The 56,046-nt window shown below is 35.7% G+C and overlaps 5 protein-coding genes and 2 pseudogenes across 5 annotated transcripts; all 7 read left to right on the top strand.

Moving 5' to 3' along the window:
• The first annotated feature begins 550 nt into the window (after positions 1–550).
• LOC148046095 (olfactory receptor 12D1-like) lies at positions 551–1,483 on the top strand. Its single transcript, XM_087711900.1, has one exon. It carries the CDS (start codon positions 551–553, stop codon positions 1,481–1,483), a length of 933 nt encoding a protein of 310 aa, XP_087568026.1.
• Positions 1,484–10,939: 9,456 nt separating this feature from the next.
• Positions 10,940–11,881, top strand: LOC106537656 (olfactory receptor 12D1-like). The gene has a single exon (XM_014051848.2). The coding sequence runs from the start codon at positions 10,940–10,942 to the stop codon at positions 11,879–11,881; it is 942 nt and encodes a 313-aa protein (XP_013907323.2).
• A 7,832-nt stretch (positions 11,882–19,713) lies between these two features.
• On the top strand, positions 19,714–20,646 carry LOC106537655 (olfactory receptor 12D1-like). Its single transcript, XM_014051847.2, has one exon. It carries the CDS (start codon positions 19,714–19,716, stop codon positions 20,644–20,646), a length of 933 nt encoding a protein of 310 aa, XP_013907322.2.
• Positions 20,647–24,404: 3,758 nt separating this feature from the next.
• On the top strand, positions 24,405–25,294 carry LOC106537654 (olfactory receptor 12D1-like; annotated as a pseudogene).
• Positions 25,295–35,644: 10,350 nt separating this feature from the next.
• On the top strand, positions 35,645–36,534 carry LOC106537653 (olfactory receptor 12D1-like; annotated as a pseudogene).
• A 5,586-nt stretch (positions 36,535–42,120) lies between these two features.
• Positions 42,121–43,059, top strand: LOC106537652 (olfactory receptor 12D1-like). Its single transcript, XM_014051844.2, has one exon. It carries the CDS (start codon positions 42,121–42,123, stop codon positions 43,057–43,059), a length of 939 nt encoding a protein of 312 aa, XP_013907319.2.
• A 4,488-nt stretch (positions 43,060–47,547) lies between these two features.
• On the top strand, positions 47,548–48,499 carry LOC106537651 (olfactory receptor 12D2-like). The gene is given in 2 exon segments (XM_014051842.2): positions 47,548–47,844; positions 47,846–48,499. Coding segments are annotated over 2 exon segments (951 nt in total).
• Positions 48,500–56,046: the final 7,547 nt, after the last annotated feature.

Below are 56,046 nucleotides of genomic sequence, written 5' to 3'. Positions count from 1 at the left end.
ATAACCTTAGAAAATCTGAAATGCATTTAAAAAACAAATAAAAAACAACGAGGCAAAAATGGCTTTCTCTAAATATTGCCCTCTTAAAATATATGCTTTCATTTCTAGTTGGTGTCTTGCCAGAAATTTACAGCTTTGATAAACCCTGGTTTATAAAATTGAAATAAATAAAAATGTTACTATTAAATATTATTAATTTGTTTATTCTTGTTCCATTTTCACTCATTGTTTTTCTTGATTCTGAAACGCTAAAAAAACAAAATAAGAGTATAATATCTAACAGTATTTTTGCTAATTAATGTCTGAATAACCAAATTCATTAGGAACACCAAATATTTTACATGTGCATTCCTTGACATAGGTAATAATAATGAAACATCAATTTTAAAGATTGAATGTAAATTATTGATTCATGAGTGAAGACAAAAAACAAAACAAACAAACAAAAACATCCGGAGCATGGCTGTCCATTTTCCTACCTAGCACCAAATCTTTGTTTCCTTATAGAGCAATTAACTGATTGCTCACTTTTTTGTGTATGTTTTCAGAGATGAAAAACTGGACAGAAGTGTCTGAATTCATTCTTCTGGGTCTAACAAAGGATCACAGGCTACAACAGGTTCTCTTCACACTCTTCTTGCTGTTCTATATAGTCTGTTTATTAGGAAATGGGGCCATCCTGGCAGTCACTCTGGCTGAGCCTCAGCTTCACAGCCCCATGTATTTTTTTCTGGGAAACCTTTCTGGATTGGATATATGCTACTCTACAGTGACTGTGCCCAAAATGCTTAGTGGCTTCCTTAAAAAGCATCAGTCAATCTCTTTTATTGGCTGCCTCACTCAGCTGCATTTCTTCCACTTCCTGGGCAGCAGTGAGGCTGTGCTGCTTGGTGTCATGGCCTATGATCGATACGTAGCTATTTGTCACCCTTTGCGTTATACTCTCATCATGAATAAATGGGCTTGTGTTACTCTAGCTGGGGCCACTTTGGCTGCTGGTTTCTTTCATGCCTTAATGCACACAGTGGTGATCTCTCAGCTATGGTTCTGTGGCCCTAATCTTATTGCACACTTTTTCTGTGATATCAAGCCCATCCTCAAATTAGCTTGCAGTAGCACAACTCTCAATTTCTACCTTCTGAAATTTGTTACTGGTCCTGTTGCTCTTAGTCCCTTCTTTTTCACACTTCTCTCCTATTTTTACATCATCTCCTTCCTCTTCTTCAAAGTCCAGTCATGGCGAAACCGTTGGAAAGCCTTCTCCACCTGTGCATCCCATCTGAGTGTGGTGACCATCTTCTATATTCCCGTACTTTCCAACTATATGCTTGCCTCAGCTAGTGATTCTTCTGAGAATGATATGATCATTACTGTGTTGTACAGCATAATCACACCAGTTTTAAATCCCCTGATTTACACACTGAGGAATCAAGAAGTCAAAACTGCTTTAAGGAAGATTGTAAAAAAGAAATTTCTCCTTTGAAATGGCTTAGTTCCCTGTATTTCTGAAAATGAAATGAACTTTGGTCCATTATTGTTAAAATATTTTTATTTTTGGAACCACTAAATGCTTTGTATAGTGTCCTTCTATTTATTATAGACAGTCATGTTATAGACAGCCAGTGTCCAACTCAAGAGCTTTCTAATTTATGCCAAGCGTGTATATCTCTTCATTTTTATTCATACATTCCATAAGACCTGTTTGCTGCCACCCTCCCCCATTTTAGATCTACATGTTTATGACTTAGGAAACTTTCTGAAAAGGAAGATTTTCACTTATTAGAGAAAGCACTTCCTTCTCAGTTCTCATGAGATTATATATACAACCCCCGGTATACCCAAATAAGGGAGGAAGATCACTACTTCCATTCTCTGTCCTTGGGCTCGTCACAAGAGACCATCCAGGCAGAAACCCAATATTTTTACTGTTGCCTTTTTGTTACATTTTGTTGTATTTGTACTTTATTTATTTATCAGCACAAATACAACACACACAGACACAGACACACACACAGACACACACACAGACACACACACAGACACACACACACAGACACACACAGACACACACAGACACACACACACACAAACACACACAGACACACAAACACACACACGGTCTTGTTGTATTTGGGTATTTTCCCATGTAAGATTGAGATTGCCTTGGCAACGTTTCAGTTCAGCCATCTTCAGGCTGGTGTTTTCGGCTTCGTGCTTGTATGAATAAAGCATGGTTGGAGCTGCCGACTCTCTATAAATCTTGCTGTGTGTGTGTGTCTCTCTCTCTGTGTGTCTGTGTGTGTGTGGGGGGGGGAGTGCTGGCTTTGTTGCTATAAATGGTTGATTGGCTGTGTAGTTGCATACTGATTGGTAGATGGAGCTTTATATGATGATATATAAAGTCACAACCCCTGGTGTGCCCAAATATGGGAGGAAGTTCACTGCTTCCATTCTCTGTCCATCAGCTTGTCATAAGAGACCATCCAGAGAGAAACCCAATATTTTTACTGTTGCCTTTGTTACATTTGTGTTGTATTTGTGCTGATAAATAAATACAGGGAGACTAGTATAGATCTATTTCAAGCTATTTAGCTCTCATGGCTAGCTGATGAGAGCTAAATAGCTTGAAATAGATCTATACTAGTCTCCCTTTATTTATTTATCAGCACAAATATAACAAATATAATATATATATATATATATATATATATATATATATATATATATATATATATATATATATATATGTGTGTGTGTGTGTGTGTGTGTGTGTGTGTGTGTGTGTGTGTGTGTGTGTGTGTGTGTGTGTGTGTGTGTTTATTTATTTGTGTTTTTTATGTGTGTGTGTATGTGTGTGTGTGTGTTATATTTGTGCTGATAAATAAATAAAGGGAGACTAGTATAGATCTTTTTCAAGCTATTTAGCTCTCATCAGCTAGCCATACCCTTACTGGGATTCGAACCTGTGCTATATTACATCTTATGCAGACGTCTTAGCCATTAAGGCATGTAATATAGCACAGGTTCGAATCCCAGTAAGGGTATGGCTAGCTGATGAGAGCTAAATAGCTTGAAATAGATCTATACTAGTCTCCCTTTATTTATTTATGAGCACAAATATAACACAAATATAACAAAGGCAACAGTAAAAATATTGGGTTTCTTTTCGTGATGGACTCTTGTGACGTGCCGATTGACAGATAATGGAAGCAGTTAGCTTCCTCCCATAATTGGGGCGTGTGTGTGTGTGTGTGTGTGTGTGTGTGTGTGTGTGTGTGTGTATGTGTGTGTGTGTGTGTGTGTGTGTGTGTATATATATATATATATATATATATATATATATATATATATATATATGTGTGTGTGTGTGTGTGTGTGTGTGTGTGTGTGTGTGTGTGTGTGTGTGTATGTATGTTAGTTACATGCAAAGCGAGATAGTTCAAGCCATGATTTGTCATAATTGTGATGATTATGGTGTACAGCTCATGAAAACCATCTCAGAAAATTAGACTATTACATGCAATCAATAAAACAAGGATTGCACATAGAACAATATTGGACCTCTGATAAGTATAAGCATGCATATGTACTCAGTACTTGGTTTGGGCCCCTTTTGCAGCAATTACTGCCTCAATGTGGCATAGCATGGAAGCTATCAGCCTGTGGCACTGCTGAGATGTTGTGGAAGACCAGGATACATCAATAGCGGCCTTTAGCTCTTCTGCATTGTTCGGTCTCATGTCTCTAATTTTTCTCTTGGCAATGCCCCATAGATTCTATATGGAGTTCAGGTCAGGAGAGTTTGCTGGCTGATCAAGCACAGTAATCCCACAGTCATTGAACCAGGTTTTAGCGCTTTTGGCAGTGTGGGCAGCTGGAAAATGAAGTCAGAATCCCCAAAAGGCTCATCTGCGGAAGGAAGCATGAAGTGCTCCAAAATCTCCTGGTAGACGGCTGCATTGACCCTGGACTTAATGAAACACAATGGTCCAAAGTCTTGTTGCTCAGTGGTCCAAAGTCCTCTTTTCTGATGAGAGCAACATTTGCCAAAAGCACCAAACCTGGTTCAATGACCGTGGGATTAGTGTGCTTGATAGGCCTCTCCATTCTTCCTCCATACTCTGGGTCCTTGGTTTCCAAATGAGATGCAAAAGTTGCTCTCATCAGAAAGGACTTTGGACCACTGAGCAAGAAGACTTTGGACCACTGTATAATAGCTTAAAGATTTCCATCTTTAGAAAAAAATAAAGAAATGGTGATGTGTATCTTCAGAGCATTTTAATAGTTTTATATGATGAAATATGGTGAAAAACAATACATTTCTTCCCAATCCCCATTTTAGTGAGGAGTTCTACAGATTCATGTAACAGATAGTATCTTCCATTGGATAACATTATTGTGGAATTTAATAAACTTTGAATATACTTGCTTTTATATATGGGACAGATAGAGAAAAGTCACATATACACAACAATGTAGACAAGAAAGAAGAAAAACATTACGTATAATGTTGGTATAATGATATAAAATATGAATTTACAGTTGCCAGTTCTTTAGATGGTGCTGTGTTTCATACAAATCAAAAATTTACCAAGGCCTCAGAAGTATCGCTCTAATATATGTTTGGATATAAGTAATTTAGCCCATAATGGAAAACATAATATTGCCAATTTTGCCAAGGCACAGCTTTTCTAAATGGTACATAACGTTTTGATAGGTAGTTTTTTTTCTATAATGTTACAACTTTGATTTTCAGTTCATGGTACTGTGTGATATTTTTTTTTATATCACATTTCATTATTTCTTTGTATTGCCATATCATTTATTTTGGAACCTCAAACAAAAACTCATAAGGTTTTCAAAGAACTTAATAAAACAATGCACAATAGAATAATTAGCTTCTGTAATGCCACATAGTAAAAATGAATTACCTAATATTACATTTCAAGGATCCAGGCATATCTTCATCTTCTGGAGCAACACAGAAACGAAAGTATGTAAGTGATCATCACAGGAAAAAAAGCTGCATAAGAACAGTCTAGTCTAAAGTCCCTCTAACTTCTCAATTTCAGGCTATGACCAAGATCTCAATCAAATTCTCCAGGAATGTAATAGCCCTATTCAGCTAGGATTACAGCACCTCACCATTAATTTATGGTATGTTTACCTGGCATTCAGTAGCAGAATATAGAACTTAGCACCACTAAGGATCCAGTAACCTTGCATGGAGCTGACTGGAATGCCAAATTCCTCTCACAAGGCAAGCCCACCATTGCTGAGAAAAGCTAGATTTGCTTAAAAACCATTGTTGGCTAGTAATTCTTCTGAGAAAGAAATGATCATTACTGTATTATACAGTATACTCACGCTAGTTTTAAATCCCCTAATTTACACAGTTAGGACTCAAGAAATCAAAACTGCTATAGGAAAGTTTCTAAAACAAAACCCTTCTCTTTTGAAGTGGCTTAATTCCCTGAGGTTTTGGGAGGGAATGGAACTGGGGATCAATATTGCAAGAGGTTCTCAACAGTATTGCAAAAGATTCTGAACAGAAAGATTTTCAGGCTTTGGAGAAACAAACAAAAAAAAACTGCCAATATTTTCCATACATGATAGGTGATTTTCAAATTTGGAATCTATATTTATCCCTAAATTTGTATTTTTCACTTGAACATATTCTATTGTGATGCAGTTTATTCCAGAGTTTCAGGAAGGAGGGGCTCTTTCTGGGAGGGAATAGACAGCAAAGCTTGAAAAGATTGATTACCAGAAAGATGGTTAAAATGGTTGTTCCCTAACATGTCAAACAGTAAATCCCACAGTTGGGCAGATAGCAGCTTTACTCTGGCAAGATTTCTGTTTGTAGGTGAAAAACACTAAATAATTTCTCAGAAGAAATCACATATATCATTCTGATAAGTCACATTTATAATTTGTAATATGATAGATCACATTTATCATTCTGGATCTTTTTATTTATTTATTCAGGACCTGATATTATTGATTAAATTTTATTCAAAAAGTAATTCTATTCAACCATTAATCCATTTATTTGAGCACAATATTAAAAACTATAACAGCAGAATAAGCATTTTAATGGATCCATTAAAAAATTAAGAAACTAAACATGTTTAAATATAGATTCATTTGGCAGAATCTAGAAATACAATGGTGCCATTGCATATTGTGCAGGATTTTGAAGTCATATTGAACATTTTCATAATGTTCAGTTCTCAGTGGTATTCAGGGGTTCTCTGTGGATTTTGGAATGACATAAATGTTGAACAAACTTCCTCCTAATGAAAAAGTCCAATCATGACAGAACCATTGGAAAGCTTTCTCTACATATGCATCTCACCTGACTTAAGAGAATCTTCTACACTCCTATAGTGTCCAGCTACATGCTTGCTTCTGTCTATGATATTTCCAGAGAGAGAACTTATCATCTCTTTGTTATGCCATGTACCTATAGAGATGAGTAGTACACCCTATATTGGACATGATTGGACAGGGTAACTGTTACTTGTACCTTGCATCTATGTATGGGACAGAAAGAAAGTCACATCTACACAAATATTCAAGAAAGTATTCAAGAAAGCCGAAAAAAACATAATATACAGAGAAATGTGTATTTATATCTACCAGTTCTTCAGTTGATATTGGATTTCACAGACATCAAATACTTCCCAAGTAACAGGATATATTGATGGTAAATATATGTGGGGATCCAAACCATGTGGTCTTTTGTGGTCCTGAACTGAGAGAGGGTTTTTTTGCCAATGTAGTTTTGCAAAATATTTGCAGTTCAGGATTTTAAAGAAATTGTGCACAATGTATTAATATGGATTGTTTATGCCACACTCTTTCAGCTTTCATCTTCAGATTGTGATATTTTATGACTTTCTCCATTTTTTTGTCTCTTGGCATTTCTTCAACAAATATTTGGGAATTTCATGCAAAGCAAATTAATGAACATTAATAATGGGTTCTCAGAAGCTTAATAAAACAATGCACAATTGAATACATACCATATACTATCAAAGATGCTGTAAAAGTTAAATTTCATGGATCTAGGGATATCTTCATCTCTTGGAACTCCTCAGAGAACAAAAGTATATAAGGGATCAGCACAGAAAGGAGTGCCAGTGTTTCAAGTAATGGACCCATTCAAAATAGAATTCTGAGGCAGATTGCTCAAAGAACAGTTTATTGGATACATCATATTGACACAACTGGTAAAAATTGACTCTAAAAGTTCCCATGGCTTTCACCTAATTAAAAAGTGAAAATTTCCCTCTCTGCCAAGTCATCAGTTACATTATCCAATAGAGGTGCTGGTTGGTCGCTTGGTTACTTCATTCCTCCACCACCACCTCCAGCCATCTGTTGAAATTACCTTGGTTTCCACAGGAAAACTTTTGTTTTGACTGAAAAGCCCCAGTTAATTATTCCTTCCTCCCTCTTCTGCCTTGTGACAACCCTGTCCCCTCTTCTGCCTTGTGACAACCCTGAAGTTACAAACATGGCAGCCAGGTTTGCTTCAGGGTTGAGAAGAGGAGCTGAGTAAAAACACTCCAGTCTAAGGACTGTGTCACTTCTCAATTCCAGGCATGACCTCAACCAAGATGCCATCAGACTTTCCAGAAATACTTATGTTTCCTGCAGAATCATGTATAATTATAAATTTTCTGGCCAAGACAATATAATCAGCTTTGTGTTCCTCCTAGGATTATAGCCCCTCGGTGTTAATTTATGGCATTTTGATCTGGGATTCAGCAATTACAAACAGACATTGGCACCACATAGGATCCAATAATCTTGCCTAGAAACTTGATTATGTTGATTGAATGGCAGAATTCCTATAAAACAGGATGCCCTCCATTGCTCAGTGTGATCTGCCCATGGAATCTTGCCATACTGACTCAGCCCAATATGGTGTTGATGTTTGGAACTGTCAATTCATCTCTCCCATGATCCCTTCACTCATTCCCAATTTCAGGAAGGGCATCTATTTTCCTCCTTCATCTACTTCTTACTCACTTATCCACCAATCACAATAAATCCCACTGTCATCAAAAATGCCACAAAACCAAATCAAAACATAATGCAGCCTCATCACAGAATAACAAGTGAGGAAGTTAGTCCATTAATCACTAATAACACAGTGATGGGACAATTAGGAAGCAGTGGCAATTCCTACAAATATCACATCAACTCCACCTCACATTCCCAAGGGTACAATATAAAAGGCTAAAAGGCTAAGGTGCCAGTCCCCAAGTGGGAGTCAATAGATCAGTGTCCAGCACCAGTCAAAAGTTCAGCCCCACAATATTCTTTGAAGGTACCACAGATCTTCTACTGACAAAAGGACCTAAACAGCATTGGTCTTGTGCTGTTGCATCATTTACAACATTGTCAAGGGATGTGATCCAAGGTGGCCTCCATCTCTGGTACTGATCCAAGATCCAGATTGCCAACATTGATTGGGCTCCAACAGTTTTAGATGCTCTTTGAATGATAATATACCTGACACTATCAACCCCTGTTTGCTGCACCACGAACAGCCACAATATTCTCCACTTCCATCCACATAAAGGCAAAAAGAAATGGAATGGAAATATGGAAGATGGAAAAACAATACACTACTTAAAACTGCTTCAGACTACTCAGGAATTTTCAGGTAGAGGATATGAGGGTGCAAAAACCCTTTTTGGGGGTGGGATATAAGTAGCATTTGAGCTTCATGTCATGTATATTTGGCCGATTGCTCTCCCTCAGCCCATCCTATCCCATAGGCCTGTTGTGGGGAAAATAGGAGTTAAAGGAATATAAGATATACTTGCCACCTTGCATTATTTATAAACGTAATAAAGGTGGGATATAAAAATGGGAAAAAATACCCACACATTTTCCTAAAATACAGATCATCATAACATAATGTTTGAAATATATTAAATGTTAGGATTTTTTAAAAAAAATGCTTTAAAAGTCCGACAACACTGTGCTACTTCAAAAACTAACATTTTTTCTCATAGAAGTTTTTATGGGCTACAGACTGTGAGCAATTACCATCTTTGAAATCAAAGTTTGTATACATCATCCTCTTTCATCTTTTCACAGCCCATATTATTTCCCAAAACTGAGAGTAGAGACTGGAATGCTAGCAGAAGGCCTTCTCACTACAACAATATCGATCTTGGAGGATACAGCAATTTGCTTCCATTCTGATCCAGAACAATTTCCCTTTATTTCCCATATTGGAACAGTTTAATCATCATTATCTCACCTGAGGTTTAATTAGTTATATTTTTCAAAACCATTATAGAATACATATATTATGTCCTGAATAATTTCCCCACAGGACATAGTTCCTAAATGGGTGCTGTTAAAGAGACTCTTGGAGAATGACTGTGCCATATTCTGCTAGAATATAAGTGAAGGGAAACAGTTTGATTTTGCTGAACTGCAGATCTGGTAATGGCTGCATACAGGGGACCATAATCTATCCAGGTAGGAGCTGAAAGAAGCATGAATTATTCATGTTCACTGAATCAAAATGCTTAATCCATGACTTGCATGGCCTTCACAATATGCAGATAGTCTGGAACTAATAAGAAAGGAAAGATCTGCAGAATCATTTATGTTATCTCTGAGAGAAAGATGGGACAAGGATATTATAAACTAATAAATATATACATATTATTCCCTTTAAATTTCACATGACAATTCATACATGAAAATTGTTGGAAGAATATATCTTCATTCATAAAATGTCATAAACTGCCACCAAATGTCATAAACTGCCAGAAAATAACTGCCCTTTTTAATCCTGAATTATCAGACCTGATATATACGTTGTGAAGAATCATTGCAAAAAGAGCTAAGCTATTACATCTGTCTAGGTCAGGGCTGTCAAACTCAAGGACCATGGGCTGGATGTGTCATATACTGTCCATGCCTATGCCCAGTTTAGCAAAGTGGAACAAAGTCATGATACAAAGTGAAGAGGAACAAAGTCATGTGAAGTCACCGTGATGATGCAAGTTTGACACCCCTGGTCAAGGGGAACGAACCGTCTGTATTTTAAAGGTTTAATGTTTCATTTTAAACAGCCATACCATTCCTTAGACAATATGGGAACAGTAAGATTTCCAATAGGCCTTTGCAAACGTGCCTCAGACTCCCATGAACAGTTAAATATTCTGATCCTTGAAACTGACTATAAAAATAATTGCTATGACTGCATTGCATCATGAAATGTTCACTTTAAAGGTCCTTTTAACCTCCTTTGTATTCCAGAGATAGTCAACAGATTTATGCCTACCCTCAACTGAACATTAATAGGAAATTTGAAAAAATAATCCATTAATAGTAAAAGAAATGGTTTCTCTAAATATTATACCTTTTAGAAACAGTTACTTTCATTTTGTATTTTTATTATGCAGTTTTCTTCATTTTACATCACAGTTTCAGCTTTGTAACAGGAATATACTGGTTATATTCAGTTTTTTACATTATACATACTATTATGTCTCCTAATATACAGTATCATGTTCGTAACTATTATTTCTATATTTCTAACATAAATCTCTATATAACTATCATTCTAGATATTTTATTGTACATTTTACATTTTTATAACATCTTGCCATAGTTTTACTTTCATTTTTGTGTGCTTTTGGCATATAACAAGACTGGTCCACGGCCACATAAATTGTCTTCAGACAGTGCTGGCTTCCTGGCTTCTTTGACCAAGACACAGAAATAACCATTATGGCCTAGAGTCAGACGTGACTGATATGAAAAACTTTATCTTTTAATGGTAATGAAACATCAATTGTTTGTAGAGATTGAATGTAAATAATTAATTCATGTGTGAATGGAAAAAATCTTCCAGAGCATGGCTTTTCATTTTCATATCTCTTTCTTATTTGCAGCAATGAAGAACTGGACAGAAGTATCCGAATTCATTTTTCTAGGTCTAACAAATGATCACAGGCTACAACAAGTTCTCTTCATACTTTTCCTGCTGTTCTATATAGCCTGTTTGTTAGGAAATGGGGCCATTCTAGCAGTCATCCTGGCTGAGTCTCGGCTTCACAGCCCCATGTATTTTTTTCTGGGAAATCTTTCTGGTTTGGATATATGTTACTCTACTGTGACTGTGCCCAAAATGTTAAGTGGCTTCCTTAAAAAGAGTCAGTCAATCTCCTTTATTGGTTGCCTCACTCAGTTGCACTTCTTCCACTTCCTGGGCAGTAGTGAGGCTGTGCTGCTTGGTGTCATGGCCTACGATCGATATGTAGCTATTTGTCACCCTTTGCGTTATAATCTCATCATGAGTAAATGGGCTTGTGTTACTCTAGCTGGGGCCACTTTGGCTGCTGGCTTCTTTCACGCCTTAGTGCATGCAGTGGCAACCTCTCGGCTATGGTTTTGTGGCCCTAATCTCATTGCACACTTCTTTTGTGAAATCAAGCCTCTCTTGAAGTTAGCTTGCAGTAGCACAACACTTAACTTCATCCTGCTGAATCTTCTGAGTAGCTTTATTGCTCTAAGTCCCTTCTTTTTCACTCTTCTCTCCTATTTTTACATCATCTCCTTCCTCTTCTTCAAAGTCCAGTCATGGCGGAACCGTTGGAAAGCCTTCTCCACTTGTGCATCCCATCTGAGTGTGGTGGCCATCTTCTATATTCCAGCACTTTCCAACTATATGCTTGCCTCAGATAGTGATTCTTCTGAGAAAGATATGATCATTACTGTGCTATACAGCACAATCACACCTGCTTTAAATCCCCTAATCTACACATTGAGGAACCAAGAAGTCAAATTTGCTATAAGAAAGATTTTAAAAAAGAATCTTCCTTTGGAAAGGACCTAAATATCGTTATACATGAAAAAGAAACATATTATGAATATGTTTGGGGTTGAATTTATGAAGAATAATCATTCTATGCTCTCCCTCCTTTGATTTCAGGTTTTAGTGATTGTGGTTGCATCTCCTATTCTTTTATACTTCTGTTGAAACCTGCTATGTTTTCTAGATATCTTTTGACCAATATGTATCTCCATTTCTTTTAATTATTTTTTATTCAGTTCTAAAGATATAAATGGCAGTTATCTTCTTTTTAGAGCTACATGTTTATAAACCTATATAGAAAGAAAATTTTTAAAAACATTGCAAAAGTTATTGAACATAAAAGATGTCACATTCTGGAGAAACAAAATACAGGATATATATCCCAAGCAAGTTTGTGCATTTCCAAATGTGAAATTTATGCTTATACATAAATTGATATTTTTCACATTGACTCTACTGATTAATTTTATTCAAACATTATATACTGTATATTCTTATATTTCTTCATAAATTTTGATGCATTATAAAATATATACAATGATATATTAAAACTTCAATGTGGAGTAACTAGTGTATTAACTTTATTATTCTTAATAATATTCTTATGATATATTTATATCATATATATATATATATATATATATATATATATATATATATATATATATATATATATATATATATATATATATATATATATATATATTTTGCAAAAAGAAAAAGATAAATTAGTGTCTTTAATAATGGTTCATCTCCTTCCTGCTAAGGAATATTGGAGAAGCATTTTCAACTTTCTTGTTGTGAAATTCCATATTAATGCTAATTGCATCCCTTTTGATTAGAATATGAAAATGTAGTGGGTAATAATAAACAATTTCCATGTGCAACTGGAATATATGAATTAGAAAAGGCAGTATTTTTCTGCTTTTACACTGAATTTTCTCCACCTTATTTCATATAGGTAACTATTTTTCTGAGTTGATTTCTTTAAGTATTGATAGCTCCATTGTACTTTACTACAATTTTCAAGGATCCTTCAAAAACTATGAAATATAAATCAGAAACCAACACAATTCTTGCTTTTGCAATGAAATATGTCTAAATCTATTTCCACACTTCTCTCCTGCATGCCATGAAATGAATTTCATATTCCTTATTCTAAGAATAATATGTAATTATTGTGAAAATTTGTTCCATACTAAATTTGGGTGGAATTTATATCTTGTTTATTTGTGCAAGCCTTCAAGTTACTGTTGATTCATGATGACTTCTTGGATAAGTCTTTGTAGTAAATGATAAATCTTGACAAAATTTAAGAAGTGATTTGCTATTGCTCTACTGCCCTATTTACTAAGGTTAAGAGATAGTGACTGCACCAAGTTCGCACATCTAGCTAAAGTGGAACTAGAACACACAATCTGGCAGTTGTTAACATGATGCATTAATCACTACTTTAAAGTGGCTCTGTTGCTTGCTTAATTAATTACTTACTTACTTGTTATATTTACAACTCTACCTAACATAATTTCTGTGTTTCTGGGAAATGTACAACACCCTAAGTTGTTTTCAGAAATCAAAGAAACAGTAAAAGTGGAATCCAGCAGTTCCTGGTGCCTTTAATATCAAAGATTAAAATATTTTGCTGTCATTGTTTTGTAGTTTGTTCTTGTTTCTATTAGAATATACGTCCTGGAACAGAGAGGTCTTTGGTATAATTTCATCTTCTGAAATTTTCTGAGGAGAACCAAATTAATCTTAACATGTATGTTAAGTGTTCAGCATGATGTGTTCTGAAACTGTAGGAATACAAAAACTGTGTTCATCCTGAAATTGTTGTCCAATAAGACCAGGTATGGATCATTATAAATAAAGCCTTAAACAACATGACTTTGGGTTAATATTAGGGACTTGAAAAACTTCAGTATTGATCAGGTCTTGTCTGTCTCCCTAGAATTCAAGTCTCACATAAAGTAAGACCATGAGGCAGACATTTTCAATTGGAGACCTTTCCTTGTGCACTAAAGGCCATCCCATAATGCATGGGGTGCATGCATTAAGGGCAGGGCTCATTGCATTTTAGGGCTTCATGCAGTGCCCCCATGCCCTGTTTGGCTTCCAGGTTGGTTCTGGAGGCCTTCCAGGCACAAAACAGGGCACCAAGGGGCACATGAGCCCTCCTATACCCCATTTTGGGACTGGAAAGCCTTCTGCATAAGCTGGGTGGGGATGAAACACTTGCATGGCAGTGGGGGAGTTTGGGGGGGTCATGTGCACATGCACAGGGGTGGGGAACATGGGAGTGTCAGATGCATATTGCATTATAGGTGCACGCATGTGCACACTTTTGGCATGCAATGACAAAAAATTAGCCATCACTGCCCTGTACAATTTCAGACAAATGGTTGTCCTTTTTTTTGTAAAAGTCTCTAGTGATGGAGTAGCCTGAAGGCAAGCTGTTCCATTGGTTGATTGTTCTTACTGTTAAGATTCCCCCCACCCTTAACTCTAGATTGGATCTCTCTTTGCTTAGTTTCCATCCATTGTTTCTTGACTTTCCTTCTGGTGCCTTGAAAAATAGATCAACTGCCTCTTCTTTGTAGTAGTCCTTCAAATATTTTTTCAATGGTTTTTTTTTTTTTTTTGAAAATATATCAAATCAATGTGTGAACAGTGTGGCACCTGGGTGTCACATTATAATACAAATAAAACTAATGAAGTTAATCATAATTATTACATTCGATCCACATATATTTCAAATAATGTCAAGTAAGACAATTGGTTTTATTTTCTTTGTACTGTAGTATACACTACTTGGAATCTCTGCAGTTTGAACAGTCTATAACCACAGTGGTGAACTTACAGCATGCATGCTGGAAGCGGCACACAGAGCCATTCCGTGTGGGACACACAGCCTTGCTGACTCATCTTCCATATTCCTGTGCACACACACACACACACACACACACACAGTCAGCTGGCCTTCCCAAGTGTGGAAGTGCTGAAACGGGAAGAGCAGTGTTCCAGCATGCATGCCCAGGCCGGCACCCGAACTTCCAGTTTCTAGTGTGGGCATGAAGCGTGAACATAGCTCTTCTGGGTTTTGGCGCTTCCACATGTCTGAAGATCAGCAAGGCGACAAGGTCCAGGCGGGATGGTTTTGCGTGCCATTTCCATCACACAGGTCGGCACACAGTGACTTAAAGGTTAGCCATCACTAGTCTACAAGCAATAAAAAGGAGAGAAAATCAATAGTCCTATTGTAAATTCCTATCTACTTTGTAACATATATATTTTATAGGAACCTATGATATGTTTCTGGTTTGTCATTTCTAATTGCTACAATGTTGACTTTTATTCTTCTTATTTTTCCTCTAAAAACAGGGATAACTTTGATCCTCATATTAATGCTTTTAATTATTTTTCCCAAAGAGTGACATCAGGGAAAGAGAAGCATCATGAACGACAAAAAAATTAGTACAGATAAATACTTTTTCCATATCATTTAAACTGTATTGCAGATTTCTTATTTTATTTTTATTTTACCATTGGATTTAAACTTTTAACTACTTGCTTCCTGATTGTATGGATACTTCTTTCCTTCCTTCTCTCCCTCTCTTTTTCTTTTCTTTCACTTTCTATTCTAGTCAGTCCTGCCTCTTGAAACTACATGAAAAAGTTGCTGCAGATTTCTTAGAAAAATGTTATAACATAGATCTGAGAAATAATGATTGGTTTAAGGTTACCAATTTGCTTCATACTAAAGCAAGACTAGAATTCTATCAGTTTCTAGCCCAATGCTTTTAATCACTTTTAATCTTTGTATGAACCATAACAAGTGCAAAATCAATCAATCAATCAATCAATCAATCACTAACATAGTTTCACTCCATTTTTTAATAATAAATAAATAAATACGGAAGCATTATATAATTAGGCTATTAAATTTAGAATGATAAGAAAAAGAAATACAAAGTAGATATATGTACTATACCATTTTAATTACCTTTAAAAACACAGATTATGCTTTGAAATGCGAATTTGAAGAGTGTGATTACCTATAATGGAGGGATGAAGAATATTGCACTTGAAAGTGTAAATCAAAATCATCTATTGTCACTTCTCAAGTTAAAACAAAATGGAAGAAATGTTTTTTTGCAATCTCAATTCTCTTAAAACTCCAGTCAAAACCAGTATTTATTTTTAAAGAATATACAATTAAGAAAAAAAATAGTGAAAACTAATTGTGAATTTACTTCTATTTTTTGTATGTTATTTATCCATGTAATTTAGTAGAATAGACATTATTAGATATTTTTTGTTTATTTATTTATTTATTTATTTTTCATAGTTACCTAGGTCACATATATGATTCTGGATAGTGCAGAGACCAAACATAGCAATTACCAAACATAGCAATTACCCACAAAAATAAACAATATGCAATTAAAACAGTTAAAACTATATATATATTTTGAAGTCATAATCAAAGTGTCTTATCACCAAGCTTCTTCAATTCTACCATGAAAGTGCTATCAGGCATGATCAGTATATCTTCTTGGAGTTTGGAATGAAACAAAAGTTGAGAATTGTTGTCCTTAATTAAATGACCAGAAGCATAATATACTAGAAGGTGCAGTCTATTCAGGCCTGGCATGTTAATGATAAAAATCTGTGGGAGCACGTTCCCTCTGGAATGAGCTGCCCCCGGAGCTTCATATAATCCCCGACCTCCAGTCCTTCCGACGCGCCCTAAAAAGTTGGCTTTTCCAGCAAGCCAGCCTGGCCTGAACAAAACAAATCAAATTATTGATTACTGTTAATTTTAATTCAATTTTTTTTTTAAAAAATGTGTCATTGTCAATTTTAATTGGGTTTGGGATATCCTATTTAATTTCTTTTTAACTTTTGTATTATGTGTTTCTTTTACTGTTGTACGCTGCCCTGAGTCCTTGGGAGAAGGGCGGCATATAAATCGAATAAATCGAAATCGAATAAACCTAAAAATGTGTTTGTCCGATTCACAAAGACCGGTGGTTGTGTGGGGTTTTGCTTTTGTTTTCATCATAATTTCCTTGCTGGCCTGAAGTATGTTAATATGGTAAGAGTAAAATGTAATCATTATTCATCTTACGAACCACATAATATACAAACTATTGCAGGTTCCCCTGTTTTGATTCACAGAAGAGGGGGGAAAATAATGCCTTGGGGAAAATATTTCTAAATCTTAACCAAACCTAACCCTCCCTCTACATCCCTCTACACTGCTAATTAGACAAACAAATAGTTTACAGCCTTAATTGAAGATATTTATCCCCACATAAGCACATTACTTCTTTAATTGCTAACTTTTCTCCTATGGCAGCAAGCCATACTTCATAAACCAAGTACAAAATGCAATGTGAAAACCATTCAGTACAGATTCTGATATGACATTTGGCTTCCTGTATCCCATCTGTACCTACTTGATTTCATAGCTTTAAAGCAACTCTTCAATCATCAATCTTACTTAACTGAATGGGAAATTTCCACAAGGTAAGAACTGTCTCAATACCTGATAGATATTAGATTCTTACGTAATATTAAATATTGGCATTTTATCCAAGTATCTCAGTTTGAGCTACACATTCCTTCCATTATGGAAATGCAAAGTTTTTGAGATACAGTAATATAAGTGGGTGAATACCAGAATGGAAAGGGGAAATGGAATGACAACCAAGAGAACATGAGAAAACTAACTTCTTTAAATTCATCTCTCTATTAGTAGACTAGTATGATATGCCTGAGGATATGCATAAACAACATTATAAAATAAAAGATAAAGAAAAGTTTATCTTTTTCCCAGATGAAAGCCCTTCAATAGAAATCAAAAAGGGACCAGGCTTTCTGTACCTCTTGAGAGAATTAAAAAATTGAGATTAAAACATGCATTGCCTAATTCATTTCAGTTTTCTTTAGTATACAGTATGAACTTAATCTGTAAGAAGGCAAACATGAACTGAATTTCAAATATGGAACAAATGACAGCCTATTGCTCATTTGCCTGATTTATTTATTTGACTTATATACCGCTTCATAGGGCTTTCAGCCCTCTCTAAGCGGTTTACAAATTTTTTAGCAAATTGAGTCAGCAACTTGCCCACAGTCTGGGTCCTCATTTCACCCACCTCGGAAGGATGGAAGGCTGAGTCGACCTTGAGCCGGTGAGATTTGAACCGCTGAACTGCAGATCACAGTCAGCTAAAGTGGCCTGCAGTACTGCACCCTAACCACTGCGCCACCTTGGCTGATGCTGGCCAGTTTCATGTGATCATCCATAAAACAGTTTTAGAACTATAAATTGTTATGTGTGAACTTCCAGCAGGGTAAGTAGAATGTTAAAGGATAAGACTTCAAATTGAGTAGTGAAAACTCTAAATAAACCATCTTCTCTAGCATTGTGAAACTGTAGGCCAGATGTGGTATTCTACCGGTTCGGACCAGTTTGCCTGCAATTGGCAAGAAATTGTGTGTGGCTCCGCCCACCTGCCCCAGCTCTATGGCATCCCATTTAAGCCCTTTTTTTTTGCCAAAAGTGCATGCACACATGCGCCCACTCACATTTGAGAACCGGTAGGGAAGATAAGTGAATACAACCCTGATGTAGTTGGTTTCCTGGGTTTGGACAATATTCTTTACAATCACTGGGTTTATAGAACTTTCAAGACTCAAATAAATCCCATTAACTATACTTACTAATGCATCACCTAAAAACAATAGTTTACAGGGAAGTATTTGAGCATAATTACAATCTAAATTTGGTCCACAGTCATAAATGTTGCCATAATTCTAGGTCAGTATATTGGAAAATAATGACCTCTGAAACAAATATTTCATATAGCAGCATTTGTTACCCTGAAAAACAAAACACACTGTTTTGATAAATAAAATGAAGTGACATGAACACTGATAGTCTGTACTTGGAGAAGGAAGTTCAAAATATGCTGAATTTAACTCATATTCAGAAACTCAAAATTCAGAATGGTTTTTTTCTTCTTCAGAAGTGAAATGCAATTTTACATTAACTCTATATTCTGCAGAAGCATATTTGTACTAAGAAAATTAATAAATCCAGCTGTCATTTCTGTTACAGATGTAGATAAATTTCTATATTAATATATTTCTATATTAATAAAATAATAATCCTGATTTATTCAAATTACAATATCTGGTCTCTTTTTTTTCTGCAATGGTCTTCACATAAGTTGGTAAACTTGTTATCTTTTGTTACTTATTTCTGCATTGGGAATAAGATTTTATTTTTTTCTCCTGCCACACTATTGCTTTCTTTTTGTCTCTTTGTCTTTATCACATTGTGCTTTCTTTGATTTCACCACCAGAGTTCCAAGGATGAATACATTTGCATAGAGGGAAATCTTCTAACATCTTTCCCTTTAACACACAAGAAAAGGTATGGAAAAAGCCAGCACGTCATCCATCCTTACCTGTCCTTATCTGGCATTATGTGAATAGATTCATATTTCTATTATGTCCAGTTCAAATTTTGAGAATGTACATGTCTAATTCCAAATAATGACCAATTACCTAATATTTTCCACTAATTTGCTCCATTGTCAACCTCCAATTTCATTTTCCAAACTACAAATTGTTGTAAAAACACCAAACGGCGTTAAATGTCTTGAAAAATCTAATGATAATATATTGAATGCATGCATGAAGTATTTAAATGGATTGAATTTAAATACAAGATTCATGATTGAATGCTTAAATGATGTACGAAAAAGGCTTTTCAATGTCATTTACTTAGCTCTATGAGATTCTCTCAAATCACTCACTTTTTTTCCCTATTGACAGAGATGAGGAATTCGACAGAAGTATCTGAATTTATTCTCTTAGGTCTAACAAGGGACCATAGACTACAACAGGTTCTCTTCCCTCTTTTCCTGCTGCTCTATATAGCCTGTTTATTGGGAAATGGGGCCATTCTGATTGTTATCCTGACTGAACCTCGGCTTCACATCCCCATGTATTTTTTTCTGGGAAACCTTTCTTGTTTGGATATATGCTACTCTACTGTGACTGTACCAAAAATGCTAAGGGGATTCCTTAGAAATCATCAGTCAATCTCTTTTAATGGCTGCCTCATTCAGCTGCACTTCTTCCACTTCCTGGGCTGTAGCGAGGCTGTGCTTCTGGGCATCATGGCATGCGACCGGTATGTGGCTATCTGCAAATCATTGCATTATACTCTCATAATGAATAAATGGACTTGTGTTATCTTAGCTGGAGTCACATGGACCATTGGATTTTTTTATGCCTTGATGCACACAATTGTGACCTCTCAACTTGTTTTCTGCAGCCCCAAACTTGTTCCACATATTTTTTGTGACATCAAACCTCTTCTTGTGTTAGCTTGCAGTAGTACAAGACTTAGTTATACCCTGCTAAATTTTGTTACTGTTTCAATTGCTTTCTCTTCTTTCCTTTTCACTCTTCTCTCCTATTTTTACATCATCTCTTTTCTTGTCCTTAAAGTCCAGTCATGGCAGAACCGTTGGAAAGCCTTCTCCACCTGTGCATCTCACCTGATGGTTGTGGCAATGTTCTACATTCCAGTATTGTCCAACTACATGCTTGCTTCTGCCAGTGATAAAGATCCAATTGTCTCTCTTTTATATAGTATAGTTACACCAGTTTTAAATCCTCTGATCTATTCTTTAAGGAATTATGAAGTCAAAAATGCTATAAGAAAGATTCTAATTCAGAATGCCATTTTTGTAAGGATATGAATGCTTCTGTTTTTTAGAAAATGCTATTCAAAGTGTTCTAATGCTTAGCTTCATGTTACATAACAGAATAATTTCTATATCTTCTCCTTTTAAGATCATCCCATGATGACCTCAAGTTTCTGAAAATGCTACAGTGGTTTGAAATATACTTCCAGATGGATCTAATTTCATATATATATTATTTATATATAAAAATAATTCCATGGGTTTTCTATTTTTCCAATTGTAATTTATTTAAATTAAAAGGTAGGATTTATGTTTTTAATTGAATTTATCCTTTATTGCATATTTCTGAAAGATATTTAAAGCTAGTGGGATCAAATAAATAAATGAATGAATAAAAAGAAGAATTTTATATTGTAACTATTTTTATTTCCTCCATTACTTAAAAATATTCCAAACAGAATACTGATGATTCTGACACACTGTACATCTGTAGCTTCAATAAACTTTATAAGATTGCATATTAAGAAGTCCTTTCAAAAGTAACAGAGAAAATGAAGATCCTCAGGATAATTTTAAAAAGTATCCCTCAGTTAAACCCCATTCTTTATGATGAACAAAGTGGAATAAAAAAGGGGGGGCTACGTATGTACATTTTAAGGTTTTTTTAGAAGAACTAAATTTTGGAATTTCAGAAATTAGATGACAAGTGTCTCTACATCGGAGGTGGGTTGTTCCCGGTTCAGCACAAATTGGCACAAATTATGGAAGTGGTGGGAGGCTCTGCCACTCACCCAGATGCTTTGGTGAATGTGCAGAAGTGTTGTGTGCGAGCACAACCAAACCGGTAGTGCTGGGATTTGCAACCCACCTCTGCTCTACATATGTATTTATATACAATCATTGCTATTTGGGAGCTAGAGGAATGGAACCCCATACAATCTAGGAGTTCTCCAAATTGCTTCATGAAATATAGCTTCATGGGGCATGTCTGATAATGTCTTCACTTGAAGACAGGGAACAGTTGACTGATATTTTAAAGCTATATTTTAGATCATTTTAATTCATTTGTCTGGGTTTTTTTTAATAATGTACTTTTTCACACTTACTTTCTGTTGATCACTGAGGATCAGAACATTCCCTAGGTAGCAAAATAGCAGACAGCATAATTCAGGGCAGAAGCTTACTTTGGGACTTTATGAAGCTTGGTTTCTACTTGTTTCTACATACAGAATCGATAGTTCTTACACAGAGAGAAGGAGAGAGAGAGAGGGAAAGGGGGGAGGGAAAGGGAGAGAGAAAGACTTGATTAGAGGGATAAAAAAGAACTTTATTAGTGAAATCTTTCAAGGAAGTAAAATAAGGAAATAATGCACTTAGTAAGCCATGGTACAAAAATGCCACCATGTATATTATAAGTCTTGAGTTTGTTTGTTTGCCACCCATCTCACTCTGAAGCGACTCAGCATAATACAATACAATACAATATAATCCCATACTGATGTATATATAATTTTACCCACTTCAGACAACAACTGTTGAGGGAGAGAAGGAGGCTGATGTCATATTCTCACCCCTTCCTATTTTGGGTTGGTGGCTTTCATATATCAACCTATGACATTTTTTGTTCTTAAGGTGATATTTGCAAGAATATTCCATGTTCTGTCAAAAGGCAGATATAACTGAAAAACCTCTTTGGAATGTTATAATATAGAATTTGTTATAATATAGAATTAGCAAAGGGAATTCTTGTATTTTGAACTCTTGGCTAAAACCACACTGACTCCTCTAAGTCATTGTCTGAATTTGATGTCTGTGGTTCTTGCCTTGACTTATACACATATTATTTCATGTATCCCTAGTCCTTATTACTATATCAAATAATACTTTCAAGCATCATTGGCTTATACTTGTATATTTCCTGTATATTTTTGCTGAAAATAAAAAGACATTCATTTAATAATACATGAAATTATTGTTGAATAATTGGCTACACAAATTATATGTATAATTAAATTCAGCAAATGTATTCCCTCACAACCAAACAAGTATGATTGGTTTATTGGGTGGTTTTTTCCCTAATGGCAAGAAATGAAGTTTTATAAGGCAAACATATTTTATAAAGGTGAAAATCATTCAAGATATTTTCCATAAGGAAGGTTGATTATTTTCATCCCTTCTAATTACACCTTGTTGTTTTCTTTGGCTCTTGGGCAAATTTGTCTTCAGTTATAATTTCCTCTTACTTAGTGGCAAAGATGTTTCATTAAGGTATGTATTATCTAGATATTTAACAGACTCAAAATGTTACTCAGGACAAATGTTTGACAAATTCTTTTCCCCTTCAAAATAAAATACAGGAACCTATTTCTTGAGGCAGGCAAATATATGATAAATATGCCTAAACAACAGAACAAGAATAACAAAAGAAGATAAGCAAATAGTTGTCATGATATGTGAAGAACTAACTTATATTAATCCAGATGGCATGGTAGTAGCTGTATGATATAATTATTGTTTTGACAACACAGGATTTTTGAATAATTTTTGAAATTTTTTTGATAGCCTTCTCAACTTCCTGCATCAACAAAGTCATTGCCAGGAAAGAAATATTTTGAAAGGTTCTGCAAAAATTTTATTCACCAGTTTCTATTGTTGGTTAAAAAAAATGCAATATTGCAGAAAAAGCATTTTATTGATTGATGGATGGATGGATGGATGGATGGGTTTCCTACCTTTATAGCATTTTTATAAATAATTCAAGGCAGAAAACATACCTAATATTTGTTCTGCCTCCTATTTTCCTCACAATATAAAAATCTATGTTGTAACGCAAATAATGCAGTATACCTGCAGTGAGTCTACTCTCAGCATTAGTAGTTTGCTACTTTTTTAGATATGCATTCATTCAGACAAAACAAAAAGCAAAACCATGCATGCCTCAGTTGGCAAGTGACCGAAGGTATGTGTGTTAGTTTCACACATTAGTTAGTTGTGATATGAAACCATTATTGTAGGAGAAGGATGGTGTCAGGTATTACATATTAAAAGGGGATCTTTAAAATAACTCAGGAGGACTCTGGGAAAAAGAAGCATGGAAATAGGATTAACAGCTGGTAGTTTTCATTGCATGCCAACAAAATTCTATGGCATAATCCTGTACGACAGGTTCAAAATCTCTTGCATGTTGTAATTAATATCTAGCCTTTCATGATGTCTAAATAAATTCTCAATATTTCCATGATTTTGTTTGGTTCTTTAAGAACGTGGTCTGGTTTTGTTTTCAATGTCTGCTCATGTTTCTCACTGATTTATTTTTATCAACGGAATAGCATCTTGCTAGGATAAAAAAATTGATGACTGAACAAAAAAGAAAGCAAAAAACCACTGATGACCACTAAAGACAAATCTTAATTAATAAATAATTTCAGAATCTGGAAACCTAAGAGATTGTGATCTAAAGATAACAAAAACCAGGAGTGTTGACCCAGAAACAATTGGTATAAATTAAAGGTATTGTGTTGAGGAGGGCATTTTTCTCCTTCCATGGTCACCAAAATCATTCTCTTTCTGCACAATGGCAGAGGCAAATACATACTTTTGAAATGCATGTTTAGGATGACTCCATCATTTTTACTATTGTATATCTGTCATTGTGGCACCATCAGCAAAATTGTGTTTGTCTTTATCTGTATATCTGTATCCTATCATTCTGTCATTGTCATGCTCAGAAGTGGGTTAAAATAGGTGAGATTTTTATCTATATTTATCTGTAGTTAATATCTTGTGTTTTGCTTTTTCTTTCTTTTTTAGTTATGGAAAACCATACAGAAGTAGACAAATACATCTTAATGGGTTTGAACAGTTACTCCAATTTTCAGTATTTTCTATTTACAATATTTCTGCTTTTGTATCTGGCTACATTAGTATGGAATGGTGCTATTATTGTTATACTTTTATCTGTACCACACCTTCACACTCCCATGTATTTTTTCCTTGGAAACCTTTCCTGCCTTGATATTTTCTTTTCAACAGTCACTGTACCAAACATGCTAGCTGGATTCCTTTCAAACCTGCATACAATATCCTTCAAGGGCTGCATGGTCCAGCTGCACTTTTTTCATTTCTTGGGAAGTAGCGAAGTCATTCTCCTTGGAATCATGGCTTATGACCGCTATGTTGCAATATGCAATCCTCTGCGGTACATGATCATCATGAGAAAAGAGGTTTGTCTCCTAATGGCAACAGCTGCCTGGTGCACTGGATTTTTCCATGCTTTGATGCATGCAACAGTGACTGCTCGCCTCCACTTTTGTGGATCAAATCACATTGAACATTTTTTCTGTGACATCAAGCCTTTGTTGAAACTGGCCTGTGGTAGCACATACCTCAATCTTATGCTCCTCAGTATTGTGACCACTTGTATTGTTATGGGTCCTTTTATTTTCATACTACTCTCCTACCTCTATATTATTACTTTTCTTCTTGTAAAGGTTAAGACCCGAAGTGGTTGGCAAAAAGCCTTCTCTACCTGTGGATCTCACCTAACTGTGGTGGCTTTACTTTATGTTCCTGTATTGTTTAATTATATGATTCCAACTGTGAGTAATTCATCAAAGCAGGATATGATAGTAACTCTCATATATAGTGCAATTACCCCAGTTTTAAACCCACTTATTTATACACTGAGAAATCAGGAGGTTAAACTAACAATGAAGAAAATGTGGAGAAAAAACAACCTATTTTTGGGGTAATGGAAATTTTGGAAAGATATTGAAACTATGATGGTTCAGTATCACAATGCTGTCATTTCCCAACCTTGTATTTTTCAAATAAGATCTTTTAGTTATTTGAAAATCCTAAGGAATATAAGATTCTCACATACCTCATTTCTTAACCATTTTTATATAAATTAACCTACAGCAAAAGAGAGGTTTTCTGAGGATAAAAATTTCACTTGGTGAATTATTTTTTCTGAATTAAAAAAATAAAGAAAAATAAACAAAGACTTAAACACATTTGTCAAAAAAAGCTTAAATATTTCTTTATTTTAACAGAGAACCAGAATAATTGTATAGGCAAAAAAGCAGTGGGAGCAGAAGGGATTTCTGACTGTCTGCTGGCTTGCCCATTGAATTTATTTATGGAAAGTCGGCAGGTAGCATCAGAAATATTCTTTACTGTCTAGTAACTACATGTTTAGGATTTAGGAGTCGGGAAGAAGGCGGGGCTTAGCAGTGAGAAGATGGATTTTCAGGCTATTCCTGAAATTCCCCTATTCCGAAGGAATTGGACGGTTCATTTTTGAACCCAAGTTGTCCCGGAGAGACAGTGAAAGGTTGGAGGAGATCCAGTGACCCCAGAGACATTCGCAAAGTCCCTGGGGGCTTGGAATTTAACCTCCTTTGCCAGTGACTTCTGGATTAGCCGTAAGCTAACCGAAACTGCAGGTTGCCCCTAAGAATGGTGTGAGTGTTTCCAGCTGGTAAGTTGATTTTATTACTCAGAGAGACATGGTCCGCATAAAAATTTAAGCTAATTGAAACCAAAGAACAGAAGAATCTAGCGGCGATTTGGATCTCTTTATTGGTTTATGGACAGTGGTTACCCTATTTTTTAAATGTTTTAAATGCTACTTACATGGACATAGGAAAGATTACTCCAACATCTCCTCTGACTCTCTGTAAGTGGGCTGCAAACCAATTTACTATAATTTGGCTCCCTACAACTTGACACTTTTATTGTTGGCTGGGTTGGTCTAAGATCAGATAAGACTGTACAGCTCCCAGCTTGTTTGTACTTGCAAATACCTTAAAGCTTCTAAAGGGAAAATACTAACTGCGTACAAAGATGGCGTCTGTTCAAGTTTCAAATGATTCATTTCAAATGATTTTTTCTGCACTACAAAAGCTATCTGACATGTATGACAGATTTGAAAGGAAGCTGGATTACTTGCTGTTTCTAACATCAAAATATGAAGAAAAAAGTGAGAATGTTGAATGTTTGAATGTTCCTGAAATACAAACAAAGGATATCAGAGATGAAGATTTTCAATTTGCTGACATTCCGGGCATCTGGTTTACCTCTGAGGGAGAAAAAGATGGAACGTTTGAAGGGGGGGCAGCCACACAGAAGATTTACTTCGAAAGACAGAGCGTAGAAGGAATGAGAAGCATTAAAGAATTTGTACTTTATGAAATATCATTTGCAAAACTTTTGATACCACCACTGAGAATTAAAGACAAGCTGAAAAGTGGAATAAATGGAGGACAACGACATTATATGAGAGGCACCTTAAGCAAAAAGGTGCAAAGATCTTCTTGTTTGGACTTGCTCATAAAGACGTTTGGAGAACTTGATCCACGAATGGCAACAGGATTAAGGAGGTTTTGTTATTGAAGAGACACAGGCTGATAGATGGAAGAATACAATTCAAAATTAGCTAAACCTAATTAATTTTATTTGTAATAGACATAGTTGAATAATAATTGATAATGATAGTAATGTATATAATGTGGAGTTGATATGATAAATAATAATTGGATATGAGAAGGGAAGGTTAGAAATATTTTTGGACCATATACAAAGGTTATTAATCACAATAATTATCACTATTAAAAATAAAATAAAACTATATACAGTTAAATGTTAACTAATATGGGGAAAATGTTATGATATACGATATAATTACATAAAGAAAGGAGAATGATAATAAACTATATACATGGAGGATGGAATTTTTGGTATTAAATATTATGGATGTTTAGCTAAAACAGGATATGAGGATTTGATGTTAATGGAGGATTTTATAAACAAGTAAATGAAATGCTAGCATGTGGTTATGGATTAAATCTTTGGCATAGTTAAGGATGAAAGATGTTTAAACAACTGTAGTCAACTAAAAGTGGAGGTATGATGATGTCAATATGGTAAACATTTGAGTTAAGATATTTGAATTAATATGAATTAATGGAAGAGATGCACAAAAACATGTTGTAACCAGCTGATATACTTTTTTATAATATATACTTGTGTTCTTTTTCTTTTCTTTTCTTTTTTTTTTCTTTTATTTTTCCCTGCCTTGTTTTCTGTTTTTTGTCTTTTTTGTGTTCTGATTTTTTCTTTTCCCACTGGTGTGGGCATGTGTTGTTTATGTAACAAAATTAAAAAAATTTAAAAAAAAGGATTTAGGAGTCTTTATTAAAGATTCTAATTCTGAATTAATATTTCCCAGAAATTCCCTTCACTAATAAACAAAAAAACCTGCAATGAGTTCAAGGCAAGGCAAGTCTATGAAACCAAGAGAAGTCCCCAAATCCAAGGCAAGTTCAGACAAAGGGTGTCCTAAAAGCAAAGCCAAGTCCACAAAGTCAAAATAAATCTATGAGTCATAGACAGATATAGAATCCATGAAACACTATCCAAAGTCCAAGATAAGAGTCACAAGTATAGGAGCATACAGAGCCAGAAAACTGACACGATATTCCCTAGCATTGTTCCCCTCCTTCCATTGTGCTAAATAGCCATTTCCTGGTGCAGACCATTAAGGGTGGGCACAAGGTTTCTGCCTCGCAAATAGTCAGACTGACCTCCACTATGCTTGCCTTTTCTTTGCCCTGATCTGTGCTCCTAGATCAGATAGAGAAGGCAGTTCCTCTTCCTTGCTGCAGACCAGCTGCAGCTGTTTTCTCAGCGCATCCAAAGGCTAATGGCTGTCCTGTTATAACTGTGCTTCAACCATCCCACTCTCAGCCAGCTGCTCCTCTAGTTGCTTTCCCTGCAGCTGCTCTACCTCACTTGGATCACAGCCTCAGCTTTGGAGCCTTTGGCTCCACCAACCTCTGATGTGCCAGGGATTAGTTCATCCTCCTAAGAACTAACATCCAGGGAGTCATATGGTGAAGTGTCCTGGGTCATCCTTCCTCCCTCCCTCCCTCCCTCCCTCCCTCCTTCCCTCCCTCCCTCCCCTGCCAATTTCCCCATTTATTTTTTGAGAGAAGCTTGCAGGAAGAAATTCATTGGACAAACAAGCAGGATTGTAAGTAACTGCTGACTTGTGGGAAAAGGAGAAAGGAGGCACAATCAGGTATAAGTTCAGAATTGTGCATTGGGTTGTGCAAGAAGTGTGGGAAGAAGCATGGGTGATATGTTATCCCCTCTCACAACCCATTCAGTATCCACCCAACCCATGGAATGTCTCTTGTAGTTTTATTTCTGATTAGAATCCCCTTTTGGATTTTGTATATATCAGAAAAAAATGAATTCATGATTTTTATGATTGAGCAGGGTAGATTATAGATCAGGGTCAAAGTCACATCATTATGGCAGTGTCATATGATGTATCAGACTTCCCCCCCCCTGCTAAATCAGGGATGGGTATGGCCAGTATGTGACTCATCTGGCCTCCAGGCAAGGAATTTGAAGCCCTGTTATAGTGAAGATAATTAAGTTGTAAATATAGAATAAGAGGTATATTTATTGTTGTACTTATAAAAGCTGTAAAGATCATCAGAAGCTACTTCTATAATTTTTTCTTTCATTTCTGTTTCTTTTTTCCTTATTTTTTATTTATTTATTCAATTTGCATATCCATGCATCTCAAACCAGAGAAATTCCTAATTAGCTTTAAGTCAACATTTTTCAGAAGTAAAAACAAAAACAAAGCAAAAAAAACTGGATCAGCATCATTAAAAAATATGGAAATTTTTAAAAAGTAAGATAACCACTGTCCAAAATCATTCCAAATTTAATTCCACCGCTTGATTCTTCTGTTCTCCAATTTAAAGGCAGTCTCTTTTTAAAACAGTAAAAGTTCCTCACCAGCTGGAAACACTTTCTCTTTCCGTATCCTTCCATTTTGGAGCTGCCCCAACTTCATCAGCCTTGGCTGGATTTTTTTGTCGCTGGCTTGAAAAACTTCTCTTGCATCAGTCAGGGACTTTGCGATGTCCCTGAGATCAGAAAGACGTATTCTTCCTGTTCACCATCTCTTCGAGACGGTTTAGGTCCGATTGGACCATCCAGTGGCAAAAGTATCAACTGCGGTCTTGGAGCATCGAGACCACATGTCCGTATTGTGACATTGGCTCCTCCCACTTTTTAAAATGCTATTTTCATGGATAGAATTTATGCAAGCCTTTAACAATGAATGGAGTAAGTTTTCTTCTATTTTTTTCTTTTATTTTCTCTGTAACCTATGGTCTAAAATTTTCCTCTTTCATGGGTGTTCTTCTAACCCATTTAAAAATTTGAGTCTTTTTTCCAACTTAAAATACAAAAAAGATACAAAAAGAAAAAAGGAAATTTGCAACAATAACACTGCTATTCGGAGGCTGGAAGGTTTGTGTATTGGAAATGGAACACTTTTTTTCTTCACTGATTGTTTTGATTGGCACTACAAGGTCTCACTGCTTGGTTATAGAGAGTGATAAGAAGAGAAGCATACAGATGTCCCTTTGAAGTATATCTTTAACCAGATAAAAGTGAAAACAAAACATTCACATTTTGATGAATCTATGCTTAATTTTATTAACCTTCCAAACTAGAGCAGCTGTGTTTGTTAGCTGGAGATAATGCACAATTTCAAAAGCAAACAGAAATTTTAAGCTTGCAAAAGATATTTTCAGAAATACAGAAATTATCAAATATTTATGAGAGGATAGAGAAGGAGCTGGAAGACTTAGAGCACATAACAGCAAAATATGATGAAGAAGTTTAGAATGCTTATCAAATGGAAAACGTGGTGGTTAAAACCCCAAAAATCAAAGTGGAAAATGAATATAGAGAGATTAAATTTGTTGATATTTATGGTGATTGGTTTGTCCCTGAAAATGGAAAGAGTGGAATACGGAAAGAGGAATTAAATGAAGGGGAAATTTATCCCAGAGGGCAAGATACAGAAGAAGAAACCAAAGAATCTATGGATTTAAAGAGAGAAATTTCATTAGCAATAGCATTGATAACACTACTGACAATCAAAAATAAGCTGACTAAGGAAACAGAAGAAAGGCATCAAGATTACATGAGAGATCTTATAAGCAAGGAGTTGCTAAGAGGAGTCCATACAAAGTTGATCAAGGAGATGATTAGAGGACTGGCACCACAAATGGCAGAGGATATGAAACTGTTTTGCTATTGGAAAGATACAGATTGATAGATGGTAAAATATAATTTAAAGCTAGTTAATTGAAATTTATTGACAATAGATATAATTTAAATAAATAATTGATAATGTTACTAATGTATACAATGTGTAGTGTTATGATGAGTATAATTGAATATGTATATTGAATGGTACCCATGTAAGGAAGATTAGAAATCCCTTTGGATTATACATAAAAGTTAATTAAAAAAGAACCAAGTTAGATACAGTTAAAGTTTGGTTATTAGGGGGAAAATGTTATGATACAGGATATAGTCAAATAAAGGAGGGATAAGAATAACAATGTATATACAGATATGGGTATAACATAAGGAATGGATGCAAATTTTAAACAGTGATTTGGAAAGAGGATTAGAAAACTTTGTTATGAAATATTATGGATGTTTAGCTAGAATAGGACATAAGGATTTAGTATTAGTGGAGGATTTTAGAAATAGTAATTGAAAGGCCAGTATGTTGTTATGTATTAAATTTTGGTATATTTTATGATGAAGGATGCTTAAACAATTATAGTCAAATGAAAATGGAGATATGATGATGGTGACATGTATAAATATTTGAGTTAAAATGCTTGAGTTAATATGAATTATGTTTGTTGACTGTGGAAGAGATGCACAAAAGTCTTTTTGTAACCAACTGATACACTTTCTACATCATGTAAAGAAGGATGTTGTGTTTGTTTTAAATAAAAAATAAAAAAATCCTTTAAAAATATGGAAATAATGTAGTAGAGGGTAAATGACCAGTATATAAAATATCAAGAAATAGATATTTATTGGGGATTTAAGGTTTGAATTAAAGAGTAACTTATGTTTAACATTTTCCTCACTCTATTGAGAAGGCAGGGGAATTTATTTTGATCCATAATTTAAAGCAAATTGAATAATCTGAATTTATAGGCCTTATATCCTTCACTTCTTGCAAATTTGCAATAGTAATATGTTTATTTTGAAGAATGTGGTGGCTAGGTGACATAAGTAGAAAAATATTTTACATTTGTTTTAAATGAAGGGAAATTAGCTGAATATACATGATTATAAATATTTAAAGCTACAAATGAATCTGATTAGAACTGTATCATCCCACTGTTTTTTTCTTAATTTTGTAATCTTCCTCCAAGAAGATTAATCCCACTGCACTTTTTTTCAGTTAAATTTTATCACTTTCATTTCAAACATCTTTAGTCCTCTCTATACATAGTATTATGAAGCACAAGTTGGTGAGAAAAGGACGGTGAGGCATAATAGGCAATTTCTTGGACAGAACATCCAGTTACACAATAGTTGTCACATGTTGGATTGCATCTGGCCCTGAGGTGATATTCTTCCCCCAAGATATATTATATAGTAGTAGTAGTAGTAGTAGTAGTAGTAGTAGTAGTAGTAGTAGTGGTAGTGGTAGTGGTAGTGGTAGTGGTAGTGGTAGTGGTAGTGGCAGTGGCAGTGGCAGTGGCAGTAGCAGTAGCAGTAGCAGTAGCAGTAGCAGTAGCAGTAGCAGTATGCATTGAGAGGATGAATACTAAATTAGTAGAATATCTAGATCATTTGCTATATTTCTTGTTCTTAAACTTTAAACGTTAATTTCAGTCATTACTGCATTGTTATTATAACAATGTCTCCTCTCTCCCCCCCCCCATGTCTTCTTATTAAAAAAATATTGGGGGAGATTTTTTTTTCTACTGAAATTATAATTAATTGGCTGCACAAATTATGTGCACATTCAAAATAGACAAATGTATCCCCATGTGAGCAATCAAGAACTTTATTTCATAGATTGTTCATTTTTCCCTAATGGTAAGATATAATGTTTTGTAAACTAATCACATTTTTGCGAAGATACAAATCATTCTGGATGTATTTTACAATGAAGGTTGATTACTTGCATCCTTTCTAATTACAGACAACTGATTTTTTTTTCTCCAGCCATTTTATCTTCAATGATCTTTCTTTATATGTTAGTAGGAAAAAGATCTCATCAAGGTATGGACTGTCTTAACTATGTAGCAGATATACACATTAATGACTTGAAATTCATTCATTTCAGAGGATTTGGCTTGATGTTTCGTTCATCTACTCTTCAGTAATATACAAGTATGTATTTTCTGTGAGACATAATGATTAATCTATGTAGGTGAAAAATGGCTGGGATAAAATCATTAGTCATGATAATATTCTAAATATAACAGAAACAGAATATTTGAAAAGCTCTGGGTATTCCATAGAATTGGACAAATGACAGAAGTTGTGGGACAGAAACTATAAATTGACAACATCCACTGCATACAAAGAAAATCTATACAAAATGTTTTAGAGATTACATTCCTCCCCAGCAAGATTAGTTAGAATTTTAAGAACATGTGTAACCATGTCTGAAAGAAAGAAAAAAAACATTGGACCAAAATACACACCTGGCTAGAAAAAATGATAAAGGAACCAAAAACATTTCTGTTGGGCATCATACCAGAGAAATACAGTAAAATAAATACATATTTAATAATACATATATTAACAGCAGCCAGAATTATGTTTGCACAACATTGGAAGGGCAAGGTGATCCCCACAGAAGAAAAGATAATAACAAAAAATTTAGAATGTGCAGAAATGAATAAACTAACCTTTGAAATTAAAAAAAAAGGAAGACACTGAATATTTTGAAGTATGGGGTCTGTTCTATCAATAGTTAAATAAGAGAAACAGGAGTTAGAACTTCAACAATTATAAAAGAAAAATAAATTTTATTATTAGAGTTGTTTGCTGTAACTAATGAATTGTTTATTAATTGTGATTTGTATTAAAATTACTCTGTATTAATATTATGAGGAAAAAACAGTTATGAGATTACCATTAGAGAATACTATTATTATTATTATTATTACTATGATAAATATTACTCAAAAGAATTGTAATCAGACAACACACTGTTTATATGAGTTTTGAACATATTGCTCTTTTTATTTATATTAATATAATAAAAAGGAAAATAATGTTACTGAAAAAAGCAAATAAGTATAAATAAAAATCTAGCCAAATGAAAAACAAAATATTTTAAATACCTTAAAATGCATTCGACATTGTAAGAAATTTCACGAGATCTTATATATCCCTTCAAAATTTGCTGATGGGAGAATATCAAAGCGAGTGAAGTTGAAAACTCTCCAGTATTTTGGGAAAATGAATTAAGATATTATGTTGCTTATGAAATATATACAAAATGACTAACCAAAAGAAAAAAAAATAAAAATAAAATCTGAGAAGCCTGACTAAAGGATCTGCCTTATAAATTTTCCTGATAGATAAAAGAACTGACAAGAAAACAAATATTTTATTTAATGGTAATGATTTCAATCACAAAATTACTATTTATCATCCCAGACCAATTACAGTAATTTATTATGTCTAGAGTGTTTGTGTTTGTTTGTTTGTGTGTGTGTGTGTGTGTGTGTGTGTGTGTGTGTGTTGCATTTGTGCTGATAAATAAATAAAGGGAGACTAGTATAGATCTATTTCAAGCTATTTAGCTCTCATCAGCTAGCCATATCCTTACTGGGAATTGAACCTGGGCTGTGTTACTTATCAGGCAATTGTATTAGCCACTAAGCCATAGGCTCTCTTCTTTTATCAGGTAAGCCAGGGAAATAGGTATGTATTGTGTCACAACCCCTGGTATGCCCAAATATAGGAGGGAGCATACTGCTTCCCTTTTCTTTCAGACAGAAAAGCCTTTTTTTTAGCTGATAAAGGAGGAAGGATTCTGAGAAGAAGAAACTTGGAAATATGAGATAACAGTTGACAGGTATGATGATTCATCCCCAAAATTGTAGGCCATAATCCCACAGGAGAGATTTGAAAACAAGAATGAGCATCTGATGACCCTTGTACAACATGAATAGCCTAGATCGATCATATTGCAAAAATCTTATTATTTCCATGTTTTCCTTCCTCTCTTTTAAGAAAACAGTAATGGAATTTCATCATATTCTTGTTTTTTTTCCATTCTTAGAGATTTATCACTATGATAAGTAACCTATTGCCAGAACCTACAACAATAATTTCCTAAGAGGTCTTATTTTGGGGAGTGATAATTTGTGGCATATCACAACAGCTAGAAATGTCAATTTTTTTCAGAGGCAGAAACTGTGGATGGAACGTTGAACAGGCAATCTGTACTGAACATATGAAGGGACATTTGAAATGACAGATAATACTAGAATTTGGTGACCTAAATCTTGCAATTTGGAAAAGGGAATGTAAACTCCAAGGATCATAATTCAATAATCATTTAAGGTACGGCAGTCAAACTCACAGTCCAGGGATTGGATGCATCATGTGCTGGCCCACACCCATTTTAATGAAGCAGAAAAAAGTTTCAATATGTCACCTGATGCCGCCGTAATGATGTGAGTTTGACACCATAGAATTCAGGAGGCCACTGCTATTTCTTTTTCTTTTTTTGTCATTGTTATAGTATGCATGTATGATAGTCAGAATCAAGTTTATATTTTATAAACTTAACTCTGCCTGGATGTCCCAAAGATGTTTTTTTTCATGAGGCAACTGAGCTTTCTGCTTTTTCTTTGAAGACGTTTCACTTATCAACCAAGAAGTTTCTTCAATTCTGTCAACATCTTCAAAAAGCTCAGAAAGTCAAGTTTCCTCTTGAGAAAGCACTTTTGGAACAACCATGCCCTGGATTACTGAGAATTTCCATAGATACTCTGCCTTGATAGTTTTGCCACTGAAGCTAGGTCACTGTGGCTCAATAAATAAAATTGTATCTGCTGTCATACTCAGAAGTTGGATTTAGTTTGGGTAGATAAGTATGTAATGTACTTAGCTAAATATAACTCATTAACATCTGATTTATCTGGCATAATCTTTTTCCCTCTTTTTAGTGATGGAGAACCAAACAGAGGTGAGTGAATTCATCTTAATGGGACTGACAAATCTCTTCAAGCTTTACAATGTATTGTTTTCAGTCTTCCTGCTGTTATACTTGGCCACATTATTAGGGAATGGTGCTATAATTATTGTTATTTTATGTGAATCACATCTTCAAACTCCCATGTATTTTTTCCTTGGAAATCTCTCCTGCCTTGACATCTTCTATTCCACAGTTACTGTTCCCAAAATGCTAGCTGGATTTCTTTCCAATCTGCCCATTATTTCTTTCAAGGGCTGCATAACCCAGCTGCATTTTTTCCATTTCTTGGGTAGCAGTGAAGTCATTCTCCTTGGAGTCATGGCCTATGACCGCTATGTTGCAATATGCAATCCTTTGCGTTACACTCTCATCATGAGAAAAGAAGTTTGTGTGTTAATGGCAGCAGCTACCTGGTGCACTGGATTTTTCCATGCCTTAATGCATGCAGTGGTGACTGCTCGTCTTCCCTTCTGTGGACCAAATCACATTGAACACTTTTTCTGTGACATCAAGCCTTTGTTGAAACTGGTCTGTGGTAGCACACACCTCAACCTAATGCTCCTCAGTACTGTGACCAGTTTTGTTGCTATGACCCCTTTTATTATCACAATAATTTCCTATCTCTACATTATCACATTCCTTCTCTTCAAAATACAGTCCCAGAGTGGTCGGCAAAAAGCTTTCTCCACCTGTGGATCCCATCTGATTGTGGTGGCTTTACTTTATGTTCCTGTGCTGTTTAATTACATGCTTCCCACTGTGGGTGCCCCATCAGAACGGGAGATGATATTAACCCTCATATACAGTGCAGTTACTCCAGTTTTAAACCCACTTATCTATACATTAAGAAATCAAGAGGTTAAAATGGCAATGAAAAAAGTTGTTAAGAAGAAGATTTTCAGTTTCTCATGAAAACAAAAAAATGGAATGATATCCTATCAATAATCTGTGAATTTCACAAATGAAATTTCAAATTTGCCAAAACTGGCATTATTTCAATCTGTTCAATTGATTGATTGATTGATTGATATTATTACATAAATCCACCCAGAGTTGCTTCAATATGAAATGGGCAGCAAAAAAAATTAATAAATAAATAGTCATCCCACCATGTTTTTTTAACATTTTATACTGCAAAAATAATTGAGGTGACATTGAGATAATAGGTTCTTTAGAAGAAAGAATGAGTAAATCTCAGCAGTGAGCTTTTCTGTTTATGGGTAAAGTTGTTCATGATCCCAGTAGTATTTCTATAAATTGATCTGTAAACAATTCTGCATCTCTCATAACCTCTTAATTCTTGTTTATTTATTGGATGAAAATCATTTGAATCAAGTATGATGTGAAAGACTGATCTGCAAGCATCATATTAATGTACAATATTATTTGTTTTATAATAATAATCAAGTGGCACAACCATAAATGCACCTTACTGATCTCAATATGACTTATGTCCCCCCCCTCCCAAATTAAACAAAGTTAAATGTTTAAATTTCACTCCCTTGAAAAATTCTTTCAGCTCTTTTGAAAATCTTGCTGATGAACTATTAAAACAGTGTTTCTGGCTGGGGAATTCTGGGAGTTGAAGTCTACAGAACTTGAAGTCATCAAGGTTGAGAAACACTGCATTAGAATGTCATCTATAAATTTGATTGAATAAAAATATGTGCCAATGTCTGTTAGCTAACTGGTTCCCCAGAAATACACTTATCTTGACATGTGTCCCAGTTGAAAGGGGGGGTCTGGAATTTAGGATATAGTGTGAAAACTGATTTCAGAAATTATTGTTTAAAGAAAAAAATATTTGTCATTTCATGTTCTTTCATTTTAAAGTGTAAAATAATTCAGAATGTCTATGATTTCCTAATAGATATATTCCAGCCCCACTTGAAATGGAGTGCATGGTGTGTTTTTAAATCTATCTTTTCTTTCCTCTTTTTCTTTTGATTTGTTTGTATTGTTAGCCACCCGGAGTCCTACGGGATTGGGCGGCATACAAATATTATTAAACTTCTAAACTTCTAAACTTCCAAACACAAATGGAAACAGTATTTTTCTGCCTTTACATTAAGTGCTTGTATGTGTAAACACATTACTTTTCTTCAGGTCAGAAAATGTATTTTTAGTTCTTCTGTTTTAGTTACATGCAGATAACTGCTGAATGTAAGATTCGGTTTGCGTGGTTTTTATTCTGAAAATCCAATAAAAGTCAATACCCTGTTTATTTAAACCAGCATCTTGAATTGGGTCCAGAAGCAAATTAGTAACCAATGTTTCTTATAGGGCAGAGACATAAGCTGCATACCTTTAGAGGTACACATCCTCATGCTGCTGCATTCTGTACCAGCTGAAGCTTTCATATGTACTTCAAAGGTAGCCCATATAGAGTACACTATAGTAGTCCATTCAGGAGATGATCATAGCATGAATAACGGTGAGAAAAGCCTTGTGATCCAGGAATGGGCACAACTGGAATACAAGAGAAGTTATGCAAAGCTCTCCTTATTATGGCTTCCATCTGCTCCTCAGGCAGGAGTTTTGAATCCATAAGTACTCCCAGGTTGGGCATCTAGTCTGTTTGGGAAAATGCCACCCCATCCAATATCAAAGATGGTTAACTCTCAGATTTGTCAGGCCTTAAAACTTCTAGCCATTCAGTCTTGCCCAGGTTCAGGCAAGTTGCCTGTTGTTCCGTATCTAGAATCCTACATTCTACATGACAGGATGTCTGTAGCATTGCTATATCACTTTTAGGAGCTCAGAGATATAATTGAGTCTTATCAGTCTATGGATGATAGTTCACCCATAATGATAGATGAGCAGCTTGATGTAGATGTTAAACAGGTCAAATAGAACCATGATGAAGACACTACCCACAATCTATTCCTGCCAGAGATGATTCAAAACTGTAAATAAGGCTGTTTCCTTTTATGTCCAGGCATATAATTTGACAGAAAGGCATCCAGATAATTTGCTTCATCTAGGGTTCACTGAAACTTCTGCATGACTTCCTTTAACTTCCTTAGAAAAAGGAGATTGGACACTGGGTGAAAATTTTCCATTAGGGTATAATTCTGTAATGCCTTCTCAAGAAGGGAAATGAACCTATGTCTCAGAAAAACTGTCTCTTTCAAAGATGAATTATTAATTTCCAGAACTCAATCACATGTCCCCTTCAAGGCTGCAAGCTAGGAAGGAGAGACATGATTCTAGGGGCAGGTGATATGGTTTGCAGTCAGGAGGACCTCGTTCACTTCCTGAGGCCCAACAGATTCAAACCATTCCCATGTAGCAGGGTAAGACTATGCATATATCTTCACTGGAATTCAACTAAACTGGTATCTAACTGGGAATGAATTTGAGCAGTTTTGTCCAACAGATGCTATGAAAATTTATCTTCCTGGCCTTGCATGTGTATCTCTGAGTTCCCCTTGTTCAAATGATCTTGGGTCACAAAAAGCAAGGCCAGCAGACAGCAATCTGTAGACAAAATAAGGATAGAGTATATAGTTACTTTGCCATCATTACGATCACAGGATGGGCATTAGTAGCTGCTCTCACCCATGCTTAGTTATGTTCATCCTTTATTGACTTCAGGAATGCTTTAAACATCTCTTCTCCCATTTCATCTCCTTCTGCAATTTGGTAAATCATGGAAAGCAATGGAATCCATAGCAAAGGAAGTCATACAGGAACAATCTGATTAAAGGCCACTGTCACCCTCAAAACAAAACCTTCTAGATCATACAGATCATTAGGAACAACCTCCAGTTCTATTTGGAATCTTTCCAGGTCATTCAATCATCAGGCAGAGACAATCAAATTGATCCCATATGTACAAGGCATGAGATGGATCACATGGTTCCCACAATATGAGCACACCAATGCAAGGGAGTCATAAACAGTTCTCTTTGATCCAGACCACTTTGCTACTGCTTTGACAAAAAAATCCAGATCAAGTGTGTGACCACTATCCCAGTCTCCCAGAAAAAAACAGGTTGAAATCCCCCAGGAAACATAAGTCTGGGAATTCCATTGCCCATCCTGAAGCAGAATCAAGGACTTCAAACAGGAAGGTTCCATTCAGCAAAGAGGCTGGAACCATAAAGTCCAACTTAAGGAATGTTGCCAGCTTATTAGATCACAAGGACCTTAGTTATAGAAAAGCTAATTTGTAGAATGTTGCTGGATAGCAGGATAAATTTGGATACCCACTTTAAACTGTACTTGATATCTATATCTAGTTCTCCTTTGCCTGGAAAACAGCCTGTTATCAGGTTCTGGTCCAAAGTAATGAAAAACAAGAAAACACATTTCTGGCTTGAAAGGTTTTATCTCCCTCACATAAGCCCAGCACGAACTGACATTCTTCAACTGAAGTATATAGTTAGGACTAACATCCTTTCCCTCCCCACAATTTGAATCTTCCCTTAGCCACGCCCATCCTTCCCATGCATGCCTCACCCTTCACTCTTCTACAAGCCATGTTATTCTATAGCCAGGGAAGTCAGCAGATTTCAATTGCCAGTTACACCCAGCGTGCATGCAGACTTGTTTCCGTTCACATTTTCAGCCACCTCTCATCTGTTTGGCAGTGATGTCAGCCTCGGCAACAGTTCAGCTGGGGCTTTCTTGTCTTTTCCCATCCAGCCGGTGGTTTGGCTTGGGTTTTGTGGTCCGTTAGGTTCATCATGTAGCCCCAGTAGTCTGCTTGGTTTAGGGTGCAGTGGGTGTGGCATTCTCAGGTCTCTGCAAGACAGGCATTCCTGGCTCCTTCGTTCCATGCCAGAATAGCAGCCCCAGGTCATCAGGAACTCCAGGGCTGACTGTTGTATTAAGGACATGTCTGATTTTTTTTTAACATGATCTTTATACATTGTGGATTTTCATTCATCCCTCATCTTTAATACTACTTAAAATGTTAATTTCAATCCTCACCTAATTATATATTAAAACACACTTTCTTACATATATTATTAAGTATATAAAAATAATAATACCTCTATTCAAATACCTTGGGAAACAATTTTATACATTAATGTTAATTAGTTACATAATTTGTGTGCATACACTCACTCAATACTTTTTTCCCTGCATGGGCAATCAAGAACTGGTTCATGAATTGTTTATTTTTCCCTAGTGGGAGGAAACGATGCTTTATAAGATAGGCACATATTGCAAAAGTAAAATCATTTGAGATGCATTCTGCAAGAGAAGCTGATTACTTGCATCCCTTCTACTTACATTCTGTTAGTGTTTTTGACCCTTGGGCTATTTTATTTTCAGTTACAATTTCCTCACAGTGAGAGCCAATTGATGATGTTGTTAAGGCAGTTGGCTAGAAACCAAGATTTCAGGGACTACTACTAGACCTACCTTAAGCACAAAATAACTTGGATAGTCTTGAGCGAGTCATTTTCTTTCAGCCTGGGAAAGGAAGCAATAGCCAACCACTTCTGAAAAACCTTTACAAGAAAATTTCAGGGACATATCCAGGACATATCTGAGAAGTGGACATAACTGAACAGAAGTTAAAAAAAATCCTCATATTTTAGTGGAAAAGCGGTCTCATCCAGGTTCGAACTTCCCAAATATTTAACAGATATATAACTTAGAATTGACATTTGATTTAGGGGATTTCTGTTTGACACATTTCATTTGTTGTTTCTTTTCATGGCAATGTGCAAATACTGCAATATACAAATGTGCCCTAGGAGGCAGGCAATCATTTAATAAATCTGAAACATGAAAAAATAGAATACTTACCATGATGATACAATAACACTTAAGACACATTAACCATGAGAGTTAATATGTAAATATTATCTATTGACTGCTTGTTCCAAATAAGATTTTTGAAGATTCTAACTGAAGACTAAATGAAAACTTTCAGAAAGCAAAGATTCATTCATTGATTGTCTGTGACCAATATTTAAAAGAGGATGAGATAAAAAACAAATACAATATAAAATAATGTAATAAAAAAGAAATAACATAAATGTTTTATAGAAAAGCCTGAAGCAATTACCAATGTAAAAAAGGGGTTAGACTTCTTCAAGACATGATTATTCTAAAAAGTTAGCCATTTTGGTAATAGTCAAAAGTTGTTTCCCTAGGGCAGTAATGAGATTTGAGATGAAAGCAGAAGGACCATGGTAATGGCTTATTTGCTATTTTGTGTGTGTGTGTGTGTGTGTGTGTGTGTGTGTGTGTGTGTGTGTGTTTGTATGTGTGTGTGTGTGTGTGTAAATTCTGGTTTAGCAGAAATTTCAAACATATTGTTAAAATGTAACAATAGTGTAAATACAGTTTTATCCTGTTTTGCATGATTTTATTAATTACCCCAAATTTTCTACAGCCTTATTGTTATTTTCTTTGTCTTTTTATTCTTTTATGTGTATCTTGTAAGTATCTCATTTACTTTGTCATTTTATCCTTCCTTTTTAGTGATGGAGAACCAAACAGAGGTGAGAGAATTCTACTTAATAGGTTTGACTAACCTCTTTAAACATCAAAATCTTCTATTTACAATTTTCCTGCTGTTGTACCTGGCCATATTGGTGGGGAATGGTATGATTATTATTTTAATCTTAACAGAACCACATCTCCACACTCCCATGTATTTTTTTCTTGGAAATCTTTCCTGCCTTGACATCTTCTTCTCTACTGTTACTGTGCCAAAGATGCTAGCAGGATTTCTAACAGAGCTGCACATAATTTCTTTTAAGGGCTGCATGGTCCAGCTGCATTTTTTCCACTTCTTGGGAAGTAGTGAAGGCATTCTCCTTGCAGTTATGGCTTATGACCGCTACGTTGCAATATGCAACCCTTTGCGTTACACTTTCATCATGAGAAAAGAGGTTTGTGTGTTAATGACAGCAGCTGCCTGGTGCACTGGATTTTTCCATGCCTTAATGCATGCAGTGGTGACTGCTCGTCTTCCCTTCTGTGGACCAAATCGTATTGAACACTTTTTCTGTGACATCAAGCCTTTGTTGAAACTGGCCTGTGGTAGCAAATACCTCAACCTCATGCTCCTCAGCACTGTGACCAGTTGTATTGTTATGAGCCCATTTGCCTTCATAGTTCTTTCCTATCTTTATATTATTACCTTTCTGCTTTTAAAAATACAGTCCCGGAGTGGTTGGCAAAAAGCCTTCTCCACTTGTGGGTCACACTTGATTGTGGTGGCTTTACTTTATGTTCCTGTGTTGTCCAATTACATGCTTCCCAATGTGAGTACCTCATCAGAACAGGACATGATAGTAACCCTCATATATAGTGCAGTTATCCCAGTTTTAAACCCACTTATTTATACACTGAGAAATCAGGAAGTTAGAAGAACAATGAAAAAGATTAAGGATAAAAAAAGAGTAACTTTCTTGTGAATTAAAATGCTGGAAATATACTGCATCCATTATACTTTTTTCTCAGAAGTAGAAGTTTTCTTCCAACTGACATTCCCTATCTATTTGAATGAAATCTGCAATTTTGCTTTAAAGAAAATTACCAGTGTTTATTATAGAATTATTTCCTAAGGACACTTTTGCCATGTCACCTTTATATTTGTTTTAGCTTCAGAAAAATGTTAGCTTCTGGATCTTAAACATATGGATTGGAGGCAAGTCCCGTAAAACATTAAATTTGTAGCTTTTTTCCCTTTTGCACAAAAATGGTCATGGAAACTGATTTGGAAATAATTATAAAATTATTATAAAATCTGACATTGCCATCTGAGATCAGATTGTCATTCCTTTATGTTCTCACATTTTAAAATGTAAAGTCTAAATAGAATTTTAAATGATTTCCTTGTTCACCTACAAGGAATTCCAAATCCAAGTTGCTTTAAACTTTTTGCACTGTTTAATTAAATGCTTGCCTCTGGGAGTACATCATTATAAAGGGAGATAATATTAACTTTCATATATAGTGCCATTGCACCAGTTTTGAACCCATTTATTTATATACTGAGAAATCAGGAAGTTAAAATGACAATGAGAAAAAAATCCGGGCAGGAAGATTTTCATATTTTGGTGAAAGAAAAAATGAAAAATCTAATCAATTTTATTTTACTGCCTTTCAATTAAATTTTCATATGTCTAAATCTGTCTCTCTCCTGCATGCTTGGAAATCAGCTTGGAAATGAGATCAGATGGTGGGAAAAAGAAACACTACCAAATAGAGAAGGACTAATATTTTGTAGTATTAGTGTTGTAATAATGTTCAGCTACACTGTCAAGGCAGAAAATAGTAAACTTTCAAGATTGATAACAGGTCTTCAAGATAAATAAAGTCAGGAAACTAACCTGAAAGATTATTTTATAGATATAGGCTATAATGGCTATCTTGAAAGGCACTTCTTTTTTTTCTTTTCTTTCCTCTTCTCTTATAGCAAAGGAAATGAGGAAGCCTGTAGATTTTGCTCTTCAGTGTAGAAAGATCAGAGAGAGAACAAGATATTGATATCATGACAAACCTTGCATGCATACCTTTACCCATCTTGAACATTCTCCACAAAATAAAATTCAACATATAAATTAATTCTTAGGGTAAATCTAAGGTTGTACATCTCCTTGAGTCAGATGATCCAGTCAATTTTCTTGAAGGTTTTGTGAAATGGGTTGGGGTGAAAATGTCTGTTTTAAAGACTTTCAGTAAACTTCCATGTTTCAGAGTCTACTGTTGCTCCATTTCTGCTTCGTCATCCTATATATGCTGCTTCCCTAACATTTTAAGAAACAGGTTGGATATAGATGCATAATTTTATTTTTCCTGAACATATGTGATTATTTCTATTATCTTCAGTGTAATAAAGTCTATCACCACTAATTAAATGCATATGTAAGCTTACCATGAAATAGTAACATTCTCATACATTATGCAATCAGTGGATATATTACACCATTCAGATTAAAACAAATATTCATGAATAGCTTTCTTTGCATCCTGCACCCCTTTGAATTTTCTACTGCATTTTAAAAATAAATATTCATTTGAGATTTTCATTAAACAATTTATTTTGTTTTAAAATTGATTTTTATATATTAGCAGAGCAGAAATTACTAAATGCAGATAAAGTTGGCAAGTTCTAGAATTACAATTATGCAAGTCGCCATGGCATCTGATTTTGAAATCATTTCAACCCTATTGGCATTTCAACCACATTGCATGTTTTATCTACTTTGCCTTTAGGATTATTTTTTTTGACAATGTATAATTTACTTATGGACTTGAGAAGGAGGAAAGAGAAGAGAAATGGTCATTCAGTCCTAGAGAAGTCAAAGCAAAAGAGAGAGACACAGAATACTTTTATCTTGAAATCTTTGTCCTTAAAAAAGGTAGTGAAGATTTTGGACAGTCTTTCGTATTCAATGAATATATCCTAAAACAAGGAAATACTATTATTGAAATTCCTGCTTCTGACCTGGCCTACCATGAAAGGTGGACACTGAATTTAAAACATTTATGAAGTTCTTATGATTTGTAGTGGGACTCATTGTATGTGGCTTCTTATACAAAATGTCCAGAAAAACAAAGGGCTGCAAGATTCACTTAATTCAGAAGTTGAAAGGGGGAAATTGGCCACAAACTAGACTTGTGGTCCCCCTCCTTATTTTTTTCCTTTGAGATATCAATCAAACTCTTTAAAAAAAAATTGCAGGTTGGACTGAGGAATAACACAGAATATCCTGTAGCAAACAATAGATATATTCTCAATGACTATAGTTCACAGATTATTGTAGTAATTTCTAGTCCTTAATATTGCTCTTGATTTTAATTCAACCTTCACAAAGTATAAACTGCAACAAAATCTCCAGTTTTGACTATTAATACAGAACTCATTTGTAATTCTATTTCAATTCTTTGGGGAGAAATATCTTTGCTATTAAACATACAGGTGAATAGTCTTAATTGGTCGATCAAATAGTTTACATTCTCAGGCTCAGAAAACGTATTCCCACAGGCACACACTGCTTTGTGAATTGTTCTGTTTTCCCCAAAAGGCAGCCAATAACGCTTTGTAAACCAAGAATATACTGCAAACATACACACACATATATATATTCTACTAGAAGAACCTATTTTTTGCATTCTCTCAAATGTATGGTTTACCTCTTGATTTTACATTATCCTTACCTTCAATTAGTGATCTTAACTGAGGAAAGGGTGTTATCAAGGTATGAATCATCTGAAAATTTACAAATAGATATCATGTGAAGTATGTTATATAGATCAATTATTCAGAATATCCATTCCGTCATTGAAATACATGGACAGTTCTTCAGTACCTTACAATATCTTTAAATAAATATGTTTAAACAAATGATAAATCTGGTGAAGTGTATAAGAACAGGGGAGAAAGTTCTTCAATATATTATTTAATATACATATTTAAGTTACTTCTGCAGATATCAAGATCACAGCATATTATTTTATCCTCTATGGAAGGTTCAGATTTACAATTTATGTTTAGTGGTGATTTTCAAGTATTAACCTGTTAAAGTGACTTTTTTTTGTTATCTTGGAATTATAAATCAAAAAGTAAAACTAGAAAGTTCCTGTCCTAACCCTAACGTCTACCTATTTCATTTACACATTTTTGATACTTTGAAAAGATATACTAAGCTTTTGACACATCTAATGTCCAAACAAATCAACAATCATACTGTATGGTCTTCAACAATTGAGCCCACAGTAAATTATACCAAAAATTACTCAATATCCTTTTAGGCAACATTCATCATTTAAGAACTTTGAATTTATATTGTTTCATTTTTGGTGGTTATGTTTTCTTCTTAGGCTGTAAGTCGCAGGAGATAATATCAGATGTGTGACGTAGTACCATAGCAGCAAGTTAACACTGGACCAATGAGAAGCATATTGGCACAATTACATTTAATCTTTCAGCTACTGTGATGGACAGAATAATATTCTGAAGCTATAAACATTGCTATTATTTCTAAAGGCCAAAAAAGGAACAAAAATGAGTTCTAAAATATTTTAGCTCAGCAGGTAAAATATCTATATACAAGAAAGGAAATATGTTGTACTTTGATAAAGGAAGAGAGAAGCTAACTAGATGTTATTTTCCTACATTTGATATCTAGAATAGTGGAAGTTTGAAGATCCTGAAATGATGTTTTCTAAATCTGACAAACTTTTAAAACTTATGGCATTAAAATCAGGATGGCAATCTTCTTCATCAGAAATAACCATCAAGATTATACTATCACTGGATGGTCAGATTCATTCTTGTTAACACATTTTAAAGAAGATTTTAAATACAAACAGCAGCCAAGCTATATTATAATCTGTTGCGGTCAACATTGCCAGGAAATGGAGCCCTTCACAAAGTCAATATTCCAGGCCTAGACGCATAGCCAAATTTTCAAGGTCTTTGAAAAGGCTAACAGATTCGTGACCATCCCACTCTTAGGTGGGATGATGTTTCAGAAAGCAGATACCAAGGCAAAAAATGTATTTCTCCTGGTCCCTGCCAATTGACATGCCTTGGGGGATTGGACCTGGAACATGGCCATCCTGCTAGACTAGATTGGATGGTTAGAAATATCTGAAAGAGTACTTTTGCCATTTTACATTTCTTATTGTTTTTGAATTAATAAAGTTGTAGCCTTGATTTATTCTAATACCTACATTGTTTTTCTTTCTACTGTATTCTGAATTTTTGGATAGAAAATTAATGTCTTCTCTTTGTTACTAATGTATACCTTACTAGCCAAACTCATTTACATTTTCTATATCACAATTTCACCTTATTTTTTTTACCTTTTACCTTCAATATCACCCATAGCCTTTTAAAACTGTGAATGGTTATATCTCTCCTATTTTATCACCCTCTGCTTCTTTTTTTAGTAATGGAGAACCAAACAGAGATGAGTGAATTCATCTTGTTGGGCTTGAAAAATGATTTCCAGCTTCAATATATAATATTTTCAATTTTTCTGATGTTGTATATGGCCACATTAGTGGGGAATGGAGCTATTGTCCTTGTAGTCTTAACTGAACCCCATCTTCATACACCCATGTACTTTTTCCTTGGAAATCTTTCCTACCTCGACATTTTCTATTCCACAGTAACTGTTCCAAAGATGCTACAAGGATTTATAATAGAGCTACAAACCATCTCCTTCAATGGCTGCATGGTCCAGCTCTTTTTTTTTCTATTTCTTGGGCAGCAGTGAAGGGATCCTCCTTGGATTCATGGCCTATGATCGGTATGTTGCTATATGCAACCCCTTGCGCTATACTATCATCATGAGAAAAATGGTTTGTGTCTTAATGGCAATAGCTGCCTGGTCTATTGGGTTTTTCCATGCCTTGATGCATGCAGTGATGACTACTCGCCTTTCCTTTTGTGGACGAAATCTAATTGAACACTTTGTCTGTGACATCAAGCCTTTGTTGAAACTGGCCTGTGGCGATACACACCTAAATCTCATGCTTCTCAATATTGTGACCAGCTGTGTTGCTATGGGTCCTTTTATCTTCATACTTTTCTCCTACCTGTACATCATTACTTTCCTTCTCTTTAAAGTGCAGCACCAGCGTGGTTGGCAAAAAGCCTTCTCCACCTGTGGATCCCACTTAACTGTGGTATCTTTACTCTATGGTCCTGTATTGTTTAATTACATGTTTCCCACTGTGGGTACTTCCTCTGAACGAGATGTAATAATAACTCTCATTTATAGTGCAGTTACTCCAGTTTTGAACCCACTTATCTATACACTGAGAAATGAAAAGGTTAAAATGGCAATGAAAAAGATGTTGGTAGCAAGATTTTTATTCATTGATAAACGAAAATGTTGAAAATATATTTCACAATAATTCATGTAACAATTCCAATTGACATTTAGATGAATGGTCTTTAGTCATTCACTGATTTATTCATTTTATTTCAATTGCCACAAATGTTGAAATTCTACCTTTTAACGTTTAACGACTCGTATCTCATTATTCCTATGGTAATAATTTTTGAGGTAATGGTTTGAGCTACTCAGTAAAGGCCTCTGAATGAGCCATCCTGACTGAAAGTGGATTTGAAATGAGTCTCTCTTCATGGTCTAATATTTTCATCACTATCATACATAGACTCCACTATAACACTTGACATTATTTGTCACATTAAATAACATGGATTGGATTTTTAGTTTGACTTTCCTGTCAAATTATTAATAGATAAAATTGCTTTGCAGATGAAAATATAATCTCCAGTAATATAGAGCCCAGGTGGCACAGTGGTTAAATGCAGCACTGCAGGCTACTTCAGCGGACTGCAGTTCTGCAGTTCGGCTGTTCAAATCTCACTGGCTCAGGGTTGACTCAGCCTTCCATCCTTCCGAGGTGGGTAAAATGAGGACCTGGATTGTTGTTGGGGGCAATATGCTGACTCTGTAAACTGCTTAGAGAGGGCTGAAAGCCCTATGAAGTGGTATATAAGTCTAACTGCTATTGCTATATAATAAAAATGTAAGCAGTAGAATCACAATTGCTTCTTGCTGATCACAAACTTTCAAACTTTAATGGAATTTGTATGCCGCCCATTCCCTAGGGACTCTGTGCGGCTCACAACAAGTAAAAACATTTAAAACATTTAAAATTACAGAATTAAAATCAACACAACATATATTTCATCAAATGGGGCTGGAATAATCAACAGCCCCAGGCCTGCCAGAACAGCCAGGTCTTGGTTGCTTTACAAAAGGCCGGGAGAGTGGTGAGGGTCCAGATCTCAGCAGGTAGCTCATTCCACAAGGCCGGTGCAGCTACAGAGAAGGCCCTCCCTTGGAGAGCCACCAACCGGCATTGTCCAGTCGACGGCACCCAGAGGAGGCCCAACCTGTGTGATCGTATTGGTCACTGGGAGGTAAATGGCAGGAGGCGGTCTCTCAGGTAGCCAGGTCCAATACCATGTAGGGCTTTAAAAGTAATGACTAGCACCTTGAAGCTGGTCCGGAGACCAATAGGAAGCCAGTGCAGCTCACGGAGGATAGGTGTAACATGGGTGTACCTTGGTACACCCATTATCGCTCACGCGGCTGCATTCTGGACCAGCTGTAGTCTTCGGACACTCTTCAGGGGCAGCCCCATGTAGAGCGTGTTACAGTAATCCAGTCTTGAGGTGACAAGGGCGTGAGTGACCATTCGAAGTGCCTCCCGGTCCAGATAGGGCTGCAACTGGTGCATCAGGCGAACCTGGGCAAAGGCCCCCCTGGTCACAGCCGACATATGGTGTTCTAACATCAGCTGTTGGTCCAGGAGGACACCCAGATTGCGAGCCCTCTCCGATGGGTGGATAATTTCACCCTCCAGGCTAAGAGGTGAAACATTACCTTTGGGGAAATATATGCAAAAGACATGTCTAAAGCAGCATCATTTGAAATATACCTTTCTTTTCAGAGCCAGTTAGGTGTGGTGGTTAAGGCCCCAGGGTAGAAAGCAGGAGACAATGAGTTCTAGTCCTGCCTTAAAAACCAATTTGGTGATCTTGGGCCAGTCATTTACTCTCAAAGCTGTGGTTCTGGGGAAAATAGGAAGAGAAAGGGTTTTTGGAATTGTCACTGCCTTGAGTTATTAGTAAAAAAAGAATAAAGACAGGATACAAATAAATAAAATCTTGGAGTGCAATTATTTAAATATGAGCCTGTAGTGTGCTGCAACCACCAGAACAGCCAATGAAATCCTAGACTGCATTAACAGAGGGATAGATCACATGAAAAGTTAGTACCAATTTATAGTGCCTTGGTAGGACCACACTTGGAATTACATGTGCTCCAATATTTAAGGGGTGGTAACAAACAAGAGGGGAGCAGTCTATTTTCCAAAACTCCAGAAGATTTTATTTATTTGTATCCTGCCTTTATTCTTTTTTTTACTAATAACTCAAGGCAGTAACAATTCCAAAAACCCTTTCTCTTCCTATTTTCCCCAGAACCACAACCTTGTGAGGTGAGTTAGGCTGAGAGTAAATGACTGACCCAAGATCACCAAATTGGTTTTTAAGGCAGGACTAGAATTTGTATTTGTATTTGTATTTGGTTTATTTGTATGCCGCCCTTCTCCAGGAGGGACTCAGGGCGGCGAACAACTCAGAGGGGAAAGGGAACATAAACAACAGTACACATAATTAAAATACACGAAAATCACACAGCCATACCAGTCGAGAGGGGAGGGAACTCATCAACCCCAGGCCTGCCAGCACAGCCAGCTTTTGACGGCTTTCCGGAAGGCCTGGAGAGAGGTGAGGGTCCGGATCTCCGCGGGGAGTTCATTCCAAAGGGCCGGAGCGGCTACAGAGAAGGCCCTCCCCCGGGTAGTAGCCGGATGGCATTGGCTGGTGGACGGAACCCGGAGGAGGCCGACCCTGTGAGATCTGACAGGTCTTTGGGAGGTAATTGACAGCAGGCGGTCTCTCAAGTACCCAGGTCCAATACCATGAAGGGCTTTATAAGTTACGACTAGCACTTTGAAGTGTATCCAGAGACCAATCGGTAGCCAGTGCAGCTCGCGGAGGATAGGTGTAACGTGGGTGTACCGAGGTGCACCCACAATAGCTTGCACGGCTGCATTCTGGACGAGTTGAAGTCTCTGAATACTCTTCAAAGGCTGCCCCATGTAGAGCGCATTGCAGTAGAACTCATTGTCTCCTGCTTTCTACCCTGGGGCCTTAACCACCACACCTAACTGGCTCTGAAAAGAAAGGTATATTTCAAATGATGCTGCTTTAGACTAAACTAAGGAGAAATTTCTTGACAGTGAGAGCAATTAACCTGTCAAGGTTCTGACCAATGAACCCAACCAATTCAGCATTCCGAGACTTAAAATATTTTATTTCATTTTGTACAGAATTTTGGCACAAATGAAAACAAAACCTACTTTAAGAATTGCCCAAGGTTTCAGTATAATTTAAAAAGTAGATAATTCCCTCCCTTATTTTCACAGGTCACATTATCCAATTAGGTTTTTTGGTATTTCCTTGGCAACTCCTTCTAGTCCCTGGCCAGCACCTATTGGGATGATCTTGGATTCTATGGGATGATCAGTTGTTATTGTCTGGTCTGACATTCCAAAGTGCCTCGCCCACCATACAATGTGGCAAGCTGAGAAGTGGAAAGATGGCTGCATCAGGCCTCATTCATTTAAAAGTTGACAGTTCGATCCTCTAGAAAGTGAGAAGTACCTGGAAAACATCAAGCAAACACACAGATTAATAAAAACCAGAGTCCCCTATCTCCCCAGGGAGGCCCTTTGGGTTTCTGGGGGTATTTCTCATGAATTGATAAATTGATCTGCCATTATATTCTGCACTTTCACCCATCTAGCTTCTTACATTGGATATCCCTTCCACTGCACTAAGTATTGAAGTTTGCCATTGTACAACATGGAATATGTCTCCCCTTCTACTATGATTGGACCTGGAGCTATCCTGGGTATTGGCCTCAATTCTGACCAGCTTAAGGAAACTGCAATGGAACACAGGATGCTTTTCCCAGTAGGCATGGCAGTTTTAAGTGGGTTAATAGTCACTGGGTTTATGATTTTTACTATGAGAAAAAGCCCTAGAATTTTTGGTATGGCAGCTTTTGGTATGGCATCTTCAGCTTCAGGTACTCTATGAGTCTCTATTGCTTAGATTAGCACTTGTTTTACAGTTCCCCATGCACTCTGCAAAGAACCCACACATTCTGTTAAGCTCACCAAGGAGAGGGGTTTCTGAGGAGATTCTGACATGGGGATAAATTCCATCCCCAACTTTGAGTGAGATGAGGCTCATGCTGCTATGTACAGCATCATTATAAGATGATGAAACCTTGGCAAACAGCAGGAGATCTGCCCAGTTAGACTGCTGGTAGTTGACATAGCATCTCAAGTACTGCTCTATCATTGTGTTTGCTTGTTCTGAAGCTTCGTTCATACTCGGATGAAATGCAGAACTAAACCCTTGGGATGATCCTATCAAATTTATAAACTCTCTCCAAAGCATGGCAGGGAATTGGGCCCCATGATCTAAGATGATTCTCTTTGGCATCCCATGCAGTTGATAGATTTGCTTCAGGAACAGCTTGGCCAATCTTGGGGAGATGGGAGGCTCAGATAGGCTATGAAGTGAGCTTGTTCGGAAAAGAGGTCTACCACCATCCAGATTACAGAGTTCCCCCCACTTTTTGGGAGGTCAACTATAACATCCGTATTTCCTCCCATAGCTGGCTCAGCTCTGCCACTTGTTGCACCAGCCCTGGGCTCTTCTCTGGCCTTTTCTTCATCACCACACACATAGTGCAACTCTTCACATAGCTTTCTATGTTCTTTTTAATTCCTGGCCACCAAAATTGTCTCTTCACTAAGTATAGAGTCTTTAAAAACCTAAATTGGCCAGCTTGCTTGGTGTCGTGACTTCATAGCGTTCTAGGGACATAAGATTTGTCTTCTTTCCATGCTAGTCCCTCTCTCAGTGTCAGCTTTCCCCCATGGTCTTTGAACCAGGGATAGGATTGCATTCTCTTTTTTGTTATTGGGTCAGCTCACTGCCGGGGTCCAACAATCTCTTCCTTTCCTGTTGCCTCATGGTCATCTGTGCTGCTTTCTGGGTTGGGGGAATGATTACATTTAACACTTCCTCCCAGCTGCTATTGTATTGCAGCAGGAAGGACAGGGTGTTGACTAAAAAGTTTTCTCCCCCCTCCCCGCCCCGAAGTACTTCAGCTAAAAGTTGAACTGTGCCCATCAGACTTGTTTGCATTCAGATGTTGTGCTGCTCCATCATTTGGACTTTTCAGAAGAAACTGGATAGCTATTTATCTGAAATGGCATAGGGCCTCTTGATTGAGCAGGGGGATGCGCACGCGCACACACACACACACACACACACACATTTTGTGCCACTGTAATAATTATTAAAAGTTGTTAGATACGACTTACATAAAAAAGGAACATAAAGAAAATAAAAATTTGGCATGCATTGCAGCATGTGAAATCTGACTGCTGTTCAGGATTCTACACCTTTGTCTAGTAATCCCATTAATGTTCATGTATATTTTGGGAGCCAGGCTATGACGTATTTCAAGGCTTTGGAAAAATAACCTTGAACATTAAATATAAAATGCTAAAATAGCATCAACTTGTAGAACAAGTTGTTTACATTCTTGAATTCACTAGATTTTTCCCACATGAATACATTGCTTCAAGGATTGTTCCTTCTTTACTCCCATGGCAGCCAATAATGCTTTGAAACCTAAATATCTGGTGAAGATCCAAAAATCACTGGGAATATATTCTGCTGTAGGGCTTTATTTTTGCATCCCATTTAAATACACACGGTTGAACACCTGTTGTTTGGTTTTTTCCTTAGTTTTTATTCTTGACAGGGAGAAAATATTCTTAAGGTATGATGAATAGTCTGACTATTAAACAAATGTAAATTAACTGAAAGCAATTAATTTATTCATGGGGATTCTCTTTGATCAGTTCTTTCTTTTCATCTTGTGTAACTGTGCAAGTAACTTTTTTGAGATATTTTAAAAATTAATACATCCAGGAAAAGCCATATATATCAGGAATATGGCAAATATATATCAATTTTATAGACATATTGACATATTTGTTGGCTGGAATGAACTAAGATTTCAAAAGAATCTGAGAGAAATTTTTTCCTGAGACTGTCTCTAAAACTGTTGAGTCAGAAGCCCATTTCAGGATTTAAATATCTATTTCTGTGTAATAATAATTATAATAGTAATAATAATAGTGATAATAATAATGATTATGATACAATATCTCTCCATGTTAGAGTAGACTGTTAATTCTAAACTATTTCTGTATAAGTACAATGGCAGCATGTTCATAAAGGTATATGATATTCTCTGAATGAATCACTTACAGTCTATATTGGATGCCATTTTTGGCTTCAACTGAAGTTAAATGTAGTGTACCTTTTATATATGTACATAAAATGCCAGGAAAAAATAACAAAATTAACAATCCTTACATAGCTTTATTATTATAGGTCTCTAAACAATTCTGTTTGAAATTATGACTTGATTTAGTTAGTTACATGTATCACATTTCTTCATAACAAAGGTGATTTGAGGTTTTCTCTCTATGTTTGTTTCTACATTTCTGGGGGAAAAAACCCATCTAGGGGTGTTAGTGTAGCCAATATTAAGAAAGTACCAAATTAATTCTTAATTTCCACCACTGTGATAACTGAGTTTTGCTTCAGATACTTTTTTTTTAAATTGTTTCTTAAGTATCGTCAATTTCCATTATCATTCTCCTGCCACATTTTTAACCTCTTTGCCCTAGTCATCATTTCTTTATTTTCAAGCAAATATAGCCATTTCATTAACAACAGCAATAGCTCCAAGCATAGAGCATTTTGTTCTCCATAATGGACAGATGCATACCTGTCATCATCACATTTTTCAAAATTAAAACTACATTTCAAATGATGTATGCATACACATGACTCAAAGTTTTCAGATGTTATTGGCTTTTGTTTGACTCTGCATCCCATTCTGTGTTTAAAGTGTTTAAACATACTGGATTCCACTGGAGGTAAGATCAGAATTTGTTTATTTGCTTATTGGCTCATATTTCTGATTTCTAGTGAAATATTGGCTACACTAACACCCCTAGATGTTTTTTTCCCCAGCAATGTAGAAACAAACATAGAGAGAAAACCTCAAATCACTTTTGTTATAGCTGCCTTCCTATCTACTCATTGCTGTTCTTAGGTTTAGAGAGAACTACAAAATCCATGTAAAAGTTTTTCATACTGCTCAGTGGATAGATCTGAACAATATAGTCAGCTTTTAATTAGAAGTCTTTTACATTTACAACTACTTACTTAATCTTATTTGCATTGTATACTGCAAAACATTTTTCTTGGCTTATTTCAATGCTTTACCTTGCCAGTATTATATGGGATGTTCAGTAAGATTCCATTCATGGAGAGAAGCTGTCCTTATGGTCAAAATGAACCCATCTCCATCGTCTCTTTTGATAAAAAGGACTAAGATATTCTAATTTTGGAATGATGACATTATGACATGCTCCCCCCCCCTTTTATGTTAGTGTAGTTTACTGCTATTTTACCTCCTGTTTTATTACATTTAATTAAACTCTTTTTACTTAAATTTTAGATTGCTAGATCTATTACACTGTCCTTATATGTGGCTTTTGCTTCTTAGCTGCCTTTTTTAATTGTATTACTGATCATCATCATTGTTAGCCATTCAGTCATGTCCAACCATCACTCACTCTGGATCAGCACTCTCCATGCACTTCTGTATTGTATCCCAGTGTTATCCTTTATAGTGTCCATTCATCAGGTATTAGAGTAGCCTTTTTTTTCTTTT

This window comes from Thamnophis sirtalis, unplaced genomic scaffold (genome assembly GCF_051295495.1).
Source record: "Thamnophis sirtalis isolate CommonGarterSnake01/CBP01778 unplaced genomic scaffold, rThaSir2_p1.2 scaffold_4, whole genome shotgun sequence".
In the NCBI taxonomy this organism is placed as follows: Eukaryota; Metazoa; Chordata; class Lepidosauria; order Squamata; family Natricidae; genus Thamnophis; species Thamnophis sirtalis.
Note: the sequence above shows the minus strand (reverse complement) of the source record. Positions and strands in the feature narration are given on the sequence as shown.

Coding starts and splice junctions, on each gene's coding strand:
- LOC106537656 (XM_014051848.2), top strand. CDS start 10,940: ATGAAGAACTGGACAGAAGTATCCGAATTCATTTTTCTAGGTCTAACA.
- LOC106537655 (XM_014051847.2), top strand. CDS start 19,714: ATGAGGAATTCGACAGAAGTATCTGAATTTATTCTCTTAGGTCTAACA.
- LOC106537652 (XM_014051844.2), top strand. CDS start 42,121: ATGGAGAACCAAACAGAGGTGAGAGAATTCTACTTAATAGGTTTGACT.
- LOC148046095 (XM_087711900.1), top strand. CDS start 551: ATGAAAAACTGGACAGAAGTGTCTGAATTCATTCTTCTGGGTCTAACA.